This window comes from Primulina huaijiensis, chromosome 18, assembly GCF_012295235.1.
Source record: "Primulina huaijiensis isolate GDHJ02 chromosome 18, ASM1229523v2, whole genome shotgun sequence".
Taxonomy (NCBI): domain Eukaryota; kingdom Viridiplantae; phylum Streptophyta; class Magnoliopsida; order Lamiales; family Gesneriaceae; genus Primulina; species Primulina huaijiensis.
Genome location: NC_133323.1, coordinates 9,012,355 through 9,084,443, shown reverse-complemented (window position 1 = coordinate 9,084,443; position 72,089 = coordinate 9,012,355). Strand labels below are relative to the sequence as shown.

General features: G+C 34.7%; 6 protein-coding genes across 7 annotated transcripts in view; 2 read left to right on the top strand and 4 right to left on the bottom strand.

The window, feature by feature from the left end:
* The window catches only part of LOC140964822 (WPP domain-interacting tail-anchored protein 2), a 3,722-nt gene extending 467 nt beyond the window's left edge, over nucleotides 1-3,255 (bottom strand). The window contains exons 1-4 of the mRNA XM_073424769.1: nucleotides 3,040-3,255; nucleotides 1,711-2,264; nucleotides 503-1,635; nucleotides 178-366 (exon numbers count right to left, since the gene is read on the bottom strand). Coding sequence (XP_073280870.1) covers nucleotides 178-366; nucleotides 503-1,635; nucleotides 1,711-2,248 — 1,860 coding nt within the window. The 5' untranslated portion in view covers nucleotides 2,249-2,264; nucleotides 3,040-3,255. The remainder of the gene's footprint in view (nucleotides 1-177; nucleotides 367-502; nucleotides 1,636-1,710; nucleotides 2,265-3,039) is intronic.
* Nucleotides 3,256-34,947: 31,692 nt separating this feature from the next.
* On the bottom strand, nucleotides 34,948-37,324 carry LOC140963832 (8-hydroxygeraniol dehydrogenase-like). Its single transcript, XM_073423251.1, has 5 exons — nucleotides 37,080-37,324; nucleotides 36,834-36,947; nucleotides 35,789-36,302; nucleotides 35,543-35,696; nucleotides 34,948-35,350 (listed from the first exon to the last, which is right to left on the bottom strand). Exons 1-5 carry the CDS (start codon nucleotides 37,175-37,177, stop codon nucleotides 35,148-35,150), a joined length of 1,083 nt encoding a protein of 360 aa, XP_073279352.1. The 5' UTR covers nucleotides 37,178-37,324; the 3' UTR covers nucleotides 34,948-35,147.
* A 6,131-nt stretch (nucleotides 37,325-43,455) lies between these two features.
* On the top strand, nucleotides 43,456-45,468 carry LOC140963907 (uncharacterized). The gene is made up of 2 exons (XM_073423392.1): nucleotides 43,456-43,585; nucleotides 44,423-45,468. Exons 1-2 carry the CDS (start codon nucleotides 43,456-43,458, stop codon nucleotides 45,466-45,468), a joined length of 1,176 nt encoding a protein of 391 aa, XP_073279493.1.
* An 89-nt stretch (nucleotides 45,469-45,557) lies between these two features.
* Nucleotides 45,558-46,861, top strand: LOC140963904 (uncharacterized). Its single transcript, XM_073423391.1, has 2 exons — nucleotides 45,558-45,983; nucleotides 46,145-46,861. Exons 1-2 carry the CDS (start codon nucleotides 45,558-45,560, stop codon nucleotides 46,859-46,861), a joined length of 1,143 nt encoding a protein of 380 aa, XP_073279492.1.
* Nucleotides 46,862-54,378: 7,517 nt separating this feature from the next.
* Nucleotides 54,379-56,711, bottom strand: LOC140964910 (uncharacterized). Of its 2 annotated transcripts, none has more exons than XM_073424896.1 (3): nucleotides 56,439-56,711; nucleotides 54,740-56,353; nucleotides 54,379-54,637 (listed from the first exon to the last, which is right to left on the bottom strand). In XM_073424896.1, exons 1-3 carry the CDS (start codon nucleotides 56,501-56,503, stop codon nucleotides 54,529-54,531), a joined length of 1,788 nt encoding a protein of 595 aa, XP_073280997.1. In that variant the 5' UTR covers nucleotides 56,504-56,711; the 3' UTR covers nucleotides 54,379-54,528. The 2 variants fall into 2 exon arrangements, with proteins under 2 accessions (XP_073280997.1, XP_073280998.1); XM_073424897.1 differs by having other exon boundaries at nucleotides 54,740-56,347.
* Nucleotides 56,712-68,901: 12,190 nt separating this feature from the next.
* Nucleotides 68,902-72,089, bottom strand: part of LOC140963777 (D-aminoacyl-tRNA deacylase) — a 3,327-nt gene continuing 139 nt past the window's right edge. Inside the window, exons 1-8 of the mRNA XM_073423168.1 lie at nucleotides 71,805-72,089; nucleotides 71,250-71,392; nucleotides 70,823-70,886; nucleotides 70,623-70,675; nucleotides 70,266-70,321; nucleotides 69,940-70,014; nucleotides 69,525-69,713; nucleotides 68,902-69,245 (exon numbers count right to left, since the gene is read on the bottom strand). The exon at nucleotides 71,805-72,089 is cut by the window's right edge and continues 139 nt beyond it. Of these exons, the coding sequence (XP_073279269.1) occupies nucleotides 69,158-69,245; nucleotides 69,525-69,713; nucleotides 69,940-70,014; nucleotides 70,266-70,321; nucleotides 70,623-70,675; nucleotides 70,823-70,886; nucleotides 71,250-71,392; nucleotides 71,805-72,089 (953 nt within the window). The 3' untranslated portion in view covers nucleotides 68,902-69,157. The remainder of the gene's footprint in view (nucleotides 69,246-69,524; nucleotides 69,714-69,939; nucleotides 70,015-70,265; nucleotides 70,322-70,622; nucleotides 70,676-70,822; nucleotides 70,887-71,249; nucleotides 71,393-71,804) is intronic.

Here is a 72,089-nt window from a genome sequence, read left to right as displayed (position 1 = left end):
TCATAATTTCAGAAATCCCCTCTATCAGATACTTCTCCAATTAGCATATGATCTCAAAAAATAAATAAATAAATTCGTGACATGTAGAAGTGGGGTTTGTAAGCTAAACATCTTGTTTTAATCAAAAGTTAATATGACTCCAAACTGTTTAAAGGGATCACATAAGGAGGAACCAACCTGGAATTTGTTGGATGAGAGCTCAGTCACTGTAACTGTTGAAGCTATTGAAGATTCTCCATCAACTAAATCTATCTGGGATGATAGGAACCCTTTGTCATTACAGCTCTTGGTCGTTACAGGTTCGTGCTTCTGATTATTCCATATATTTGCTCTCAACATTTTGTTTTCCTTGGTCAAAGAGGTCAGCTGCACTAATTCAAGTCCTTCAGTTTGTTTGTTTTTTTCAAAAATTTTATTCCAATAAAAGATTTAGATGTCTATGAAAAAATGCAAACACGTTGTAACAGCAACAAGAAATCAGAAATACTGTAAATGAGTAAACCTGTTTCTGTATACGTTCCCTCTCCACAGCTAGTTGCACGACTGTATCCATTATAAAATTGGCTTTGATGTTAATGTCCTTTGCTCTTGCTTTCGTTTCAGCATTTTCTTGGTCCGAACATGACTCCATGGATTCGATCCGGGATCTCAGAAAATCAAGTTCTTCATTAAGTTTTGAATTTGTGACAGACAACTCAATACATCGTTCCTCTGTGCTCTCGGCCTTACTTTCAGCTTTCGAGACCTTTTGTTTCAGATCATCAATTAATATTTCCATATCCCATATTGCATTATACAAATTGTTCTGCTGTTCTAGGCTTGCTTCTGAAGATAACCTCGCATGCTGCAGCTGGAGATCTAATTCCAATACTTGCTTCTCAAATAAACTCGCTTTTTTAGTGTCGCTGTCACTACTACCTTTGAGAAAGTCCAATTCTCCTGAAAGTTCCAGATTTGATTGTGTTAAATGTGTTATTTTCTCCTTTGCCCTTTCAGCCCGAGTTTCTGAATCATATATGCTTTCTTTTAGAGACTCCATTTCTTCCTCCATTTCTTTAAGTTTCTGTTGACTCATTTCATTGGATAAATCCCCCTCCTTAAGCCGGGACTCAGCTTCATCAAGTTTTCCTTCAAGAATTTTAACTCTGTTTCTAAGACGTGTCGCCTCAGCGTTATCAGCAAGGAGAGTGGCTACATTGCTATCGAGTCTTTGGATTGAAATTTCTTTTGAATTTAACTGATTTATGCAATCTTGGAGTTTCGATTTTGTTTCTTCTTCTCTCCTGATAGAATTGCCAAGATTCAATTGAAGAACCTGAAGTTTTCCCAGCATTTCTTTCGCAATTCCCATCAACACCTCGGCTGTATTATCTGCCTCCAAAAATCTCCCCCAAGCAACCTCTGCCGCCTCTTCCATGCAAACTGATACTTGTTCTATTAACCGTGTCTTCAAATTAAGGTCTTCTTCATTTTGTTTAGATTTTATTAACTCTTTCTCAAGTTCCTGCTCTCCCATTAGAGATTTTTCCAGCATTTTGAAGATACGTCTTTGTTCAACTGTCTGTATTTGTGGTTTCCACTCTGCGCTTGATTGTTGAAATTCTTCTTTTGCACCCATAATAACATCGGATTTCCCTGTTTACAGACATGTTTTATTAGATAATTTACAAAATACATCGATAACTCGAGAGGACAAATGGTATTACTTACATCCATTTGGTTTAAATGAGATTGAGGACATCTGCAACTTGGCCAATTGAATCTTCATCTCCAAAACCCGTTCTTGTGACCGTTTTACAATTTCTTCCGAATCATGCAATTTGCTTACCATCCCATTAACTAATTCCACTGATTGCCCTGAAGAAGATATCTTATGTAGGGAGTCGACTATTAGATCTTGAAGACCACACATAAGATTGTCCAGTTCTCGTAACTCGAGATTTAATATAGCAGTCAGTAAATCAAACGTAAAAGTTTTCTCAATCATTTCTGCCGAAATTTCATCATCTTCAGTATCAATCATGCCAATATTATTCTCCCCCACCAAGACGTGCAATAAAAGATGTTCCAAATTGGCCAACTTGTCACAAGAGTAGGCCAAAGTCATATCCACTTCAGAAGACACTTTCAAGGCATTTTGTAGCTCGCCAGTGTCCTTCGAGTTGTATGGTAGACCTTCGTGCCAAAACTTTTGCATGTCTGGATTTGCAATATCAGAAGCACTAGCAGCAGAGTCATTTGCCGCCATGGTCACAATGTTCAAGCTGGACACCGCAAATCAGAAACAAGAATCAGCAAAAGAGAATCAGTCCTAACAAAAAACAAAAATTCAGGCTTCAACTAAAGTTTTCTGAGTTTCAAACATCAATTATAAGACAAGGAGGAATCAACACATCGCAGAATTCAAAGATACATAAATATTTTGTGAAATTTGAGCAACAGCTTATGGTCTCCCGAGAAAGCACAAGGTTCAACACAGGCCAGTTAGGCACTAGGAGTTAAGAGACTTCAAAGCTCCGATTACTCTTTCGAAATCGAAATTCCATTCCACCCATAGTCAGCAAATCTAAGTGGAAAAAATATAATATGCTCTGAAAATCCACTCTTAACTAAAAGAACTAATCTCAAGCAACAAAAAGCCCTAGAAAACTGGAAAAGTTCAGGAAAATATTTGTTTAGCAAAAGGAGCACTATCACCCCTTTTTCCCAAATCATCAGTGCCACACACACAAACACACAAATGAGAGTGTTAAGCTGCACAATTTGCATATGGGCAATATGTAAAAAAGCAAGAATCACATTTTTTTAGGCCAAAAATAAACTAAGCTGCTCATCTTTTTACAAGAAACCAAAAATTCGCAAGAAAATGACCAAACAAACCAATTCTAAGGTTTACACCTACAAATACAGCAGTTAGTAACATTCTTAACCAAAGTCAACAATTATCCAGCTAAAAAATTGATCGAATAAACCAGATTCTTCCCATTCCGCTATCAAGTTCAGAAGAAACTCGAATTCTAAGGGGTAAAAATTGCATACCTCGAGAAAATAATTTGTGGGTTTCTTGAATCCTCGGTTTAATGAGCAAATGGCGGGTCTCATTCAAGAACTCCCATTTCCGAATTCTAGAGAGTTTGCGGGGCCGACTTCGAAGTTCGTATGGGAACAAGATTAAAGACGAAAACCAAGCGGTCAACTTGGCAAGATTGTCCTAATCGAACTTAATTAGGATGTAATCACATGATTAAAAAGGGTAGTTTGATGATCATTTGCCTGCGATTATTATCAATCATTTTGGTCTTTGATATATTGAATTTAATTTAATGGTATTTTTTTGGTAAATAAACATTGATGGCCTTGAAAGCATGTCAAGAAAAGGTCATAAAACTCAAATGTTGCGCATTTTTTTGGGGAACTTGTAATTTTATTGTTTATATATTTATTTATTTATTATTTTTAATTTAGTTATTTATATTATCAAATTTTAATATTAATTTTTATTTTATAATTTCAATCATTTTAAAATACTTACGCATATAATAACATCAACATTTTCGTAAAAAATAATAATATTGTCAATATTGAAAAGTACGATACTAAAAATAAAATTTAACAATATAATATATCACAATTGTAAGTTGCAAAAATAAATGTAATGTTTTGAAATTGGACTGGACTAACTTGTTCGACAAGTTCGATTTGGAATCGGTATTGGGTCCAGTCCGAACCAAGTCTAACAATTATTTTACGGTCAAACAGGTCAAAACCGATGAAAATGGTCAAGAACCGGTCAGACCGTTCGCGAACCGTGAAAAATCGATCTGATTGAATCATCTATTTTTAATTTTTTTAGAATTTGATTATTTTCTTATATTTCTTATATTTTAAATTTTATTTTTAGTTGTATATATATAATTATTTGAATTTTTTATTTTGTTAAAAATATTATTTTAATAGTATCGGAGTTTATTTTAATTTTTTTCTAAAATATTTATACATATAATTATATTTGATTATAAGTATGTTGTTTAGATTTTAAATTTTGATATATATATATATATATTATTTATATACTCATTTAAGTTTTTTATAATTTAAAATATATTAATTATTTTATTAAATTATTATTTTATATGATATAACAGTTTTCAATTCAACAGTCAGGTTTAATCGGTCCATCCGGTTGAACCGTTCCGACCAATCAAACTATTTTTTTAATGTGGGTCGGTTTCATAAGCTACCTGGTTATGAAAACATTGGATACAAAATCAAAATTCTAAGTTTATTTATCTTTTAACTAATTTCTAAAATATAAATAAAAAATCATCATCTTAGTATAGTCACAAAAAAATAATGGAATTAGCAAAAGATAGGTAGATTATTTCTTTTCATATGTTTATTTATATGAATGCCTGATATTCACACAAATATATGGAATAATTTAAAAGTTGTTCGAAAATAAAGATCACATTACTTCTCTTGCACTAACTTTCATAAAGTGTAAATATTTATGCATTTTGTTTAGTGAAAATCATTTTTGATTCATTTTTGATGGTTAAATATGCATAATGTATGTTTATATCATTATATGAATTTTGGTGCAAATTATACATCAAATTTGTTTGCCCTATAATTCATTTTAATTCTTTGATAATGCACGTCTCTTTATTTGTGTGCCTAAATATTGGTCCACAATTTTGAAATGTGGTATGCAACTATGCAAGTGAATGATAATGTTGCACTTTGTTAGCGTAAGTTTCTATACTTAAACAAATATCTCCTAACATAAAAAAAAATTCAATTATACTATATTTTTTTATGACGTTGGAACCCATAACTAATATCATTTGGTGTGCACTGAGTATATCATCAAACTAACTCAATAGCCTACAAATCATGTTATCTAGATAAACCACACTAGGCAAGCTTATGTGACAAGATCGTCCGAGAAAATATTGATAGAGAGAATTGAACTCTTAACTATTGATTAATCATTCACTTACTTCACTAACTCGAACATCTTATTAGAAAATTAGTAGATTGTGGTAAAAAAAAAAAAAACAGTGGTGCATTTAGAATATAATGTTTGGAATATTTAATGCAACTTGGGATAAACAGCAATGGAATGTGTTAGACTTAATTTAATTGTGGTGATGAGAGTCAAAACCAATAGACCGTGTTAAGCTAAAGCAGCAGACAGTATAAATAGTAGAAGCCCTCGTATCGCTTTAATAAAAGCAGTACTTTATGAGTACTTATTAGCTTATAAAAAGCAGAGGCAGAACTTAGCTTAAACAGAAGCGAAACTTAACATCTTTTGATTGATCGTTGCTATCTTAAATGTTAACGTTACTTTACCTAGTACTAGTATTAATTGCACTATTAATGATGTACAAAGACATTTAACGCTCCTTACCATTTGTGATATGAAACAAAGACTGATAATTCTGAAGCCTTTCTGCATGACCCTTTTTTAGGTGATAAAGCTGATTCTACTCAGAAGTCGAAGAAGCCGTTTTGCTTATAGACGTTGGATTCAAGGTTTCTATATAAGGATCAATCTTTATAGAAATATATGCGAATCATTATTATTGAGAATACACTATCTGTCCAACGTCATTTCAGATATCACAACAACTATCTATCAAAAAGCTCAACATAGAGAAAAGCAGCACACGCTTCATATCATATATTTTATCTTCTGAGATCAACTTGTGTTGCTGTTTCTTAGTCTCTTCAAAGCTATTCAATTTACTATATCTTACTGAGAAGAGTCTGTAATCTGGGAAAGAGTCTTTTCCACAACCTCGTTATATTCGTTATACTGTGTTGTAAAACTAAGAGTTTCAGTAGGCTGAAGATAAGTCATACTGAAGTGAGTGTGTACAAGAGTTATACTGTAAAAGCCAAAGTCTTTTAGTGATACCTTCTGGAAACATAAGAAGGGGAGACGTAGAAGATTTCATCTTCAAACTTCCAGAAACAACAATCGTCTACTTCCTACTGTTTTATTGTTTTCACCCCATACCATCAGATTGTTTCCGCACTTATTTTCGTGATCTGCTGGATATACATTTGAACAAGATAAGCTATAATCTCTAACAGGATTCTAGCACCATTTGCAAAAACGTCCAACAAAAGAACGAGTTTATTCACCCCCCTCTAAACTCTATATCGATCCTCAACAAGTGATATCAGAGCAGATTTTTCTTGTTCTGAAAATTTACAACAGTAATGGCACATTTCAGCAAGGTTACTATGTTCTCAAAAGAAGATTTCGATGACTGGAAGATCAGGATGCAAGCCCATCTTGCAGCTCAAGACGATGACATTTGGTTTGTCATCACAGATGGTCCATTAACAATTCTAAAGCCTAATATTGTTGTTGCTATTACTGAAGGCGCACCACAAATGCTTGAGAAGCATATAAGTGAATGGACAGGCGAGGATAAAAAGAAAGCTAATCTAGACAACGTTGCGAAGGATATTCTCTACAAGACACTTGACAAAAACACCTTCAGCAAAATCAATGTGTCCTACTGCCAAAGAAATCTGAGAGAAACTTATCCAGATTTGTGAAGGAAATGAACAGACTAAGGAGAACAAGCTCTGTTACAATGCAAAAGTTTGAAAACCTTAAAATGAAACCTGGAGAAACTCTGAGTGAGTTTGATGAACGCTTCAGCGGCTTAGTGAATGAGCTAGCAGCCTTGGGAAAGGAGCATGACAATAGAGAAGTAGCACTCAAGGTAATGAGAGCTCTACCCAAGGAATGAGATGTCAAGACAATGGCGATGAGAGTCTCTAAAGATCTGAACAAGTTGGAACTGCATGACTTGTTTTGCAGACTTGAAAGCCTATGAGTTCGAACTAGAAGTGAGATGTAACATACCGTACTTTTGAACAACTTTAAAATTTGCGGAAAAATAAAAATTTTCTTAAATGAGTAACAATCCTTCAAATTTCGATAAAAATATACTGTTCATCCAAAATATTTGCGACAAAAAATGATAAATAAAGTTTGCTAAAGTAATCGATAAACATCGTAAACAATCCCATTAAAAATCCAGAGTATTTGAAACATGGATAAAAAATCTTAAAACATGGGCGGTCCTCGGGTTTAGCCCCTGCACAGTCCAAGTCGGCTCGTTGGTCCCCACCCCTCGTCTCCTCAAACTCGTCTTCACCTGCATCGATCAAGTCTAGTGAGTGTAAAGACTCAACTTGTATAAACTGAATATAACAAGTACAACATAATAAAACCACATGTAACTTAAAAGTAGAGCATACATACTTAAACTTGAACGTAACAACATGAACATATACGTGCTATCATCATAAAACTTATCATAAACATACTTGCATCATACATACTTGAACATACATAACTTTATCATTTTGTGCAAAGATATGTTTCAAAGCAAGTGACCCATACATAAATGTGCCTGATCAGACTAAATCACAGTACTGGGCTGGCAGGAAAAATCCACTATCACATACATGAGATCCCCAGTCATGCTTTACTGGGTGGATTGGTCCCTGTTCATGCTTTACCGTTTTTCAATCCTGATCTAAACCCGGTCATGCTTTACCGAGGTGGAGAGGTCATCGACCACGTTCACTGATTTCCAAACCCATTCATAATTGGCCACAAGACATTTAGCATACCTCAAAAACATAAAATATTTTCCTTTGCACGTCGAACATACTTACATGGCATTGGGGGATTCATTGGATCTCGCTTGGGTTACTGCTGCTCATACTAATACATTATCAAGTGCTTTGCTTTCATACTTAGACATACTACTCGTACTCAACCCCGAAGTAAATAAGTGGCTTATGACGTTCTAGAGCACTCGGGACTTGACATCTTTTAATCATACTAACCATGACATCGAACCACGAAAAAAACTTTAAAACGATGTGTGAATATTTCCCAAACAATAAAAGATATGGACTCACTATTGGAATCTAAAGCTAAATGAAAATCACACCTCCCTCCAGCTGGCCCCACGCTCGGGCAGTAATATCTTACCGCTCGAGCACCAGGTCTTCTGGCCTCGGACAGAAAGGGTGGCGCTCGGACGGTAAAAAGTTACCGCTCGGGCGCCGGGTCTACTAGACACTAAGCTTGCACAGCGTGAGTGGCGCTCGGGCGGTAAGTTATTATAGCTTGGGCGCCAAGTATACTGGACTCCGCGACTTTGGTGACTTAAACCACCCAAACTGATCATACGAAACATGAAAACACCTCGAAACCCATCTTGAGACACTAGTGCATTGACTCAAACTCTGTAAGACGCCCCAAACGTTCCCAAAGAAACGATGAACCACACACAACGAAATGAAACCCATAAACTCAATTTTTTGACAACAAATGCTTCCTACAAATTCTATTGCAACCAAAAACTATCGACACAAAACGAAGCATCAAAACTCATCCCAACATCATAAACCATATACCTAAATAGCAGCGATCACCCAGCGGTTCCCAACGAAGCCTGCAACAAATAAACTTCAAGAATTCGTCAACAACACATTTTCAAAAAATAGCAGTTTGAGCAGTCCCACGAAAACAATCGTAACTCACTCATTTATTATCCAAAAATTTCGAATTTGCTGTCAAATCGAAGGTATCAAAAAGTTCTAAGTTTTATATGTTGAAATTGTTTTCCAGAAAATCGATCAAAAAGTCACGGTATTTAAAATGACAGCAAATTTTGAGTTTTTAGATCCAAAAATCATTTCAAAAGCGATCCAACCATTTTTGTTCAAACTTTTACATAACATACACATGTTTTTCATACAATAAATATCAAAATTATTACTATGACAAGATCGATACAAGAATGAAAGAATATACATGTTTTTTGATATTTAAAATTACCGAACCGACGATACCGAAGCGGAACGAGTGCGAGGGTTGATTCGGGACGAACGTGAGAAGATTTTCTTGAAGAAAAGTGGCGAGAATTGCTGAAATCTTTGAAGATGAAAAGGGGTGGCTGCTGATAACCCTAAGAACCCTAAGCTTTCTTTTAAAAAAATGAAAGTAAACAATGAAATGTGTGTGTGTGTGTTAACCGAGAATGTGTGTGTGAGTGTGAGAATGTGTGTTCGTGTGTCAAGGGTAATTTAGGGGATAAATTGTGCTTAATTAATAATTAACAACTAATTAAAATATTAACCCTCTTTTAACTTTAAAAAAATCTCTTAATTTAAAATAAAATGTGCAAATGACAAATCTGTAAAACTTTAAAGTCATAAAATCACCTAATAATTAAATTAAGCTTTTAAAATGCTAAAAACTTAATAAATCATTAAAAATGCCCCAATCCTAACTTAACATAAAATACCAAATTTTAAAATTGTCAAAATCATCGGCCGTCTTTTTTCCTCGATCCCGCATCGAATAATCGCCTGAAATATGAAACTCAAGAAAATATTTTCAAGTGCATCACCTAAACATAACTAATTTAAAATATTGCATATTAATAAATTATGCATCGCTAAAAATCGTTTTAAACTTGAATAAATAATTTAAGAATTAAATAAATACACGTGTTTTACGTGTACTGATTTTGGGCTCTACAATTCCTCCCCTACTTAAATAAATTTCGTCATCGAAATTAAGTCTTACCAAACAGTTCCGAGTAGCGATTCCTCATATCTGCCTCGTTCTCCCAAGTGTCTTCCTGCACTGATTGATCCAGCCACCGTACTTTGACCAGCTTGGCCACTTTGTTCCGAAGTCTCCGTTCATGTCGGTCTAGGATTTGGACATGTCTTTCCTCATACGACAGAACTGGAGCAAAACGGCTCATAGCTCAAAACATGCGAAGGATTATCTAGGTACTTCCTTATCATCGAGACGTGGAACACATTGTGTACACCGACCAGATTCGGCGGTAGAGCTACACGATAAGCTAGTCTCCCAACTCTGTCAAGAATCTCAAACGATCCAATAAACCTCGGACTAAGCTTGTCTCTCTTCCCAAACCTCATAATACCCTTCATAGATGCTATCTCTACGAAAACTTGATCTCCTACGGCAAACTCAAGATTCCTTCTCCTCTTGTCAGCATAACTCTATCGACGACTCTGTGCGGTCTTCATCCTCTCTCGGATTTTGACCACTACAACGGCAGTCTGCTGAACAATCTCTGGACCGAGTTCTGATCGCTCACCGACTTCATCTCAATGAATCGACGATCTGCACTTCCTTCCATACAGTGTCTCGTAGGGAGCCATACCTATAGACGATTAGAAACTGTTGGTGTAGGTAAACTTCACTAGAGGTAGCTTTGATTTCCAATTCCCATATAAATCGATCACACAAGCTCTCAACAAATCCTCCAAAATCTGGATCACTCGCTCAGACTGACCATCTGTCTGAGGGTGGAATGCTTTACTGAATAGCAACTTCGTCCCCATGGCTGCATGTTAGCTCTTCCAAAAGGACGATGTGAACCTCGGGTCCTTATCGGACACAATAGAAATTGGGATCCTGTGCAATCAAACTATCTCCTTGATATAGAGCTCCGCATACTGCGTCATGGAGAAAGTCGTCTTCACCGGCAAGAAGTGTGCCGACTTAGTAAGTCGATCCACTATAACCCAAATAGCATTGGTCCTCTGACTGACCTCGGCAAACCAACAACGAAATCTATGGTGATATTCTCCCATTTTCACTCGGGGATATGGAGCGACTTAAGCATTCCTGCTGGCCTCTGGTGCTCTGCCTTTATTTGCTGACAAGTGAGACATTCAGACACAAATCGACGGATGTCTCGCTTCATACCTGGCCACCATACAAAATCTGCAAATCCTTGTACATGTTGGTACCTCTTGGATGAATGGAATACATAAATGTATGTGCCTCTGTCAGAATATCCTCTCTGATCGAATCAACACTAGACACCGACATTCTCCTTCTGTATTTCACAATACCATCCGACACAATGTAGAGTACAATGCCCTTGGCTTCATCCTTCAGTCTCCATTTCTGTAATTGCTCATCCGAAGGTTGACCTCTACGGATTCGGTCTAGCAACGAAGACTGGACTATCAGATTAGACAGCTTAGGAGCCCTGCCCTTTGGATAAACCTCTAACCCGGATCTCTGAATCTCTGACTGAAGAGATCTCTGCACTGACAACTGTGCTACGACTGCAAATTTCCGGCTCAAAGCATCTGGCACAACATTAACTTTTCCCGGATGGTAGTTAATCTCACAATCGTAGTTTTTCACCAATTCCAACCATCGTCTTTGTCTCATATTCAACTCTTTCTGCGTGAAGAAATAGTTGAGACTCTTGTGATCAGTGAATATATGGCATTTCTCATCGTACAAATAATGTCTCCAAATCTTCAATGCAAAGACAACGACAGCTAACTCGAGATCATGAGTCGTTTAATTCTTCTCATGCACCTTCAACTGTATGGAGGCATAAGCTATGACCCGACCATGCTGCATCAAAACTGCTCCTAAACCAAGCTTAGAAGTATCGGTGTAAAGCACTAAGTTGCCTTGCCCTGGTGGCATGGCTAACACTGGCGCTGAAATAAGAGCTTGCTTCAAAGTGTCAAAGCTCTTCTGACATTCATCACTCCATACAAATTTAGCATTCTTCTTGGTCAATGAAGTGAGTGGCACCGCTATCGAAGAAAATCTCTGAATAAATTTCCAGTAGTAGCCTGCTAGGCATAGGAAACTGCATATTTCTGATGCACTCTTCGGCTCAACCCAATCCTTAACTGCTGCTACCTTAGCTGGATCCACCTCAATGACACTTCTAGATATTATATGACCCAAAAATGCTACCTTCTCAAACCAAAATTCACATTTACTGAATTTTGCAAACAACTTGCGACTCTGCAAGACCTGTAAAACTGTACCCAAATGCTGACTGTGCTCGTCATGGCTCTTCGAGTAGATAAGGATGTCGTCAATGAACACTATGACGAACTGATCTAGGTAGGGTTGGAATACTCAATTCATGAGGTACATAAATATCGCTGGAGCATTCGTCAGTCCAAACAGCTTTACTAAGAACTCGAAGTGCCCATATCGGGTTCTGAAGGCTGTCTTATGAACAACTGCATCTTTTACCTTCAGCTGATGATACCCTGATCGTAGATCTATCTTGGAGAACATTGTAGCTCCCTGCAACAGATCGAACAAGTCCTCGATCCTTGGACGTGGGTATTTATTCTTGATTGTTACCTTGTTCAGTTCTCGATAATCGATACCAAACCTCATGCTTCCATCTTTCTTCTTCACAAAGAGCACTGGTGCGCCCCATGGTAAGAAACTAGGGCGGATGAACTCTTTATCTAGGAGTTCTTGATTCTGCTGCTTGAGCTCTAATATCTCAGTTGGAGCTAAATGGTACGGTGCCTTAGAGATTGGCACAGTGCCATGCATAAGATCAATAGCAAACTCCATCTCTATCTCTGGTGGAAGGTCTGTGACGTCATTAAGAAAAATGTCAGAAAAATCTCTGACTACTGTTACGTCAGATATAGACGGAGTGGGTACGTCAGGTGCAGAAATAATGCTGGCTAAGAAAGCCTGACACCCCTTGTGGATAAGTCTCTGTGCCTGCATGCAAGAGATCATGCGAGGGAAACTCTTTAATCTATTTGGCTCAAAGAGGAACTGCTCCATGCCCAAAGGTCTTACTAACATCGACCTTTTCTGAAAATCAATAAGAACTCTGTTCTTCGTCATCCAGTCCATTTCCAAAATGATATCAAATTCTGGCATTGGCAACACAATCAAATCGACATACACTAGGTGGCCCTACAGTTCCAGATCAATATCTCTGACCATGCTAGTAGCTGATAACTCCTCCCCTGATGGGACTATCACTGAATAGCTTACGTCGAGTTCAATAGACTTGACGTCCAGATGATTAGCGAACGTCTCCGAAATAAAAGAGTGAGTGGCCCCTGAATCTATCAAGGCCTTCGTGGCTACCCTCTTATGAAAATATTTCCTGAGAGACGTTAGCACAACACACAAACTTATATCCCAAAAATTCTAATCTTAACCTCAAACTTAGTAGAAAATCTCTACAAAAAGTCACCAAAAATACTAACTAGCACACTAATAATCTCAAAACAAATTCGGAAGAAGCATAACAAAAATAACACGGTGCTGAATTAAATAAGTTACAAGTCAACAGGGTCGTGTCTGGGTTTGCCTCCTTTGCCTGCATGGCAAACACTCTCCCCTGGGTCGGCTGCCTCTATTGTGGGCAGTCCTTCAGCATATGATCGCTGGCTCCGCATTTGAAGCATTTTCCCGATCCCAATAAACACTGTCCCGGATGCTGGCGGTGGCATTTCGGGCACACTGGGTACTCATCGGGCTTCTGTAGAGCCTTCTGCTGAGGAATAGGACCCTTGCCTTTTAGCGGTCTATGAAATGGCCTCTTCCCCTGCTGCCCCTAAAAGGGCATCTTAAACTAGGGTCGCTGCTGCTGCTGAGGTGCCTGATAGGGCCTCTTGCCCTGTCTATCACTCTCGATGTCTCTCTGGTCTTGCTCTGCCACCAAGGCTCTAGACACGGCAACTGCGTAGGTAGTAGGACCAGCAACTCGAACATCATGGCGCAAGATCGGCCGTAAACCATCAATAAAATGCCTCACCTTCTCCTGTGCATCATTTGCAATCAAGGGCACAAAGTGGCACCCCCTCTCAAACTTCCTCACGAACTCAGCTACGCTGCTATCTCCTTGACGCAACGTCATAAACTCACAAATCAGTCTGGATCGTACTTCCTCAGTGAAGTACTTGGAGTAGAAAAATTCCTTGAAACCATCTTAAGAAAAGGTCTGCAAATTCACTGATACAGACGCGCTCTCCCACCACAGTCTGACGTCTCCTGCCAGAAAGAAAGTGGCACATCTGACCCTGTCTGCGTCCTACAGATCCATAAACACAAAAATGACTTCGATGGACTTAATTCATCTTTCAGCTATCATCGGGTCAGTAGTCCCCGAGAATTCCTTTGGATCCATCCTCCTAAACCTCTCGTATACTGTCTCTGGTCTGTGCCTCGCCCTTGTATCAGTTGTAGCTTGGTTTCCCGCAAACTGTGCGAAGAACTGATTCATCCTTGCAAGCATCTGAGCCTGCATATCTGGGGGTGGACGAGGAGGAGTGAACCTCTCCCCATCCCGAGCTTCCCTATTCTCTTCGCCTGCTTCACGCACAATCCTGCGTCTGGTAGGCATACTGTTCCAAAATTTACCCAACACGTAAATCGAACATGCATGGACATAACATCAATATCATAGGATGCACGCAGTTTGAATTTAAATATGCACATGCTGAAATCATGACTTAATGCTTACTACATGAAATAATTTAAAACTTTAAAACTTACAGACTTAAGGTGTGACTTCGTGAGCTTATCGCAACTGGCAGTAGGCATAACTCTTTACAAGAACACAGCTCTGATACCAACTGTAACGTACCGTACTTTTGAACAACTTTAAAATTTGCGGAAAAATAAAATTTTTCTTAAATGAGTAATCATCCTTCAAATTTGGATAAAAATAAATTGTTCATCCAAAATATTTGCGACAAAAGATGATAAATAAAGTTTGCTAAAGTAATCGATAAACATCGTAAACAATCCCCTTAAAAATCCAGAGTATTTGAAACATCCATAAAAAATCTTAAAACATGGGCGGTCCTCGGGTTTAGTCTCCTGCGCAGTCCAAGTCGGCTCTTTGGTCCCCACCCCTCATCTCCTCAAACTCGTCCTCACCTGCATCGATCAAATCTAGTGAGTCTAAAGATTCAATATGTATAAAATGAAGATAACAAGTACTATATAATAAAACCACATGTAACTTAAAAGTAGAGCATACATACTTAAACTTTAACGTAACGACTTGAACATAGACGTGCCATCATCATAAAAAATTTCATAAACATACTTGCATCATACATACTTGAACAAACATAACTTCATCATTTTGCGTAGAGATATGTTTCAAAGTAAGTAACCCATATTTAAATGTGCCTCATCAGACTAAACCACAGTACTGGGCTGGCAGGGAAAATCCACTACACATACATGAGATCTCCGGTCATGCTTTACCGGGTGGATTGGTCCCTGGTCATGCTTTACCGTTTTCCAATCCTGATCTAACCCTGGTCATGCTTTACTCGGGTGGAGAGGTCTTCGGCCACGTTCACCGACTTCCAAACCCGTTCATAATTGGTCACAAGACATTTAGCATACCTCAAAAACATAGAATATTTTCCTTTGCACGTCGAACATAATTACATGTGCGTGTGTTAAGGGTAATTTAGGAGATAAAATTGTGCTTAAGTAATAATTAACAACTGATTAAAATATTAACCCTCCTCTAACTTTAATAAAATCTCTTAATTTAAAATAAAATGTGCAAGTGACAAATCTTTAAAACTTTAAAGTCATAAAATCACTTAATAATTAAATTAGGCTTTTAAAATGCTAAAAACTTAATAAATCATTAAAAATGCCCCAATCCTAACTTAAAATAAAATACCAAATTTTAAAATTGTCGAAATCGTCGCCGGTCTCTTTTCCTCGATCCTGCAGCGAATAATCGCCTGAAACATGAAACTCAGGAAAATATTTTAACGTGCATCACCTAAACATAACTAATTTAAAATAATGCATATTAATAAATCATGCATCGCTAAATATCATTTTAAACTTGAATAAATAATTTAACAATGAAATAAATGAATGTGTTTTACGTGTACTGATTTTGGGTTCTACATGAGAAGTAGAGAAGAGCTCCTGTCAAATCCACCTACAAAAGCTGTTGCAGCTACTGCTACTGATGCAGTTGTTCCAAGTGCACTACATGCTGCTTCTACTGAAAGTACTTCAGACAAGACTGCTGAACAAATCAGCAATGATGCGAAGTCCTTATTTGTAAAAAAATTCTCAAAATTCATGAAGAAGAACCACCGAGCATACCAGAGTCCTAACCGAAACTTCAAGAAGGAATCACCACCTGGTGATATGACATGCTTCAATTGTGGAAAAATCGGACATTTTATTGCAGATTCCCCGAACCTAAAAAGGACAACCAGAAGAAGAAGGAGTACATGCGTAATGATAAGAAGTCCAGAAGAGACCGCAAAGCAATGATTGCTGAGGAAAGTAAATCAAAGTGGGCGGATTCTAGCTCTGAGTCTTCCGACTCAGATAACCATTCAGTGATAGTGATGAAGAAGAATTCAAATGTCTCATGACAAACACTGAATCAGCCTCGACATCTGGAAAGGTATTTGATTTCGATTCTGATGAATTTACACGAAATGATTTGGTTTAAGCACTGAATGGCATGGTAGAAGAGTACTCTGGACTTTCTCAATCATTCGAGGAGGTCAAGATTGAAAATCAAAACTTAAAAGATCAAATCAGTAAGTTCACTTACTTTCAAGAGAACATCTGTAGTGATCTGAAAGTTGAGATGAGTAAATTAAGAACTGAGAATGAAAGAGTAAATGCAGATTACCAGACGATGAGATCTGAAAATCAGAAGCTATTAGTTCTGGTGAATGCATGGAACAAGTCTTCTGTTTCATTAGAGAAGATGCAAGAATTACAAAAACAATCTGGAGACAGGAGTGGTCTCGGATTCAGTAATGATGAAAGCACTTCTGAAACTAGTACAAATCCAAACCTGGATATGAGCAAAGGGAAATTCATTCACTTTGTTAAATCTAGTGTGGTACATGAACCAGAAGTACCAACTGTTCAAATCAGAAAGTTTGTAGACCAGACGAATAGAAGTAAGCATCATGGTCTGGGTTATGTTGAACCGAAGAGAAGAGTTCATCAGAGTGCTGGATCCAGTAGATGATTCAACTCAGGAGGACAACCCTTTGTGAAGGTTAGAAACTACCAGTACTATAATTGCAAACCAGTTCAGAAGAGATACATACCAGATGATAAGAACAGAAGGGAAGAACAACATCCTAAAATACATTCTGTTAGAAATAACAGACCTTCTGTTGCACACACCTCTTGGGATACCCGAAGTACAAGGTCTCCTAGAATTGTACAAATGTGGGTTCCTAAAGGACTGATAAGGCTTGGACCCAAATAGATTGTGTACTAGTTACTAAAACTTGTGCTTGCAAGAACAGGAGAGGGAAACCAAGATAAACAGCTCTACATGGTATCTGGACAGTATATGTTCTAGACATATGACCGGACAAAAGAGTCTAATCTTAGAAATAATGAGTTGTATTGGACCAAAGATAACTTTTGGGGACAACTCAAAAGGTAAAACCGTTGGTAAGGGTAAGATTATCCATGGTAATATCACTATAAATGATGTGCTCTTAGTTGAAAATCTCTGCTACAATTTGATTAGTATTAGTCAACTATGTGATAATGGATACTCAGTAGCTTTTCAGAATCACACCTGCACAGTTAAAGATGCCAATGAGTCTACAGTCTTAACCGGAAAAAGAGAAGGCAACACTTACAAAGTATCATGGAACAAAAATCATGTTAATGTTCCTATATGTTTAGTTGCCTCCCTTAATGATAAACATTGGCTATGGCACTAGAGATTGAATCACCTTAACTTCAAGTGTATCAATTATCTCAAGAAGCATAACATAGTTGATGGTTTGCCTGATATTAACTTCGTTAAAAATCATGTATGTTCTGCATGTCAACTTGGTAAACAAGTAAGATCTAGCTTCAAGAATAAAGGAAGTAAATCAACATCAAGATGTTTGGAACTATTGCATGTGGACTAGTTTGGTCCAATCCCTATCATGAGCTTAGGGGGAATGAAATATACTTTTGTTGTTGTTGATGATTTTTCTACATTTACTTGGGTAATATTTCTTGCTGGAAAAGATCAAATCAGTAGCCTCCTGATCAAGCTTCTGGAAAAGATTTAAAATGAAAAATCAATTTCTTTCATTAAAATCAGAAGTGATCGGGGCAATGAATTTACTAACAAAATTCTTGAGTTATATTTGGATGAACATGGTATTCATCATGAATATTCAACTGCCAGAACGCCTCAACAAAATGGAGTAGCTGAGAGGAGAAACAGAACTTTTAAAGAAACTACTAGAACAATGCTAGCAGATGAAGACATCTCTCAGCGCTTCTAGGCAGAAGCAATCAACGCAGCATGCTACACACAAAATAGAACCATGATCAACAAAAGGCATAATCAGACTCCATATGAGATATGTAAAGAGAGTAAGCCTAATGCTCAATACTTTCATGTGTTTGGTTGCAAATGATTCGTGCATAATAATGATAAAAAAATTATCTGTCTGCATTTGATTCAAAATCAGATGCTGGAATTTTTCTGGGATATTCAGCAGTAAGCAAAGCATTTAGAGTTTTCAATAATAGAACTCTTAATGTTGAAAAATCTGTTCATGTTGTCTGTGATGAAGATAGCAGTGCTCCTGAAGTTTCTAACATGTCAAATTTAAGTAACAGATTAGACAGGATTCACCTGAAACTGGATAGTTAAGATGATGCAGAACCAAGTGTCAAAGATGCTCAAAATCCAGAACCAGACATTCCTCTGGTAGAACCAGCTTTTCAAACACAGGATGTACTAGAACCAGCAGCTGACATTCCAGAATCTACTACTGCTTTACCCGAGTTTGATCCAAATCCAATAAATCAAGAAGAAATCCCTCTAAACCCTTTATTTGGAGAAAATCACATCCTCCATCTTTGGTTATTGGAAATCCTGTAGCTCCACTAAGAACCTGAAGGCATATGATAAATGAATATATGCATGCTGCTTTTATTTCTAAGGATGAACCTAAGAAGATTGAAGAAGCTCTTCTGGATCCCAGTTGGATTGAAGCTATGCAAGAAAAGCTGAATCAATTTAAGATAAATGAAGTGTGGTTTCTTGTACCTAGACCATCTCATCAAGCAGTCATTGGAACTCGGTGGGTATTTAGAAACAAGCTAAATGAAGATGGTACTGTTGTTAGAAATAAAGCGAGACTGGTGGCTCAAGGTTTCAGACAAGAAGAATGAATAGATTATGATGAGACCTATGCACTAATAGCAATGCTTGAAGCAATCGGAATATTTTTAGCCTTTGCTGCTTTCAAGAACTTCAAAGTGTATCAGATGAATGTGAAAAGTGCCTTCCTAGATGGTCTACTGCAAGATGAAGTTTACGTTGAACAACCTCAAGGTTTTATTGATCATTTCTTACCACATCATGCCTTTAAATTACACAAAACCTTTTATGGTTTGAAACAGGCACCTAGAGCTTGATATGACACTCTCTCACAGTTTCTTGTCAATCATGATTTTACAATCGGCACAATAGACAAGACTTTATACACTTTAGTTAAAAATAAGCACATTCTATTAGTCCAGATTTATGTTGATGACATTATCTTTGGGTCAAATAACCCCAAATTGTGCGAAAAGTTTGCTAAGATTATGCAAGAGCAATCAAAATGAGCATGATGGGAGAATTGACATTCTTCCTAGGACTACAGATCAAGCAACTCAATACAGGAATCTTCATAAATCAGGCTAAGTACACTAAGGAACTACTGAAAAATTTTTGCATGGAAACATGCTCTGCTGCTTCCACTCCAATGAGCTCATCTACTAAACTTGATAAAGATGACAATGGAATTTTAGTAGAGGTAACTCAGTATCGTGGTCTTTTTGGTTCTTTGTTATATCTTACTGCCATTAGACCTGATATTATGTTTGTTGTCTGTATTTGTGCAAGATTTCAATCTAACCCTAAGCAATCACATTATATTGTTGCTAAACGAATTCTGAAATATTTTAAGGGTACTCAAAATGTCGGCTTATGGTATCCCAATGATTCTTCTTTCAATCTTATTGGATATTCAGATGCTGACTATGCAGGTTGCAAACTGGATAGAAAGAGCACTAGTCGTTTTTTTCAATTTCTTGGTGATAGGTTGATCTCCTGGTTTAGTAAAAAGCAGACTTCCATATCCACGTCTACTGTAGAAGCATAATACCTTGCTGCTGGAAACTGCTGCTCTCAATTGCTTTGGATGCAACAACTTAAGGACTATGGAGTTCAAGCCTCTGAATCACCTATATTTTGTGACAATACCAGTGCTACAGCTATTACTCTCAATCCAGCACTTCATTCCAGAACGAAGCACATCGACATTAGACATCATTTTATTAGAGATCATGTGCAGAAGAAGGACATTCGTCTGGAATATGTCCATACTAATCAACAAGCAGTAGACATCTTTACTAAACCTCTGCCTGAGAATAAGTTTTCTTATTTTCGTAATGTTCTCGGTTTAATTGATTTATCGTAACTACTGATTAATATCTTCTGTTGTTTATGCATTAAGTAAAAACAGTAGATAACAAGAAGTTTGACAAAATGAAACATTTCATTCATAAAATCAGATGTGTTACAATAGCTAAGCTATTACAATTGTTGATATCAGAAGTACTGAGATTTACAGAAGAAATCCTAAAAACTACTGGAATCATCCCCTCTCTTTGCATGATCATGGTTTGTTGAACGGGATGATTCCGCAACTGTTATCTAATTAAGTAGAATAATCTAACTGATCATTCAGATTACAGGTTAAGAAATTTCTTCCGAGTCTTCATCTCTTGAAAAACGATGTTATCAAACATCCTATTACGAGACGCCAGAAGTTGTCTTGGGAACTCCCCTGCTGCTTCTGACTTCGGAGAAGACTCTGATAGAACGCTTGCACTTTCCATTTGTTGAAAGACTAAAATAATTTAACTTGTGTGTTTGCAGGTTCTCTTATTTATCATCAAGGAAGCTGAAGAGTCGCTTGAATATTTACCGTACACATGTCCCTATCGGAAAAATATCAGTGTCATTAATTATCTCATCTTACCCTTAATCTTCGCATTTATTATTTATTTGCATTAATTTAGGGAGAATATGGTTTAATTGTGACTGATATTCTCATTTCAAGTTATAAAACAGAAGGAGAATTGTCTTTTCGATATAACAATGTGTCTATTGGATTTTGTCAAAAGTACTGGATATATTTCAGTACTTTGCCACTTCCAATAGATAGTATCATAAAACGACATGTTCTATTCTGATTTCTTTTAGTAACCGTCTTGGACAGCCTACCTTTTATTGATTTTCAAAAATTTTAAAATCATTGTGTCACTGACACTCACCGTTCATCTTTCAAAACTCAACCATAAATATATTGACATGTGTCCTTATGTTTTCACTGACGGCTGTACATTTTGAATATTAATCGCCTCTTCTATCTCATTTCACTTTTACGATTTCAGAACTACTGCATACTAGCTACTGCTTTCTCTCGCATTCTTCTACTACAAGATCTACTTTGAATTCATGTTATTTGCAGAAATGGCTGGAGCTTACACTCTTAACGCTTACCAAGTTAACTTTGCATCAGTTATGACTATCAAGGATGAGAACCTTGTTAAAATGTTCAAAGCCATTGAAAACTCTGGTCTCAGAAGATTTCTAGAAGCACCAGCTATCATCTAGAAGACTACCCTCTTGGACTTCTACGCCAAAGCGACAGTTAAGGATGGGAAGATCATTTACTCACATGGAGATGCATCTATAGCCATTGACTCTACCCTTCTGGGGTCAACTTTCTTTCTTCCATTCTCAGGCACCTTTGAATGCTCGGCTGTTTCTAAAGAGGAAATGTCTGCTGTCCACACCACTTTTTCAGCTTCTGGAGAGGAACTTTCTCCCTCTTGCTTCAAGAAGCTTCTCAAGATGGAGTACCAGGTACTCACGGACAATGTGGCAAAGGCGCTTCTAGTCAAGGCTGGTACGTTCGATAAGCTGACCAAAGAAAAGGTTCAAATGATGATAGCCATCACTTCTGAAATCAAAGTGGACTGGAGTAGTTTCCTATTCAAAATCATGAATGATATGATTTTGAGGAAGGACACTGGGTTTGCTGTTCAGATCAGCATAATGTTGGAGGATGCTAGTTTTCCTTTTACCTCTGAACAGGACGGATCTTCTATGACTATGGCCGATACTGATAATGTACTTGCTTTAAGGCCAAAGCCATCCGTGGTTGAATTTATTGCTCAGAAAAAGGAGATAGGGGACGCTCAGACTGAGGCTCAAGCTCCTCAAAAGAAAGAAAAGAGAAAAAGTGTTTACCATGACTGATTCAGATATGACCATATCTGAAGAGTCTGCTGCTCTAACCAAGGCCTCACTCCCAGCCACCCCACGCAAGAAGAAACCAAAACCACCATTTGTATCAAGAAAACAGCAGCCATTGCGGACCTTGATACGGTCTCGCTGAGACAAGTATTTTCAGAAGCTACCTCATCAAGACCAGAATCTGTCCCGTCATCAATTCCAACAGCCACCTCTACTGCAACCACTTCAACTTCTGTTCCGACTTTTAGACCCACGTCTGGAGTTGCTTTTAGAGAGCCAATTGCAGGGTCTTCTGCCTTTAGACCTGTGCTGCCAGCATCATCAGACAAAGGCAAAGGAAAACTCATCGAAGAACCAAAAAGTCATGGAGCCAAGTCATTTGTTCATACTGCCATTGATCTTCACATGGAAGAAATTGATAAATCTACCAGTGAAGACATTTTCTTTTTCGATGATTGGCTTAAGGTTAGAGCTTTCCACCCAATCACATATCTAAGAACACCAGGTGCCTACGCAAAAATGGTGAAGAATGAAAAGCATGTCTTTGCTTCTGCTAAGATCAACTCAAGCGTCGAAAGCTGGATTCGTTTTTGAAGACTTTAAAGTCAAATTTTGATCCCGTGAATCCTACAGCTACCCAAGACCAGAATGTGATTCAAATTTCAACTGACTGACTGAGTATAATGGATGAGCAACTTCTTGCTCAAGAACAGGCTTTTGCGGAGCCTTTTCAATACCAAGTAGGCTTTGTCCCAGACATTCTTCAGATTAAGCCAGTCAAGGAAAAGACCACAGCTCCTTCAGAAGCTAAGGCCTCCAGTACTCCCGCATCCCCAACATTGCCTACTCAGTCATCATCTCTTATCTCTGTTCGTGAATTGGCTTCAGTTGACGAAGTAATTCAATCTATTGTTCTTGCAGCTTCTACTGCACCAGAAGCAGCTCAGGCTATTAATGTGTTACAACCAGAAGCTCAAACAGCAGATCAAACAATGGAAGAATCATATGCTGCTCCATCCCAATCACTGCCAAATCTGGAGAAATTTTCTGATGAACACCAAGCAGAAATGGAATCTCTTTTGAATATTCCATCTGAATCCATTACAGCTGTTGAGCCACTGGAAGCCACTGAAGCTGCCCAACCAGAAAAGAGTGCATCTCCTGAACCAACTACTGCTGCTGAAGGAACTTCTGCAGAACAGTCTACTGCTCCATCTGTTGCTCCACCAGACACTGTCATGTCTACTGCTTTGATTGTCCCTCATGCTAATTCTCCTACTCACATAGCTCATCTTGCAGAGATCAGACAACATATGCTTGAAAGGACTCCATCCCCAGAAGACCATTTTTATATTGAATTTGAGATAGATGTTCTGAAAAAGAATCTGAATAATCTTTTGGGGATAGTTAAACAGTTGTCTTATGAGCATGCTGGTGACGTTAGTGCCACCAAATTCTTCCGTGACTGCATCTCAAAAGAGGTGACCCGCACGGCAGAATCGTTGGCCAAGCTCCTTGTTGAAACCAGTATTTTCAGACAATCTGTTTTCACTAATCAGAGTAATATCTTGCTCAGTCGAGATGAGGTATCTAAACTTGTCTTTGATCATGATACATCTATTCGCTCAGTCTCCAACAGAGTTGAGGCTATGGACTTGAAACTGGAACTTATTGATACTAAGATTGAGTCCCAATCTCAATCTCTTATTGATCTTACTGAAACATTTTCGAATCAAGCGCCGATCTTGGAGTTGCTGAATGAAGGGATTCATATCCTTTCTGGCCGGATGGATGATCTACTTAGTCGTTTTCAAGTTCATGATGCCGAAAAGGGGAAGAAGAAGGCAGAACAGAAGAAGGTAGAACTAGAGGACATCATGCAGAATCTTCCTTCATAAATCAAGATCCTCAAGATGAGGAAACAATGTTTAGGGACATTGGAACTGATGATTAATTTCCTTCGAACTCTCCTGTTTATTTACTTTGCAATTATCTTGTTATAATTGTTATCTGCTTTTTTATATAACTGTTGCTATTCATCTTTACTAACATCTAGGTTTTGATATCACCGCAAAGAGGAAAATTGTTAGACTTAATTTAATTGTAGTGATGAGAGTCAAAATGTGGGGACCCGGACGTTAGTTCATTTCTTAATCATTCTTTGGGAATAATTCAATCAATTAAGATAAACAAGGTCTAATTTTTTTTTTTTTAAAATGCGGATCGTAATGGAATCAATCTAGTATACACATCAGTATAAAAGTACAAGTGTTGTACAGCATACAACAAACGATACTAGGGTTCAACTACTATATATCAAGTGCTGAAAACTAACTACTTCCGATCCGGATCACCACGCTAACTTGTCCTTTCTCTCATCCTCTTCTTGACCCTGATCATGTCCCACCTGTTGTCATGCACACATACAAACACGACAACAGCCGGATAACTCCAGTGAGAATAAAATCCCAGTATAAACAATGAATCAATACAATACATAAAATCATATGGAAAAGCATAAACCATGTATCAAAGAACATGAATCATAATTTATGTCACATTAGTGAATACAGATAAAACTCTTTGACTCGTCATTTCAGACTCGATTCATCTCTATTCTCGGGATCCCGGTTCCTGGACATTAACACATATATCGAATCTCAGCGATAGGAATCGATCCACTCCTAAGCAACATCGATATAAATCAAATATCCAGTGTCTTGGCATATCCGCCATGGACTTAGCATATCCGCCAATGCCTATTCTGACAATGCGCAATGGGCCAGTGACTACTCTGTCATAATCTGGCATCTCTGTCAGTGACTCTCACTCAATAGCTATCTGCTATTCTCTACTTTTCTATAAATCAATAGACTAAGCATATTCATTCAAACAATATAAAGGTATGAAACCAATAACATACAAGTATGTGATTTAGGGAAACTCAAGTCTAGTCTGACCCAAGTCGATCTCCCGGTTAACATTGATTTGTACCTTTCTTTCTGTCAATCTGACTCTGTCAAAGTCTCGAACTCAAAGCCTGTCAATACTCAATCTGGCAATGACAATATCGAGGAGTATAATATCAATACACCACTCAAATCAATACTGGATATAATCAGAACTAAATCAAATTCTGGTTTCAACGGCATAACTGCACAATCTCAATATATCCAGCAATACAATTGTCAACTGATATCAATCTCAACTCATAATCAATCACAATACAAATATGATATCAATCAAATCCATTCTAAAAATCATAACCATTTCATACGGTATCTGTTCTTCAGTCTGGTTTCGATTATACGATGTCTACTATATCAAGAACATCATATATGAATCATATTCGATTCCTTCAATATCATAATTTCAAACCATAACAAAACATAAGAAAACTTACGTCTTTTTGTAGCTCTTGACGAGAGGAGCACAGAAATAAACTCGGATTGAATTTCTAACGGTTGGATTTTACAACTCACAATAATAGTCTTCAAAGGAATATGAAGCTTTCTCCTGAAACTTTCCTCGTTCTTTCTTTTCCTTTTTGAAGCACTTGGAGACATTATATATATATCTCTTGCATGGCTAGGACAAGTGGCTTAGTCTTCTTGTTTCTCAGGCGGCGCTTGGGCGGTCATAAGTTACCGCTCGGGCACGGAACCTTCTGTCCAAGCCCTTAACTTATTCGACACTGGCGCTCGGGCGCCAGACGTTCTGTCCAAACCGTGACCTTGTGGTGCACTGGCACTCGAGCGATCCTTTTCTACCGCTCGGGCGCCCCATGTTCTGTACAAAAGAGTAGTCTTTCGGTGTACCAAAACCCGGCTACTCCACTTGAGCTCCTACAACTTCAATTCTGTCAATTCAGTAATGGCTGATTACAGTGATTAAATCTCGGGCATTACACAAAACCAGTAGACTGTGTTAAGCTAAAGCAGCAGACAATATAAATAGCAGAAGCCCTCGTATCATTTTAATATAAGCAGTACTTTATGAGTACTTATCAGCTAATAAAAAGCAAAAGCAGAAGCAGAACTTAGCTTAAACAGAAGCGACACTTAACGTCTTTTGTTTGATCGTTACTACCTTAAATGTTACCGTTACTTTACCTAGTACTAGTATTAATTGCACCATTAATTCTGTACAAAGACATTTAACGCTCCTTACCATTTGTGGTATAAAACAAAGACTGATAATTCTGAAGCCTTTCTGCATGACCCTTTTTTAGGTGATAAAGCTGATTCTACTCAGAAGTCAAAGAAGCCGTTTTGCTTATAGACGTTGGATTCAAGGTTTCTATATAAAGATCAATCTTTATAGAAATATATACAAATCATTATTATTGATAATACACCATATGTCCAACGACATTTCAGCTATCACAACTACTATCTATCAAAAAGCTCAACATATAGAAAAGTAGCACACGCTTCATATCATATATCTGATCTTCTGAGATCAACTTGTGTTGATGTTTCTTAGTCTCTTCAAAGCTATTCAATTTACTATATCTTACTGAGAAGAGTCTGTAATCTGGGAAAGAGTCTTTTACAGAACCTCGTTATATTCGTTATACTGTGTTGTAAAACTAAGAGTTTCAGTAGGCTGAAGATAAGTCCTACTGAAGTGGATGTGTACAAGATTTGTACTGTAAAAGCCAAAATCTTTTAGTGATACCTTCTGGAGACAGAAGAAGGGGAGACGTAGAAGATTTCATCTTCGAACTTCCAGAAACAACCATCGTCTACTGTCTACTGTTTTATTGTTTTCACCCCATACCATCAGATTGTTTCCGCACTTATTTTCGTGATCTGTTGGATATACATTTGAACAAGATAAGCTATAATCTCTAACATGATTCTAGCACCCTTTGCAAAAACGTCCAACAAAGGAACGAGTTTATTCACTCCCCCCTCTAAACTCTATAGCGATCCCCAACAGAATGATTATTGCCATAATTGTATTTCCCTTCTCTCATCCATTTTATTAGATGCATAACGTTATTTAACCATTACGTAAAGTTGGATTGCACATATTTCTCCGACAAAAATAATAAAATCCGTTCAAAAATCATCTCTAGAAAACATAATGATTCGCCAACAACAGGAATGTAAATGAACCAAATTGTTCGCGAGGTATTCGAAGTTCGGCTTGATAAAAAGTTCGTTTATTAGTTATATAAAACAATGCTCGAGCAAGACAATTTAGTCAAACCAAGCTCAAGTCTAAGGATATTCGAATCGTTAACTCGCAAACATATTCGTCAATAGGCTCTCTAGCTCGAGCTCGGCTTATTGAGGTTGCTAGTAAACTCGAGCTTGAGATCGGCTCGTTTAGGTTGTCGTAAGCTCGAGCTTGACACATTTTTCGAGTTGACAAATAAAAATATTAGTACTAATGTCAATGGAAGGAATTGAACTCAAGACCTTTATGAAATAAAGATGAATTCACACAACTTAGCCACATTTATATTTTTAATCTTACTTGCATATCATTATACTAAAATTTTATTTAAAGCACAATAAATAAAATAAATTAATAAAAATACACCAACATATTATTTTTTCCCTGAAAATTTTCATCACTAAGTCATATTGACGTGAAGTAGCTTTACAAATTATTGTACTAAAATATTATTTTAAATCGAATATGATAGAATTTATATTGATTAAAAATTTAAAATCTAATGGCTTCTCTTATGCCCTCTCTAATTTCTCACACGATTTAGTTGAAAAGTTGAAGGGGTGAAATTATTACAATGTTATTTATATGGTGGTATCAGTGTATGACGAATATTTGATAATGAATTTTATATTTTTATCATGTTGTTGTGTTGTTAGATATTTGATAATGGATTTTATGGTGATGTTATTATATTTTTTATTTGAATGTTAGATGTAGTATTTTGGGATTTTCAGTAATGTATCTAGAGGAATACAATGGATGAATTGGAAAAGAATTTGCACTCGAAAAGAAAGTGGAGTACTTGGTTTCCGCAATCTCGAAGCCTATAATCTAGCCATGCTTGCTAAGCAACGTTGGAAGCTTATTTCAACCCCAAATAATTTATCATCAAGATTACTCAAAGCTAAATATTTTCCGAAAAAGACTTCATGGAAACAAGCTTAGGATCAAATCCTAGCTTCATATGACGAAGTATTTGGTACACACAAGCAATCTTGGCTCGAGGATTACGATGGAAAGTCGGAGAAGGTCCGCATATATAAATCTGGACGCACCCATGGCTAAGAGATTCTAGAAATTTCTATATCTAGACACCGCATATACATCAGGAGGAAGTGACGTATGTGAAGGAGCTGCTGATCCCAGACACTAAGAAGTGGAAAATGGGAAAACTCCATGAAATCTTTGTCCCAGAGATATTCTGGAAATTATGAATATTCCGTTAAATCCTCTGGCTTCAAATGATGAACGTATATGTCACTTCAGTGGAAACAGATGCTATACAGTGAAGTCAGGGTATCAACTTATCATGGAAAACATTACTAACCATGATCAGGTACATCGCCAAAAGGGGGAATGGTCCAAGCTATGGAATATATCAACACCTCCGAAGATACGGTCATTTTTATGGCGAGCAGTGCGTGACTTTCTACCTTGTCGCTTAAAAATCCAATCAAGAAATATACAGCTACATCTGTGAATCAGGATTGGAGAACAACTGGCATGTATTCATTGACTGCCCATATGCAAATGAATGTTGGAAAGTTGCAAAGCTAGATCGCTTAGTGACAACTTGTGCAAGAGAAGCTATATCATTCTTAAATTGGATATTTGAAAGTCTGTATAAATTCCCCAAGGCTGCACAACCAATTATCTCGGCTATATTATGGAGCATATTGCGCTATCGAAATGAAAAACTATGGAGCGGTGTTTCTAGACCTCCGCAGATCACTGTTTCACCACGGCTATGATATGTTATGGAATTGGACTCAAGCTCAAAAGAACTCTACACAAGGACAAGCTTCAAGTTCTCGTCGTGATGCGGATGATCGATGGACGAAACCGCCTGATCCATCTATGAAGTTCAATGTCGATGCGGCATTGTTTAAAGAATATCAAGCTGTTGGCTTCGGAGCTGTGGTGAGAGACTCTGCAGGGGGGTTTATGTTGAGCAAAATCAGTGTGAATTATATATTGTTTGAAGTTAAGGAGGCCGAAGCACTTGCCCTCCTTAACGCTATTTCAAGGACAACCTCTCTTGAACTCCAGGATGTTATATTTGAAATCGACTCAAAAACGGTGGTAAATGCGATCACCTCAAAGAATGTTGACCACACAGAGTTTGGCTTAATTATTTCTAGCTGTTTTCAAATTCTCGACGTACGCCCTTCCTTCAAGATTCAACATGTTAGAAGACAAGCAAATATGGTGGCTCATTCTCTTGCTCGAGATGGTCATATCATATGTTAATCCTTTTATTGTGTTTCATCCTCTAGATATCATTTGTAATTTCATTTCCCACGATTGTGAAGATAACATTTGATAAATGACATTCTCATTTCAAAAAAATAAAAAAAAAATAATGTATTGAATTTATGTTTTTTTTGTTGTTATATTTGTCGTCTTAGTTAATTATTAATGAATTTATACTTTTATGTTTGATTTAAATTTAGTTCATAGATATATTTAAGTTTAATAAGATCAAATCAAGCTCTAACTCGAGCTCGATTTGTATGCTTTACGAGCTTGAAAACGAGCCGAACACAAGTTAAACTTGTTAAAAATGATAAATAAGCTATTAATGAACCAAGCTCGAGTTTGGATTAACTAACACGATAAACGAGCATTTAACGAGGAGCTCGAGGTTTTTGCGAGCTTAATAATTTCAAGACAAGTCGAGCTCGACCCTGATTATAAAAGCTCGAATCGAGCTCGAGATCAAGTCTCTATCAATCATAAACGATCCAAACTCTGACCTGATATTATTTGACTTGATTTGGATCGTTTACATCCTATCCGACAAGCTCAAAGGGAGAGAGAATTTTTTTAACCAAACAGCGAATATATAATGACTAATAATTCCATCTGATGTCTATCAAGTACACCGAACATATAGCCTTTAAATGTGTAATTGACGGAATCATGGAACTAATAATATATTTTACACTTCAATTTATTTTTTTAAAATTACTAAAGAAATTCACCAATAAATGTTCAAATGGCACCCAAATTTTATTGTTGGTCAGCCCTTTATCAAGAAAGTGTTCGCAACCTATAAAAAAAATTTTTTTTTTTGTATTTTTCTTTGCAATTTTTTTTTAAAAAAGTTCACAAATACTTCCTAAAACCAAATAGCCAAAAAAACAATAAAAACATCAATAAAATTACAATTACAAAATTGGGCATATAAATATTAGCAAATAGCAAGGCGCACAACAGATCTTCTAGATTTAGGTTTACCCCACGCGCCCCGCTGGTTGGTGTAGCTGACTTGGTCTTGGGACGGTTCAATTTAGATTTATGACCAGAGTTCAAGTCCCGTGAGATGCAAAGTCTCACAGACTGCTCAATACTATGATTTACCTCATTTCTTCTAGCTTGGGTGAATGAAGAGAGCGTAAGAGATTCGACTTTTTTGGATAGGTTTACCCCATGCCAATTATTATGTTAATCAAGTAAACGTTCTTTTATGACTCTTACATTATACTCCAAATGTTTTACGTTTATGGCATGTCAGTGAAACAACTTTATATTATATGTATAAGAAGATAACAAAAAATTTGATTAGAAATATGATAACTTATTGTTGGAAACTGAATTTCAGAAGTTTGACAAACTGAGCATTTAATAGATTGAACTTAACTGATCAAGAAGACTGATAGTAATTGATCTAAAATATGCAAACTATCGGTTGCCTATAACTGAAGATTAATGCGAAGATTATCGAAGGAAACTGAACCAGCTGACTGGACTACACGAGACAACTGATTGATCAGTTGGAAACTGATCAGTTGCTACAAACAGTTGTAAGCTTATCAAGTTATAGCCTATCAGCTGATCTTTTAGCTGTACACGTCATCAGTTAAGGAAAAATACATTCAACCGACATATAGTACAAAAGCAAGACTGCAACTAGTAGTGGGATCGCCGCATTTCAGAAAAGTTGTAGTGTACGACTGTCAGAAGAATGTTGACGTGGCAAACAACGGATAGAAAGGTTCAAATCGCATTCAATATGACCGTTGGAAGCAAAGCCTATAAATAGCAAAGGAAGAGCAGCTGAGAAGTCTCTCCAACAACTTTGAACTCAACTACTTTCAACTCGACTCTTGAAAAACTCTTAACTGAGCTGTTACTCTGCTGAAATATTTAAAAGCTCACGCTTATTGTATTCATTCATGGCATTTAAGGCTATACATCGAGCTTGCAAGCAAAAACTGATATTATTGTAATCAGTCGTGCTAAGTTATTTCAAAACCAGTCGAGCACTGTAAATTGTTTTGTTACTAAGAGTTTCAGTTTGACATTGTTATGTCCAAGACTGAAGTGAGTCTGTACAACTGTTTGTATCGATCAAAGTCTTTTAGTGAATATCCTATCTTCATGATAGAAGGGGTGACATAGGAGTGTTTGAAATCTCCGAACATCCATAAAATCTTCTGTGTTTTTATTTCAGTTTTTATTCTATCTATCAGTCAGTTTATTTCCGCACTATTATTGTTAACTGATTGATATCGACTGACAAGATTCTCGAGTTTCAGTTTATCACTAAACTGACTCAATATTCGAAAAGATTGTGAAAATTGTTAGTGTTTATTCAACCTCCTATCCTTCTAAACACTCTTTCACTTTCTAACTGATCCTATCAATGATGTACAACTATATGGGTGTGCTTGGTTTGAATGATAAGAGGTTAATTAATAAATAATCATCCACAATCATTTGTTTGGTACGATTTTTAGCTTTTTTTATTATCATCAAGGCCCGCATGTGGCCCACAATGTACACACAAAAATGGAGATAATTAAACCCTTCTTCACCAAGTGATTAATTTTACAGTTTTCATGAGAACATGTATTTTTACTATTTTATCCTTTATAAATTAATATAATATTTAACTAAGACTTTTCAGCATTTGTTTTGTTATGCAATACAAAAACAAATAGAGAAACTGAAAAACTGTAGTTAAATTGAAAATTCAAAATAAATATTAAAATATAAAAGTTTATACAATAAAAAATAATTGTACAATTTTAAAATCGTCTTAAACCCAATTAACGGATTTACTACTACTCAATATTTAATTTTTAATCATTTTTCAAATTATATTATTCAAAATAATAATAATAATAATAATAAATAATTAGATGTAAAATAATAATAATAATAAATGAGAAGATACAAATTAATATCAATAATAAAAAAATTTATAATGATAATTATTTAAATTAATAAGAAATTATTAATAATAAAATTACTAACTAATTATAATTATAATTAATGATGAAACTATATTAAATTATTGATTAAAGAATATATCATTAATTATAATGAGAATAATAATTGTATAAAAAAAATTTTAGAAAATAAAAAAAAATTAATATTAATATCAGAATTTGTATAGTAAAAAGTTAATAATAAATAATAAAAAATAAATTTTTAATAAATAATAACAATGACGAGTCGTAAGAAGAATAATTAGTAAAATAAGAATGAATTAGTAACAAAATAATAAGAAATAATCAATGTATAATAAACAAAGTAATTGTAAGTAATAAGAAATAATTATATAATAAATATTAATAAGAAAAAAAAAAGATAATAATAATGATATGAAATGAATTGGTAATAAAATAATAAAAAAAATAATAAGAGTTAATCGAATATTTTTTAAATTTATTTATTTATTTATTACTATTATTTTATTTTCTATTATTTATTTATTTTCTTTTTATTATATCTAGGTTAGGTAATTATATACACATAGTGAGGATATTCTGGTCATTTCAAGATAATACACAAAATTAATCCACAATTTTAAAATCATACCAAACATCATATATTTTATCTCAGTATGTTATTTATCATTATCTTTCATTTTTAATCACTCTAATTACTAATCATTTAGTTATCTTATTCTTTAAACCAAACACACCCTTAATTGTAGACTTAATCCACTCGATAAGTGATAATCACTTAAAAGTTCAAGTAAAGATTGTTCAATGACTCATCATATGATTATCAATCTATATGTTTGGACATCTTCATCCTCATACCAATGAAACGTGGTGTTAACATCACATAAAATAGTATCGAGCTCGAGCGACATTTATACTTATTTTATGCAACTGAATTGACTAAGAACGAGTTTAGAATATACAATACACATCTAATTAATTTAATGATCAACTTGACTTGTGGACCTCACGTTACTATAGTATATTCAAAGATTATATTTATGCAGCTTGCATGAGTAAACATATAAAGTAAATGTCATAATTGGATAAAATCGTAAAATATTATTAAAATAAATATATTTTATATATATAAGAATATATAAAACTCAAATTAAATTGACTTGCTGGACATCTGCTCTAACAATACGTGGACATATATATTGTCGGACGAGTTCTATTACGACAGAGAGCTTCCAATCTTCCTTGAGGGCAACTCCTTTCGAGGTGGTTTATGGTTGGCGCCCCCACGCCTGCTCTCTTACTTCCTTCCTGGGACTCCCGTATTGCCTCAGTGGATATGGAATTGCAAGATCGAGATACTGCCCTTAAGATATCATGGGGAAGTGCAGTTCCGCGAGGGAGATTTGGTCCTTCTGAAGTGGCAACCTCATCATCAATTGAGCTTAGCTGCCAGTGCAAATAGGAAGTTGTCCCGTCGTTTTTACGGGCTATTCAAGATATTCAACCGTGATGGACAGGTAGCATACAAATTGGAGCTCCTTGAGTCAGCCAAAATGCATCTGGTATTCCATGTTTCGTGCCTCAAGAAATACAAAGGGTGTGAGTTCAGCTCTCCCACCCTTCCGTCGATGCTGCCAGGGGACAACCGCTCACTTCCACAAGCAGTGCTCGACACCAAGGTCAGTAAGGGCAGAACCGAGGTGCTGATACGTTGGCAATGTCTTTCGCCCACGGATGCTTCGTGGGAGGATGCCTCTGTGATGGCTGTGCTTTAACCTGCTTTCATGTTGAGGAAAACGCGATCTCAAGGGGAGGGTAATGCGACGGACGCAGCAAGGGTCCAACGCGTTTATATGTTACTCACGCATGGTCGCTTCAAAAAGCAGCCTTAGAAGTTGTTCGTTCCTTGCAGATCGGTCTCTTTGATTGTTTTCTTTGGTTTAAACTTAACTTTGGTTTTATCTTTTGGTTGTTTGGTTTGGATGGAGTCTTATATTTTTCAAGTTTCGTTAGGATTGGAGTCTTTTGGTTGTTTTGTTAGGGGTGCCGTCTCGTGTATTTGAACAATATTTTTAATGAATGAATAAATCAATCTGCATTTTCTCAAAATAATTCTAAAGATCTGAGGTTCTCTTATCAAACGAGCCTCAAATTTACATAACAGTCGATACTGAAGATTAGGCATGGAAGGACTTCAGAGTCAAACTCAAGGTTATTATTTATTAAATCAATATATATATTGTTCACCAAACAATTTTAGAAGTAAGCTAGCTATTCGATCCATATCAAGCTTCCGCACTAAAATCATAAAATCGGTGAAATGAACAAATATCAAACATCACATAAAAGGTAGAAGAAAACAAGAAGCAAAACCAAGATAGAAATTGAAATATAGCTGTGTTTTAGCATGCATAGAACGATCATAAACTTGATACAACAAGATCATTTGGTGTAAAAGACTCATTATTTCGAAAGCAAAAAGTTAAAAAAACACAACACATAAATCGATTATTCCCATTCTCCGAATGCTATAACCTATCAAGATGTAAAATCTTCAAATGTCTTATTCAACTTTCAACGAATTTTCAATGTCAATAACGAACCGATACTTCACATCAGATTTCAGGAGACGCTCCATAGCCGTGTTTATGTAATCTATATTGATCATCTCCACCTCTGGTAGTATATTGTTCTTTGCTGCAAAATCAATCATCTCTTGAGTTTCTTTCAGTCCTCCAATTGCACTTCCGGATATTGTCTTCCTCCCTATTTTACATTTTTTTACAAAAGTCAGACAAAATAAACTAGTGAGTAAGAAATACAACACTCAACAGAAATGAAGACAGTTTTTTCATTGCTGTTATTTTCAGTTCTTTCACAAGGGTATCCATGAAAATTTACGTTTACTCTTTAATGACTTCTACTCTTATTTTTTTCCTGACAGACATTTATTCTCACCTTGAAGGAGGGGAAAGGCGAGAAACTCAAGTGGCTTTTCTGGAGCACCAACCAAGATAAGCTTTCCATTGGGCTTTAACAAAGTTATCAACGGTCCTAGGGGATGAGTTGCGGACACGGTATCAAGGATTCCATCCAACGTTCCCATTGCAGCCTATGCGCGCAAAATCAAATAAATTTGATGTTAGTAATTTACATTGTACTAGAGTAGAAGAAAGTGATCCACCCAAATAAGAAGAAAGAAACCTGCATCTGCTCAGGATCACGGCTAACTAAAAATTCATCTGCGCCAAGACTTCCAATAGCTTCCTTCTTTTTATTAATTGACGTACTGATGACCGTCACATGAGTCCCGAAAGCCTTAGCAAACTTCACGGCTAAATGGCCGAGGCCACCAAGACCAACTATACCAACTTTCAACCCCGGCTTGTCAAGTCCAAAGTACCTTAATGGGCTGTAAGTCGTGATCCCAGCACATAAGAGAGGAGCACCAATATCAAGAGGTAGATTCTCAGGCCAACGAATGACGAAATGCTCGTCGGCGACCATGATATTAGAATAACCTCCATATGTAACGGTCCCATCATAGTAAGGCATACTGTATGTGAGTATTTGTTTGGGACAGTAATTTTCGAGATCAGTAGCACATTGATCACATTGGCGGCATGATCCGACCAAGCAACCTACGCCTACTTTGTCTCCAACCTTGAATTTCTCCACCTTTTTACCTACCTCAGTAACTATCCCCACAATCTCATGCCTATATCAAGAAAATTAAATATATATATCAAATCAAGCCACCTTTGCACAGTTACCAAATCGTCACCAGCAAATACATCAAATTCTTACGTTAAAATGTAAATTAAGGACTAGACATACTTATACGGAAACAACAAAGGATCAAAAAGTCAACACTTGAGCAAGAACTCTACACTTGAGCAAAAACTATACAGAACAGTAAAAAAATATTCTCATTTTGCACTTGAAAAAACAAATTCAACTTTCATATTTTGCAACCGATATCATCACCAACCCACAAACTAAAAAATTCTCACTTTAATTCCTCCTAAATAGTCTCACAAGAAAAACCCATAAACCGTTGTACATCAAGGAAACATATCCACAAAATATTTACACATTAATACACACACACAAATAGGATAAATCTTACCCAAGAACAATAGGATATCTCGTTCTTGCCCATATGAAGAACCCATAATCCTTTATACATCAAGAACACATACCCACAAAATATTTACACAGGAACACATACACATATTATAAATCTTACCCAGGAATGATAGGATATAGAGAAAATCCCCACTCGTTCTTGACCATATGAAGATCAGAATGGCACACGCCACAATACAGAACTTTGAACTGCACATCATGCTCTCCAGTAGTCCTACAAATGTGTCGTAAATTAAATTAAACCACCGAAAAAAACACATGTTTAACATAAAATAAAAAGCCTCAAACTTTCATTATTCCCAGTTTTACAAAATCTTGAAAAACAAATGTAAACTCAAATATGTACCTTCTAGAGAACTTGAAAGGAGCTAAGACCCCAGAAGTGTCATTTGAAGCCCATCCAACAGCCTTCACTGGGTGCTCTATTTCCGGTGATTTCGCCATTAGTCAATGCAATATCCTTTCCCTCTCGTAGGAAAACGAATTTCAAGAAAAGAGAGTGTCAAAGAATACAAGAACTATAGATGAAGATGTCAAACGACGGTATTTATGCTAAATTAATGAGCTTTTCGGAGGGAAGCTTTAATGACGTAGGCGGTGAGCTCAGAAGAAGCAGGAAAATCAAATCAAACTCGGCAACCTTATTAAACTGTATGTAAATCAAGCTCGGCCACCTTATTAAATTTCGTGTAAATCAACGATTTAATTAATAGGGGCACAAAGTTCGAAACAAAATGAGATGGCTATTTGATTACAGTCAACTTAATTAATATTTATTTTTGAGTTAAGATGAAAATTAATCTCATAAAACTCAACAGTAAGATTGTCTCATAAAATTTTTGTTTTGACTATGATCTCAAGCGTGTTTGGAACCATTTTTTTTCATTTTAATGAAATAATTAAATTTGATGAAAAGTAAAAGTGAGTAATGTTTGAAAATAAATAGTGTATAATAAATAATTGATTTTACTATTAAATTATTACTAACATCATTTTTTATATAAGTATAATCAACGTTACGCTAACTTTTAGATTTCAATTAAATCCAGCAGAAATTATAATCTTGTTTAAGAAACACGTAAAAAAATATTATTATTTTAAATCAAACACCAAAACTTAAATTTATTAGTGATTGCAAACACTTTTTAAATTTAATTATTTATTTACTCTATGCATTTATGTTTTGAATTGACTTGAGTTTATAAAACACAAAAACTTATATCATACTGTTTCACGAATTAAGTTTATGAGACGAATATCTGATCCAACCCGACTCATAAAAAAATTTATATAAAAATATTGATTTTTACTTTATATATGAATCAGGTAAAACGGTATCATAAATTTATATAAATATATGAGACTGAAAATCTGTAAGAAACTTACTTTTTATAAAATCTTGAATAAAAAAAACTATTTAGACAAAACAAATCTCTTGAATTAATTTTAATATAAGTCCACTACATCACCTACTACTTGGAGTCTATGAACCTACAATCTATATAAATAATAAAATATATACTTTTAATTATTGTTTAAGATGTTTTATACTAAATGGCATCTCAATTTCGTCATGATACTCACGCATATATGTTAGAAGGAAACTTACATGAAAATGTGCCAACCGCACATTCAATTTGACTTGTTTAAATTTAATTTTTAAACATTAATATTAATCAATTAGTTTCTTTACTAAAATAGTGTTGGATTCTTTGCTCCAACCCGACGGGTCAAAGCTACAGAATTCCAGGAGTCAAATTTTTGTATTATAATTTATTTGTTGTAATAGTTAATTATAAAGTGTTGATTTTGAGTTTCCATAATATTTTTTTATTTCGATAAAATTGTAATTTTTTTAAAAAAATAATGAATATCAATATATAAATTATTTAGATATTGTTGATATTTTAATTATCGTGTTTGAAATTATTTGTAGAATAAATTAATTGTTGTGAATAAAATAATAGACAATATTTGGAGAATATTATTTTTAGTTAAGAATTGATGTGTTGAGACGTATTTTGTATTTGGTGTAGGAATTACACCATCTTGAAGTTGGTGTTACGCGAAGATAATATAATTGGTTGGCGATGAACGTATTGAAACAAATTTATATGTCCTTTTCTCACTGGGTGATAGCATCATGGATTTTTTTGGGTATACTTGTTAGGATAGATAGGATATCATTATCACAAGAATTATTGAGAGACTGTATTAAGAGTCAATGTTTGTAAAATAGATATCTAGTTCGATCCAATTAATTAAAAACATTATTTCTAAATTTAAGTATGAATCACATTGGCTGTCTCACAAATAGATCTGTGAGTTCGTGTCATAAGATATCTACTCTATGAGTGTGTTTAGTTGATGTGATTAAATAAGGATAGATGAATAATCACATACTTATCTAATATTTGGTTAAAATTTTAAAATATATTAATAATCATTTTGACCTGGTTTAAGACCTAATTTTATGAATAATTATTTGATTATCAATCTAACAAATTAAGTGGGGATAAGTTATCAACACACCACAAATTACATTTTTATCTTCTTATCTCTTATGAAAATAAATATTTATTAAATTCTAATTTATTGTGTTTAATGATTACCGTAATATTTTCAAATATATTTCTAATAAATATATTTAAATTAATTTTAATAAACATAAATTATAATTATAAATATTTAATTATCTATCAAATTATTTTAAAAATATTTATAATTATTTAGAAAAACAATAATATTATAATATCACTAAACTTTATTTAACATTAAAACTAATATTCAAAATATTACTACTATTTTAGTTATTAATTATGAATATTTAATTATCTATCCAATTATTTTAAGAATATTTATAATTATTTTAAGAAAAACAATAATATTGTAATTATTACTAAAACTTTATTTAACATTAACATTCAAAATATTGTTGTTATTTTAATTATTAAAGTAAATGCATATTTACAAATTTATTTCTAATAAATATATTTAAATTAATTTTAATAAATATAAATTATAATTATAAATATTTTAATTATCTATACAATTATTTTAAGAATATATATTTAATTAACATTTGAGGCATTTTGGTCATTACAATAAAATTTACAAAATTAATTCATCATTTTAAAATCATATCAAACACCATATTATTTATTCCACCATACTATTAATCCATATCTCTCATTTTTCAATCACTCTAATTATTAATCATTTACTTATCCTATCACACGTACCAAACGGAGAGTATTAGGATATGTGCTATGTAAGTTAAAGGTTAGCCAATTTAGAATCACATCTCTCTTCGGAGGAATTACGTTATGTTAGGTAGCGGAAATCCAGTCCAAAGGCTGTGGTGATCCCAGCCGACCCAGTACTATTTTATTATACTTGAGATTTGTGCAAATTTATATGCTTTTATGTATTTTGAAACACAATGTACTGTGTGTACTCACAATAATTTCTCATAGTATTCTAAAAAAAAGAGTGCTCTGGTATTCTCTTGTTTACTTGTCAATTTGAAATTCATGATAGATGTTATTATTATCAGGTAAACCTTTTGTAAAAATGGCTTATATATCTGTTTAATATTTCCTCCAAATAACTACTCTGTACATTTTTTATATTCGAAGGAAAATCATTTCCAGTGTTTGAATGAATTCCATCTTTAATCCTTGGCTTCCGGTATATATTTTATGTGTTTATCTGGTCATTACTTATTATGATGACTTTTCTTGTCATTACTTATCATGATGACTTTGGCATAAATTTCAGGCAGCTGCCAAAGTCATCATTTGTCTTCAGGAGTATCAGATGTTTGCGGAGTGTGTCAAAAGGTAAGCAAACTCGGGTGTCAGTTGCCACGTTACGTATCGCAACACTTCAGCATAACACGTTGCCTTGAACTACTACATATGAATATTATGGGTCTAATAGAATTGGAAAAGCTATGAAAGTAAAAAGTATTCATTTGTTTGTATCAATGATTTTTCACGATTCACATGAGTAAGTCTGTTTAAGAAAAAAATCAGACTCTTTAATTGCGTTTAAAAGTTTACTTTCGAAGATTACTAACCTCCATAACTTGAAGGTAAGCAAAATCAAAACTGACAATGGTTAGGAGATTGAGAACTCTCTATTTTCATCGTTTTGTGATAAAAAAGAGTATATGTAGAGCTCAAAATCAGTACACGTAAACACATGCATTTATTAATTGTTAAATTATTTATATTAAATTTTAAAATGATCTTAACGATGCATGATTATGATTTTCATTATTTTAAATTATTACATGTTTTATTGATGTACGTTAAAACGTTTTCTTGAGTTTTATGTTTCAGACAAATATTCGATACGGGATCGGGAAAAGATACCAGTCACGATTTATGCGATTTATGAATAATGTGGTATTTTATTTCAAATCAAGAAAATTGGTATGTTAAATTATTTATGAAATTTTAAGCATTTTAAAGCCTAATTTAATTTATTAGGTGATTTTAATATTTTAAGCTTTTCAAAAATACTAATTTGAATTTAAGAATTTTAAACTTGAAAATTTGGTACTTAATTATTTTATTAAATCTTTGAGTATGATTAAATAATTAGATTAGTATTATTTTATCACTAATTATTTAACTAAGTATTTTTTTAACCTCTAATTAACCTCCTAATCAACACACAAACACACACACCCATCAGCGCGCACTCACACACACACAATTTGTGTTTTCTTTTTTTGAGAGGAAAATTAGGGTTCTAAGCTTTTCTATCGGGAGCCACCACCCCAGCCTCTACCTTGCAAATTTCGGTAGATTCATGTTCTTTTTTCTAGCAAGAAACGTGCCACATGTCGTCTCGGATCGGTTCTCGCACCTCCTCGCTTCGATATTCGTCGTATCATGAGTATAAATCATCAAGACATGTATATTCTTTCATTTTTCTGTATCGATCTTGTCATAGTAAATATTTTTATGCATATTGTGTGTAAAAATATGTTTATGTTATGCAAAGTTTGAGCAACGATTTTGGAACGATTTTTAGATCTCAAAAACCGAATCTGCTGTCATTTCGAATCCTGCGAATTTTCGATCGGTTTTCTGGAAAAAAACTTTCAAAATATAAAACGTAGTACTTTTTTATATCTTCTATTTGACAGTGAATTCGTAATTTTCAGACAAGAGACGAGTGAGTTATGATCATTCTCGTGTGACTGCTCAAACTGTGATTCTATAAATAAAAAAAAATGTGTTCTTCAGATCGTTTTGCTGGGCGGCGCTCAGGCGCGATATTCTACCGCTCGAGCGCCAGGCCTTCTGGACAGGGCGCCTCGAGCGGTAAGATGTTATCGCCCGAGCGCTAGGTATTCTAGACTTTTCGTCTTGGGCAAGCATGTATAATGTGTTGGTATGTTCATCAGTCGCCCAAGCGGGATCCAACGAAGCCCTCGACGTTTTTAAGTATGTTCGACGTGCAAAGAGAAAATGTTTTATGTTTTTGATGTATGCGAATTGTCTTGTGACAATTAAGTTACGGGTTTGGAAGCCAGAGAACGTGTCTGGGGACCTCTCCATCCCGGTAAAGAATGACCGGGTTTTGATCAAGATTGGAAAGCTGTAAAGCATGACTAGGGACCAATCCATCCGGTACAGCATGACCGAGGATCTTATGTATGTGGGAGTGGACGTTCGGTCGAAAGACTGTGATGATCCCTGCCAGCCTAGTACTGTGGTTTAGTCTGATCAGGCGCATTATGTTATGGGTCACTTGATTTGAAATATATCTCTACGCAAAATAATGATGTTTATACATGTTTAAGTATGTATGATGCATCACGTTTATGAAAAAATTTATGAAATGATGGCACGTCTATGTTATGTAAGTATGTTCAGAGTTTAAGTATGTATGCGCTATTTTAAAATGCATGTGATTTTATTATGTATTACTTGTTATTCTCAGTTTATACATGTTAAGTCTTTCGACTCACTAGATTTGTTCGATGCAGGTGAGGACGAGTACGAGGAGACGAGAGGTGGGGACCAGTGAGTTGGTTCGGACTGTGCGGAGGCCTAACCTGAGCACCGCTTAAGTTTTCAAGGATTTTATACATGTTAAATTCATTTACTCTGATTTTAATGAAATTTTTTCATGTTGTTTAAACAATTATCTTTTGCAAGCTCGTTTTGATTGTGATATTGATGACACCGAAATAGTTTGTACTCGTTTAAATTTCAAATATTTAGTCAAACATTTTATTTATATTGCATGTTGAAAGATTATTACTTATTTAAGAAAAAAATTTACTTTCCGTAAATTTTTAAGTAGTTTTAAAGTACGGTACGTTACAGCAACTCACGAGTTCTCTGCCCCAAAGACTCTCCAACAAAATGGTATTGCTAAACGTAAAAATTGTACCCTGCAAGAGATGGTTAGGGTGATGTTGAGTTCAAAAAATATCTCAAAATGATTTTGGGTTGAGGTTCTAAACACTGTATATCATGGGAAAGAGACCAAATCTTAAATATTTTCATGTATTTGGATGCATATGTTATATTTTAAATAATAGAGATCAACAATCCAAGTTTGATCCCAAGAGCAATAAGTGCTTGTTTCTTGGATATCCTACAAATAGTCGTGTACATTGAATGTTTAATTTAAGAACTGGGACGGTTATGAAATCCATTAATGTTGTATTTTATGATTTTTCATATCTCAAAGGAATGGCGATCAAGGATGATGTAGATGATTTGCTGGAAGTGTCTATACCACTTGATAATACAGGTGTAATGCCAGATGTTGTAACACCTCTAAGATTGACAGAATCCGAGGAGGAACTAAAAATTAATGATGGTATGAACAATTATGTAACATATTCCAAGCAAAATATAGAAGAATCATCCATTGTCACAAATTATTGGAGAGATACATGGAGACATGCAAACTCAAATGAAGCAAAAAGAAAACTACCGAAAGATTATTTTACTAATATGCACAGAGGCGTATGGATAGCATGGGCTGGGCCCAGCCAAGATTATCATTTTTTTATTTATATATTACTATTACAAAAAAAAAGGAAAAAAAAAAAAGAAAGTAAACAAACGACCCTCTTCCTGCGGCACACCCCTTTCTGCCCTTTTCTCTCTTTTCCCAATTTTCTCCTTCTCCACTTTCAAATTCTGATTCATTGAAGCACCAAATTGCTACAACTTTTTCTTTGACAAATTGTAAGAAATCGCATCAAACTGTGGAAAGGATCGACAATCCATAGTCATCACTTGGGTAATCAACATTCATCTTTTTTTATTATTTATTTATTATTGGACTATTGGAGGAATTTATGCTAGACTGAATTTGTGTTCATGGCAGCTGCTCACATCCTTTTGAGTTTATTGAACCTAGGTTTTTTTATTATTTGGGGTTGATTGGTTTGTGTTTTCCTCAAGATTGTTGTAGTTTTTAGTGTTTTTGAATCCGGGTTTGGTCTATTCTGGGTTCAAGATTAAAAACTTGCAATAAATTAATTGTATTCTTTTATGGAATACTATCAACATGATTTATTTTTTTAGTAACTTTGATGTTTGGTTACACAAAAGATAGACAAATTTTTTTTTAAATCATCTTTTAATTTAAATGAAGAGTATTCTTTTAGGTGAAATAAAATGATGTTTATAGGTTTTTTATTTATAGGTGAATCAAAATGTCAAAAAGAAGCATTACTGATTATTTTATCTAAAAAAAACAATGAGCAGTTATCAAAAACTTCAAATGATCCTCTTCCGTCAAGTTCAAGATCTACATTGAAAACGAAAAAACTCAAACATGACAATGAAGTTGCTCTCGATCCATTAGAAGGAAATAATCCATATTATGAGCGTGATCCTGGGAAACGAATTAGAATATGGGAATATTCATGTGATAAACAAGATGATGCTCGAAGAGAATATGTTGGTATGGGACCATATCAACCTATATATGAATATCCACTTGTTGATTTTAAGCATAAAAAACGTAGTTTTCAGTCTTCTTGGTTCGCAAAGTTTCCATGGCTCGAGTTTTCTAAAATAAAAGAAAGTGCATTTTGTTTCCCGTGTTATCTTTTTGATGTCCCTTCATCATATCAAAAGAAATTTACGGTTGAAGGATTTAAGAATTGGAAAAGAGTGAATTGCAAAACATGTCCACTAAAAAGGAATGAAGGAGTTTGCAATTCATTACATAGTACTGCTATGCAAAAATGGGAGGGCTTGAAAAATGTATCTCAACATATCGATAGAAGGATGAATAAACAATCTGAGAATATTATAAAGAAAAACAGATTGCTTATAAGGACATCGATTAGAGCTGTAAGATGGCTAGCATTACACGGGTGTGCATTTAGAGGACATGATGAGTCTGTAGATTCTCATAATCGTGGAAATTTTCTTGAACTCGTCAAATTTCAAGGAGAATTGTGCAAAGAAATTGGTGATATTATCTTAGATAAAGCATCTAAAAATGCCAAGTATACATCACCATCAATTCAACATGAGATTCTAAAAATTATTGCCGATCTTGTGCGAAGTAAAATCCGTGATGAAGTAGGGGATGCTAAATTCTGTATTCTTGTTGATGAAGCAATTGATGAATCTCATAGATCACAAATGGCTATTGTTTTGCGATACGTAGATTGTGATGGGTTTGTTAGGGAGAGATTTTTTTTAAAGTTATTGGTGTTGATGATACTAATTCTTTGACTTTGAAAACACATATATGTAGTATCTTGACACATCACAAGCTTTTGGTTGAAAATATATGAGGTCAAGGATACGATGGTGCTAGTAACATGCGGGGAGAATGGAATGGATTACAAGCATTATTTCTCAAAGATAGTCCGTTTGCATATTATATTCATTGTTTTGCTCACCGGCTGCAACTTACATTAGTTGCAGCAGCTAAAGAGGTATCAAATGTATGGCTATTTTTTTCCAAATTGAGTTCAATTGTCAATTTTGTGGGTTTTTCTTCAAAGAGACACTCTCAATTGAAATCAATTCGAGAAGATGAAATTACTGATTTGATAGAATCTGGAGAACTTGGGACTGGTACTGGAGTTAATCAAGCTAGTACTTTGGAACGATCTGCATCTACTCGATGGAGTTCACATTACGCTTCTGTTAGTCGAGTTATTGAATTGTTTGGTTCAGTTTGTATGCTTCTAGAAAATTTCATGGGGGGAAGTCTGTTTTTAGTATACGTGTGGAGGCTAAAGGTTTGCTTAAAGAGATGATGACATTCGATTTTGTATTTATCTTGTTGTTGATGCATAGAGTTTTGGAAACATCTGATATGTTATGTCAGGATTTGCAAAGAAAAAATCAAGACATTCTAAATGCAATGAGTTTAGTCACGACTACAAAATTTCTTTTCCAGAAAATGCGAGATGATGAATGGGAAGATTTTCTATGGAGTGTAAATAATTTTTGCGATAGTCATGACATTGTCTTATCTAATTTGACAGCTCGTTATGTTGAAGGTACTAAACGTTCTTGTAAACAGAAAAATCATTTTACAGTGGAAGAATACTATCATTTTCATGTATTCAATGTTGTGATTGACGAACAGCTGATGGGGTTGAATACACGATTTACTGAGCAATCAATAGAGCTTCTCACTCTCTGTGAAGCCTTGAATCCCAGTGATGGCTTCAAATCATTTTCTGAAAGTGCTATTTATTCTTTAATTGATAAATTTTATCCCAATGATTTTTCCAAAGATGACATGAAACATTTGAAGACTCAATTGGATCATTACAAGCTTGATGTATTTGAGGATCCAAGGTTTAAAGATGTTGATTCTCTTCCTAAATTATGCCGAAAACTAGTTGAAACAAAGAAGTCGAGGATTTATTTCATTATTGATAGATTGATTCGTTTGGTCTTGACTCTTCCAGTTTCCACTGCTACAACTGAGCGGGCATTTTCAGGGATGAAACTTCTCAAGACACCACTTCGCAACAAAATGGAGCAGGAATATTTAAACAATGCAATGGTTTTGTATATTGAGAGAGATATTGCTCATGACATTGATATAGATTACATAATTGATAGATTTGATCTTTTGAAAAATCGAAGGTTGCGACTAAAGTAGTGTTTATTTAAGTTACTCACTTTTGGCGTAAGTTGTATATTTTTTTGGTATGTGAACTCTATCATATGATTAATGTTTGAACTTTTGGAAAATATTTATTTAGATTTGATTATTATATTGTGAAAATCGTGGTTTGCACTTAATCTTTATGTCATGTAGAAAATGTTGTATTGATTTCTAGATTAATTTTTTTTAAATTTTCTAGCCCCTCATATTTTGAAATTCTGGCTACGCCCCTGAGTATGCATGAATTCCGTATATTGTCAGGTCAGACACTCCTGCTTTGAATCACACATTGAGCCAAAGAACATTAATGAAGTTTTAAAAGATGAATTTTGGGCTTAGTTCCAAAGCCTGAACAAGTTAATGTGAATGGAACAAAATAGATTTTTAAGAACAAAACTGATAAATCGAGGAATTTTGTTAGAAATAAAGCTCGATTGGTTGCTCAATGATATCCACAGGTTGAGGGGGTATATTTTGATGAAACTTTTGCTCATGTAGCTCACATTGAATCTGTTCGACAGTTGTCTGCTATTGCATGTCACATTAGACCAAAAGGATTGATGATTCACATTACTTGAATCATGTTTACAAGCTAAAGAAGACATCGTATCGACCGAAACAGGCTCCATGTGCATGGTATTGTAGATTAACCGATTATCTACTTGAAATTGGCTTCAAACGAGGTGAGGTCGATAAAACTATTTCCATAATATACTCATATGCCAAGTTTAGGTGGATGAGATAAGTTTTTGTGCTTCTTAAGAAAGGCATGTAGATAATTTGGTTGAATGTATGTCTTTGAAATTAACGAGCATGATAGGTGAGTTAAATTTCTTCATTTTCCTTAAAATAAAGCAAATGCATGATGGAATATTTTTGTGTCAAATAAAATATGCAAATAATTTAGTAAAGAAATTATGTCATGATAACACTAAACACATGAGAACTCTCATGGGATCGAGTGAGAAACTATACAAAGAAGATGTTAATGAAGGTGTTGACAACACCTTGTACCGCAACATCATTGGCAGTCTACTCTATTTAACTTCAAGTTGTCATGATACCATGTTCAGTGTATGTGTGCTAAGTACCAATCAAATCCCAAAATTACGCACTTAAAAGTTGTGAAACGTATCTCATGATACATAGCAGAAACTTTGGATCTAAGATTATGATAGGATCGATTGGGAGGTGAAGAAGCGTTTAGAAGGGGGGTTGAATAAACACTTGACAATTGTACACTTTTTTCAACTGATGAGTCAGTTTAGCGACAAACTGAGCTCGGGAATCTTATTTGTCAATGTCGATCAATTAACTGGTGAAAGTTCAGAAATAAACTGACAGATAGAATAAAACTGAAATAAAGAGACACAAGATTTATAGATGTTCGGAGATTTCAATCACTCCTGCATCACCCTTTCTATCTAGAAGATAGGATATTCACTAAAATACTTTGATCAATACAAACAATTGTATAGACCCACTTTAGTTTTTAACTTAACAATTCCAAACTAAAACTCTTAGTTTTGATACAGTTTACAGTAATAGACTGATCTGAAACTACTTGGCACAACTGATCTCTTATAAGATCGAATAATACAACAGTAAGTGTTTGTGCTTGTAAGCTTAAATTATAGCCTTGATTGCTATGAATGTATATGCTAAGCGTGAGCTTTGAAATTTTTTGAATATGAACAGAAAGCTTGTGAGTAGATTTTAGCATAATAATAGCTTGGTTGATTGAACAGTTATGTGTCTGTATTAGTATATCTCCGCTGCTCTTCTTGGCTATTTATAGTCTTTGCTTCCAACGGTAACAATGAATACGATTTGAAACTTTATATCTGTTGTTTACCACGTCAACGTTCTTCTGACAGTAGTACATTGTTCCATTACTTAAATGCGGCGTTCCCACTACAGGTTGCAGTCTTGCTTTTGTACAATCTGTCGGTTGATAGCTACATTCCTCAACTAATGGCGTGTACAACTGTTTTATCAGTTTTGGCAAAGACGATAGGATAAGCTGATTGCTCTCAACTGATTGTAGTGTGACTATTCAAATTGTAAGTTTTTTTAGATTTATTAAATTATTAAAAGTAATTTTTTTTATTTTACTGAAAATATTAGAGACGAAATCATGAACCAACTGTCGCTAATTTTAGCGACAGTTTATTAAACTATCGCTAATTAGCGACAGTTTTGCATAATCCGTCGCTAATTTTATTTGCTACGGTTTTTCAAAAACCGTCGTAAATTGTAACTACAACAACAGATAAAAACCGTTGTCTTTGAGCGTAACCTTTAACCACAGGGGTTGACCTTTTTTTTGTAGTGTATCTCGATGGTTTAGTGGAGTTAAACCGACGTAGAGTTTTAAATCAGGAGATTATTTTTCAAATAAATTATGCTGGATTATTTCCTTAATTGTGCCAATATTTTCCTAAAAAAATAAAATTTTGCATGTTAACTCATTGTTACCGTTGGTAAATAATCTGCCAAATATTGAAAGAATGCTTTGTGGGTTAATTATTTACCGTTCAACAGATAAATTTGTTGACATATATCTTGCATCGATTTGTTTAAACCTAAGCTTTTTGTTCTTCACAATTCAAAATTCCTCTCGTTGCGTACCCTCTCGATTTTCTATAAAATTCTCAATTGCAGGTTTTGATCCTCAAGATATCTGTAGAGAGATGGGCAACAGTGGTGGTGTTGCACCCGTTGTGACAACACCGGAGGAAGCTGCCCAGTCACCATCTATGCCAATTGTTCCTGTAATAGAGTTTCCTACTCCTCTCGAAACAATTGCTCCATGTGAATCTGGAAATGAGATTGACATGGAGAATTTCCAGACTTCTCGATGGTGATTCAAGTGTTTCCACCACCACCTCAAGTTTGTCGATCGAAACGCATCAAGATACAATCCTTCCTTCAAAAATATTTTGCCACAAGGGTGAATCATCAGCTAGACCGTCGTTGGTTGATCCAGAGTACACCTTTGTTGATGATTCAAAGGACGCTGATTATGAATTTATGGCTAGAGAAAAGATTGCTCCTAACGAGGAGAATGTTTCCCTCACTCAGTTTTTGGTCAATATGAAAAAGGAAAAGGGCTCTGCATCTATGCATGATGCTGAAGAATCTGAAGATGAACCTGTTGCTAAAATGCACCAGGAATTTTCTGACAACAGGTCTGACCAGTCTGATAGCTCCTCTTCCAACCCTGATGATGAGGAATTTGATGATGGTGATGATACTGCTCATGAGAACGAGGATGTTGAGGGAAATTTTGTCGACACGGAAGACAACATGAAGATTATGATCTTTCCTTCTCATTATCTCACAAGTTCTACTTAGGGAAGTCCGTAGCATTTTGGTCTCTCAACGCCGATAGAGGGCTTATTGATACGAAGAATATTGATCCGGATGTCTACGGGAGATATAATTTTGTTGATTTCTTCAAAACCAAAGGACTTTTGTCTATTGTTTCTTCAGTTGCTCCATACTGCCGCAAGCCCGTCTTAGAGTTCTTCGTCAATCTCACATCTAGCCTGGGTGATGAGAGATCTGCCAAGTTTGGCAGAGTTTTTGTCCAAGATCGTGCCTTTCAGTTCAACCCCAACATCATCAATGCTCTATAAACCACCCCCGCCGAGGATGAGGAAGGGGTTCAACCCGACATTAATGAGGATACTGTTGTGCTCACTGTACGGTTGATGACCCAATTCCCTGGTCATAAAAGTCGTATCTCTGCCGCCAACCTATCTTCATTCTACTATGTGCTTCACAAAACAGCCATGCACAATTGGACACCATCAACCAATTCCACTGTGGTCACCAGGCCACAAGCATTTGTGCTGTTTTCCATTGGCACTAGCGGTACTTATAATTTTAGGAAGATCATTTTTAAGATTGTGCTACATTTTACTGATGGAGAACTAAATTTAACCAAGCTGCCTTTCTCTTCACTTATATATGGGATCCTGGAATCACAAGGATTCATTCGATACATCGATGAGCATCTGTCCATGGTAACTGAAGATTTGAAGATTTCCCCCACCCTCTTCAATGGCAATCGGAAGCTGGATCTTCTTCGGTCAGAATCCAGTGTTGTCCCAAATTTTGGAAACGCGTACCCAATCTCTGACTATATCCATCTTTCCCCTACCATTCTACAAGCCCAGATTGACTTTGCACTTAAGAAAATTGTTCAAGTCAAAGAATTGATCCTTCACTATGAAGCCCAAGTGGTTCATTACAGGATTTTATTGGACATGGGTGTCCATTCTGGACAAAAATGGGAGATAGCAGTACAACACAAACTTCAGAGGATGGACCCTCTGGCACCCATGGAGGTACTGAAGTAGAGGAGGATGAAGATACTGAAGAGAGAAGAAACTGATCATTAATCATTTATTACTTATTATCTTTGTATGTATGCTTAGTTTTATAGATTATTGTCTGCTTAAGGTGTTAGTTGTTTCTTAATGCTCTGGTTAAATCCTAATTGATGAGTGTTTTTGCACTCGTCTTATCAACATTATTAACAACATCCAAGCTAATATAATCAAATTCAGGGGGAACTTATTGGAGTTACATAAACTTGAATATACTTGTTTGTGTTTATTTTGTCCATAAAAGCAAAAAAAGAGGAGATTGAAAAGAAATGTGTTTTGCTTCGCAAGACACTAATTTATCTCATAAATTTTTTTCCTTTTTGATGAGATTTTGCATAAAATTTTTTCTTTATAAAATATGAGTTTTTTAAACTTATATTTTATCCATAATATTAAAAAAATTTGTTTCCTAATGAAATACTATTTTCTTTATCTTGTAGGAAACTATTTAAGTAATTCTATCAAGATCAACACAAGTTCATATATATTGAAAATAAATTATGCATAAGAGATGTGAGGTTCGAAGGTGCCAGAGAAACGATACAAACAATACACGAAAGAATTTTTTGAAGAACTCGCAAAAAAAAAAAGAAGTATTATTGTTTCACTGTGTCATCGTCACTGCATTGTCATGACGTGTTGGGGACACTTGAAAACAACACACAAACACGTGTTGATCGAAGAATTTTTTCTTGCTCCGAATTTCGGTCACACAAATTTGCATTCTTGCGTTTTCTTTATTTTTGTTATTGAGATTTTAGGTTATCATTTACTTACTTGACTTGTTAAGGAAGATAATTTTTCAATTTATCACTTGTATTATTTTGATAAATTTGATTTCTTTTCTAGTGATTACTTTGTCCAAATACATCGTGCAAGTGTGTTCACTTATACATAATTATCACTGTGCATTTTAATTATGTATGTGTTATATTATTTCGTTGCATGTTGTCATACGGTGTTACAACATTCGAGATATCGCTTATCTGATACACATAATTATTACTATTCATGTTAAACATAATACTATCAGAAAGTAGCAACTGCAGGTTCCATAGTGATATATATATATATATATATACACACACACACACACACGAGCATTGACAAAACTCACGAGTTTGCTCGATTCATTGCTCTCCAAATACTGGGTACATTAGAAAGCAAAAACACAATGAAGACGACAAAATCAAAAATTACCTACTGAACATACAAAATATTCTTTCATTACATATCTAGAAACACTAGTTTTTCCTCCTATCTTTCAGTTTTTAACAAACAAAATTTGGGGTTTTGCTTAAAAAGCTAATGTTTTATGGAGCAATCGGAGCAAGTTGCGAGCTAGCTAGTTGTGTATAGGGAGTCTGTTTCTAACCCAGTTATAGTCCATTGTGCTCAAGTTTTCTGATCTAGGCACTTTCACTCTTTCTTCTCTTTTAACAAATATCGTACCTGGACATGTCAAGCAATATATATATACATATAAATATCTATATATTTAGATATCAGTATTCTAGTTTGAATTCAAAATTTTTTTAAAAAATAAATGATTTTACTTATTATCCCAAGAAATAATAACAGGCCTCAAATTTCACAAGACCAGAATGTGGTCAAGTTGATTTTATGAGTGAAAATGAAGGCATGAAGTGCACCAAGTATTAGGCAAGTTGCCTTCTTGAATAAAATTTTTCAGAAAATTTAATATATGATTTTTTTTTTGTGGAAAATTCAAATTTTGATCTCTCAAGCATACTAAGATAATTTTCATTTAAGTTCTTGGGTTCATTTTGAAAATAGTAAGTTACGAAATGAGATAATGGTAGTCAAGAATGAAACATGCCTGATGAAGCTTCCTTCAGCTTGTTGTGTGGCATAAAAGCTTGATTAGCAAACCCTTTCACCTGTTCAGAATCAAGTAAACCAGCACCAAATAGTTACTCACTACTCGGGTTCGTAGGTTCGAGTCACATAAGTTACGTACGTGTAAAAAAAAAAAGATAAAATCCAAGGAAAAATTGTCATACTCCCATAATCTGCTCTTCATTTAATTTGAGCTTCCTTGGAAACAAAGGCATAGCAGCAAACTTGAAATGATAAGCTGCATAAGTAGCCAAGACTGAGTGAATAACATAGATACACAGCACCATAAGATGTAGTCACTATACCTTGTCCTAGAGCTAGTCGCTTGTACACTTCATCTGAAGCGCCAGGTACAACCATAACTGATAGGAGAGCCACACAAAACGCAGCAAAGAAAGTTGGCAGTTCCATAGGAATGAATTGTTTTCTTTGCGGTTTTCGCAGTTTAGCAGAAGGAAGAAATTCTACTATTTACTTGACAAAAAAACATACACAAAATCAATTTACTTGAGCAAGAAAACATACACAAAACACAAAATGGAGAATTTCAAAACAAGTACACTTTGAAAATAATAGTTTTATACTTCCCTTTTTGGGAACCTTCACACAACTTGTATGGATCGTTGGTTACCTAACCGTGGTTGGACCACAGCTCTGGTTTTGGTTTTTTGACAAATACAACTCTTTCATATGTCAAGTGTGCATCTCGAAATGCTTAGTTGGTTTTAGTACTGACAAAAGTTGAATTAATTTTACCTTAAACTCTTCACTAAAGGGTACTCTCAGGTGCTGCAAGAAATACTAAGGTTTTGATCATAATATTATCATAGTCCAATGATGTCATATCGACTTCACTTAAGAGTTTAATATCAGTTTCGGGTCCATTCAAGGGAATTTTTAGCCTGTTTTTGGAGAGGACATAATTCTTGCTTGAAGAAAAAAATGAGCCTGACAATTGGAGATAATTTAATCAAGAAATGAAATATCATAGATAAAATACAATAAATTTTTTGCAATTTGCAATGTCTTCAAGAAGGTTACCATTACTTTACATTTTTTTTAAAGGACTTCACAAAATCTATCAACACATCTATCTCGTTCCACTCGGTGTTCCATTTAAACGATTTCAAACTTATATGTAATGTTTAATAGATCTGCACAATACATTCTCGAACTGATGCAAAGCATTATACATTCAGTGAGTTTCTAAGAAAGGAACTTGAAATAGTACTAAATTGCAGAAACAATGTATGATGATATAAGAGTATAAGTATGTTGTAATTGATAGCAAAACTGTAGGTATGGTTGGCACTTGCGATGGCACTATTTCGGTAAAAAAAACGCTGCAATATATTGCAGTACTCAATTCCTAAATCACAATATAAATTAAACCGAAAGACTTGGTTAGAATCTGCAGCAAAGAAGGCCTGATCTCCAATATTTGTGTTTCTGATAATGTCTCAAATCTGTGTTTTCCATCCTCACTGGACTCCGATTCCCTTCAGAGTGTAATCTACAAATGAAATGGAAAAGTTTCAAGTTAGTTAAGTTAGAAATCAATGAACAGTCCAACGAGAGGGTAAGAAAACATAGTGAAAAGAGACTAAAGATTTACACAGGGAAAGCAAAAGATCTGGTGCTGGTTGCACTTTCATCAGATCGAAGAGATAAACTCCCAGAATACGTTATCGGCCCTGAGAACATAATAAAACTGGCTGCGGAATGGCTCGAATCTGCTTCATCATACTGTATTTGGCTAACAACTGATACATTATCAGAGTTCCCACGCTCGTGCTTTGGAAAGTGTAGCTCGATTTCTTGCCCATTGTTATTTGGTGGACATGGAATCTTGCTGCTGAATATCTGAACATGGTCATCGGTAGAAAGATCGACAGATCTTGTAGCTTGTTTGTCAGTGGATGTTTCCTGACATTTTTCATAACTTGTATCCTCGTTGATAATGAAATGCACCGGGCTAGTGGAAGAAGAGTTACTGTAATATGCATCTAGCGATCGGTCAGGGATGTTTCCGGAACTGTATTTACTAGTTTCCGAAATATTTTCATGCTCATGCAAATCCTGCGACTCGATCATGTCGCCAGGTATCACCGGTAAGGGAGAATTGAAATTAAACGTGATGCTTCTGCGTTCCACCCTACTCCTGTATAACATGCTTCTAGCTTGGATTTCTTCCTTCTGTTCTGCTGATGAAACAGCAAGACTTTCAGACACCGATTCTCCGAACAAAACCTGTTTATCGTTATGAGGTTGAACAATGCTGTTCTCCTCAATGTCCAGGGAGTTGAGGAAAGATCTGAGGAAACTCCGAGTACCAAATTCTTGAATTGGAAGGGAGCTGACGACGAAAGTTTCCTCCTCTAAAGCACCGTTCACATTCTTATCTGTCTGTATCGAGTCGTCTGCATCATGATCCTTAGCAGTATCCTTCTCTAAAGAACTCTCTGCAAGTGATTTAGGCTTGCCTTCTTCAAGCAATATGTCTTTTGTTTCTTCTTTGCTCCCAGATTCATCTGCAGTGAACCTTTTCATGTTTTCCAGAAAGGAATCGGTTGTTCCATCCGAAATAACGGGTTCCTCACCCACACGCCCCTCTGGATCCTCACAGTGCCCACAGTTACCATTTTCAATCAAAATATTGTCCTCCACAGGCATGATGTCATCAGCACAAGCGTCCTTCACAATGTGATAATTAGTCTCTTTATAGCAAACTTCTAACTCAGGCAAATCAAAGTCCAGCTTTATTTTATCAGCATCTGAATCCGGATACGGATCCATGAAAGTTGAAGCTGAGATTAATATATGCCCAGAATCTTCTTGGACGTCAACCTCATTTAGGTGTTCCGATTTTTCAACCATCAGCGAGCATTCAAACTCCCTACTTCTCCAGGACTTGTCTTCATCTTTTGTTTCGGAGGATAGCGAATCTGAATCTCCATTTTCAGCGCTTAGATAATACAACAGCCCATGCTGATCCTCCTTTCTTGGAAAATCTTTAGTTGCACCTTCATGATCTTTTGAAAAGCCATTAATAGATTTAGCACTCCAGTGCTCATTCCCGCAATTTTCCTCAAACTCTCGTTTCTGGTACATCTCTCTGTTTCCAAAAACAGATTCAGCCTTCCTCCCAAAACTTTCAGAATCATAAAACCTCGAATTCCGGCTTCCCTTCATACTCGAGCTTTGTTCATCCGGATCGAACACCCTGTCACTACACTCAAACATATAAGAATCTTGCTAGGAGAAAAAAATCTAAACAACTTCTCATTGCAATCAAAAGCAGATGAAAATATTACCGGGTTTCATATTTCACATCATTCGGCATAGTTTGGAGAATTCTCAAAAGCTGTGAAGCAAACATCTTGAGAAAGTTCTCAAATATACTTCTTCTACACCTGGTTGATCAATGGCCGCAGAAAGACTCCACCTTCACCAAACTCACAGAGTTGCAAGAACCCGTTTCACTGCAATATAGCAGAATGGCCATCGATCAAAGAAGCCCAAAATGGGCCAACAAGAAATGGTAAAATTCAAGAATACCAGCATAATCTGATTTAAAAAAAAAAAGCAGATAAATCAGAAAAAATGCGTAGAAGCATGACAATCGATCGAGCCAAAATCTAAATCTAAATGATACAAATAAATATTGATCTAATATATGCACAATTCTTGTTAGAAAGTTAAGATATCATTTTTGTCGGTAAAAGAGGAGAATATTATGGTTGAGAAAGCTCAGCCAACTACCGAAGATACAACGTCATCTGACTCATCTCGCCGCATTGACTTGCGGATACATGCACGTTTCCCCCTGAAAGATTTGTGGAGATGGTGAGAGAACAGCTAATGGGAGGAAGTAGGATTCAAAGAACTATTTGCGAGCCATCCCACCACTTTAAACTAGTCAACTCCTCCTATATTCTTTCCTAGAATCACCCGATGTAATTTCAGATAACTATTAATATCAATATTATTAATTAGAAAAATAAAAAAAATATTTTAAAAAATCACCTATTATTTTTTTATCAAAATTTAAAAAAATAAATAAATATTTTTCAAAAATTCAAAATTTTTATCATTGATTAGATGAATAAAAAATTTAAAATTGTTTTGAAAATATGTTAAAAAATATTGAAACTAAAGTTCTAATATAATAATAATAATATCAATTTATAGACATTATGACACTCTTTTAAAAATTCGAAAAAATTAATATAATATAAAATTTTATATTAAAGACAATCAATCTTCTTGTTATTCTCTGTTAAGATCCGAGATTGATTTAGATGGAGCGAATGAATAATCTCAACAAATTCTGAAAACATTTTGGTTGGTTTAGCAACATTCTTGTCAGTTGATTATCAGTAAGCCAGCAGTTTATTACTGCTCAGAAACAGACTAACTAAAAAGGTTTGAACACAAAATGGTTGAAGGTAAAAATCAATTGGGCTATCATATGAAAATTAAAAATAGGCCAACTAAAATGTAATGGCATAAGTTTGTTTCTGGATGTTCGGAAAATTCAACACTCCTACATCACTCTTTCTTCTTTGCAGAAATATTACACTAAAAGACTTCGATAATTATAATACTTTGAAATCACACACTTCAGTATGACTTATCACTCCCTAACTGAAACTCCTAGTGTATATTCACTATTCAACCAAATGAGCAGTAAGACTTCTTAATCTCAATTACAAGTATTTCATAAAGAAATCTAATCAGAAATTGATCCTTAAATGATCATATTACAAACTATCATTGTGTGCTTTCTTCGATCAATTGGGCTTTCAAAAAATATTTTGGACTCATGAAGCTTTGATTACGATGAAAGGATTTCTCGGAGCATTTCTAAAGCTTGCCTTACTGGTATTTTTATATGTTTTACTTGCAACATGCATCTTTTTGAATCTTTTATCTGTTTCCAAATAGAAATATCATTGTTGTCATATCATCGTCTTTTATGACAGATTGTACACTTCGGATAGTGCTCATGGATTCTGACATTCAAAGACTGTTAGTACAAAAAACTTTATCTTATAATTCAGCTGGCCTATGCTCTTTAAGAAATGTTAGCTGATGATCATAGAATGTTTGTTGTTGAGACTGACTGATCCATTGACGATGATTATTCTAATCAGTTGTCGTTTGATCAATTTGGCTATCTATGACATTTTTGCCTTCGAATAATAAACTACCAGTTTGGCTAGGCACGATAGGGATCTGATTAGCATGGAAAATATTTGCTCATGAATATTCATTTATCTTCTTAAATTCAGTTTAGTTATGCTCTGTAATTATTAATTGAATCAGCAACTTTGCTAAATGACCAAAACTTAAATATTTTAACAATTTCTTTCTTTTGGTGTTTGACACAATTAAGCACTTAAATCGAAATATTGAATTCATAGATGGAAGAGAATTTACAACTTCTTCAACAAACTATTATAAATTGTTCTCTAAGAACTATCTTATGTGATAATCATTATGGGATCTGGAATACTTGCTACTAGAGTCAGTTGGCTTCTTGGAATGATTAATTGGCTTATGTTGTTCTCTCTTGTGAGCCAAACTAGAGAATTCAGTAGTTTTCCTTTCTTCACTCTTTTTTTCAACACATTACCATTGTTTTGACATCTCATTCTCTTGGGAGTGTCATCATTACTTTCAATGCTATTCACGATTGCCATACTCTTTGGCAAGAGCAGCCAAGTCGATTATGATACTGCTGACACTTTCATTGAAGTCTGACATGGACTCCCCTGCCTTCATCTTGATACTGTCAAATTTTTGTACTACACCGAAAAGTTTATTTTCTTTTGTTTGATCATTGTCTTCACATAGTTTTATCAATTTTTCCAGATGTCCTTGGAAGTAAAATACATCTTGATACTATTGAAGGTATTTTTGTCCAATGTCTTGTACAAGATGTTCTTGACAACATTGTCTAGATTTGCCTTTTTCTTATCATCATTGGTCCATTTCATTCTCGGTATTTCAATCATCTAAGGAGCATCATCAGAAATGGCAATGACAGTGTTTGCTTTCAAGATTTTCATTGGGTCAAATGTGATGACAAATCACATATCATCATCTTCTGCAGCTAAACGAGCTTGCATCCTGATCTTCTAGTCGTCAAAATCCTCTTTGGAAAACATTGAGATTTTGCTAAATGAAACCATTTTGAATATAATGTTCAGAGACAATAATTAACTCTGCTCTGATACTACTTATTAGGATCGGAGATTGATGTAGAGATGATGAATAAATAATCTCAACAAATTCTAAAAATATTTTAATTGGGATAGCAACACTGAAATAGAATTCTTGTCAGTTGGGTATCAATAAGCCAACAATTTATTATTGCGCAGAAATAGATTAACTGAAAAGGTTTGAACACAAAATGGCTTAAGATAAAAATCAGTTAGACTATCAAATGGAAAGTAAAAATAGGCGAACTGAAATGTAAATGTCATAAGTTTGTTACTAGATGATCAGAGAATTCAACACTCCTACGTCACCCATTATCTCTTGCGAAAAGATTGCACTAAAATATTTTGGTAATTATTATATTTAAAATCACTAACTTCAGTGGGACTTACCACTCCATAACTGAAACTCTTAGTATACTCACCCTTTAACAAAATTAGCAGTAAGATTTGTTACTCTCAATTACAATTATTTCACAAAAAAATCTAGCACAATTGATCCTTCAATAATCAGATTACAAACTATAAGTGTATGCTTGCTTCGATCAGTTGAACTCTCAAAAAAAATTTGAACTCAAAAAGTTTTGATTGCGATGAAAGGAGTTCTCAGAGCATTTCTAAAGCTTGTCTTAATGATCTGTTCATAGGTTTTGCTTGCAATGGTCGTCTTTTTTAATCTTGTATCTGTTTCCAAATACATACGTCGTTGTTGTCATGTCATCGTCCTTTCTGACAGATCGTACACTTCAAGTAATGCACATGGACTTTGACATTCAAAAACTGTTAATACAGAAAACTTTATCCAATAATTCAGTTAAGCTCTGCTCTTTAAGAAATGTTAGCAGATGATCAGAGAATGTTCGTTTTTAGACTGACCGATCCATTGAAGAGGTCTGTTCTAATCAGTTGTCCTTCGATCAGTTTGGCTATCAGTAACATTTTTGCCTTCGAATAATAAACTACCAGTTTGACTAGGCAATCGATAAGGGTCTGATTAGCTTTGAAAATATTTGCTCGTGAATACTCATTTTTTACTTCCTTTTTTAGTATAATATTTTTGCGAGAACTTACTATATATATAGCAGACAACTCTTATTTTATATGAATGTTTTTTCTTCTAGTTCGGGTTCACGTAAATGTTGAAATTTTTTTTCAGTTACATGAAAAAAGTTTCAAAACATAATCTTTCTTTGATAATTTTTTTTTTAACAATCTTTTTCTATTTTTAACATTTATTCGGTCATTGTGTTTCTCTATATGTTTACCGCCATTTGTTAAAAATAATAATAATAATAATAAAATAAGAAATGTCACAAATTAAAAAGAATATTTGACTAAGATGATTTTTCAAATTACAAACGAAAATTTTCCAATACATATACAATAACGTCTAACAAGTTCGTCACATATGGCTGTCAGTGTGATTTATCTGACTAACGTAATTTGTCGATTATTGTGTTAGTTTGGAATTTACCCAATACACACTAAAAACAATGGGCGTAGATTCTCATATCATTAAAAAAAACTCGAGAGTAAACTAAAGCAGGCAGAATTTTTAAAATATATAAGTCGTGTTTTTGAAAATAAATTGATTAATAATATTTGTTAATTAGTCATCACTGTTGAAAAATTATTTAAAAATGTGAAAAATATTTGTGTTGAAAATGTGAATGTTGAATGTTGAAAATTAGGTAAAATTAGGTGTTGAATATTGAAAATTAGTGTGTGATGATGTAGGTAATGATGTATTTTATTTTTGGATTATTTGTAAAAATTTTCTATAAATAGATCTCTCATTTGTGAAGAAAATCACAATTGAGTTGAGAGAAAAATATTATAAAGTGTGTAGTGTGATAATTTTGAGAGTTTGAGATTTTTACTTTTTTACCGTAAATTTTTACTTTTTCACAACACGTTATCAGCACGAAGCTCTAAAAGTCCTCCATATTTTTCCAAGCTCCGAACAGAAGAAAAAGGTAACAAAAGTAATAATATTTATTTTACTGTTATTTATTTATTGTTTATATATGTAATATATAATATAATGTTATTGTTAGAAATAATAAAAATAATTTTTTCAAAAACTTGTTATAAATCCTGGGAGGATGTTAAGACGACATCCCACACTCCCGGTAAGGGATACGACAAGTATAAAAGCCTATAAGGTTTTTTAAACAAAATAACTTATGACACCTAATTATAATAATGTGATATGATATACATAATTATTTAAATATGACTAATATTATATACACCATATTATTACCATAAAATTATACAAATACATACATTTATTTTCTTATACACCAACGGTAATAAACGGTAACAAAACGGCTAGTTTTTGCTCTATAAATACAATCTCACAAATACATTCAATCACTCCAACTTTCTCTTCTTCTCTAAAAATTATTCCTCATCAAATTTTCGAAGAAAAAAGAAGATGGCTTTCACGAGGTTATTTTTAATTATTTTGGTTATCATACTCACCAGTCTTGTATTTATCGGAGAATATCCTCCTCGTGTGTTTTCTTTATTTTTACGAATACTTCTACTTGTTGTTTATCCATTACTTTGTATTGCAATATTCATTAACTAATAAAATGCATCGTAATTTTTAGTACCACCATGGCAAACTTGGCAAAGCTCGAATTCATCGCTCTTGATATTACTGGGAAAAACTATATGCCATGGACTCTTGATGTAGAAATGCATCTTGAGTCATTGGGTCTAAGCGAGACCATTAAAGAAAATGGTATATCTTCATCACAAGAAAAAGCAAAAGCTATAATATTTTTACGACGACACCTTGATGAAGGTTTAAAATGTGAATATCTCATCGAAAAAGATCCCATGGCTCTGTGGAAAGGATTAAAAGAGAGATTTGAACATATAAGGGAAGTTATACTTCCGACCGCCCGTGATGAATGGAATATGTTAAGATTCCAAGACTTTAAAAAAGTCAGTGATTACAATTCAGCGATGTATAGAATAATCTCGCAGTTAAAATTTTGTGGACATGAGGTTACAGAATCGGAAATGCTTGAAAAAACATTTTCCACGTTTCACGCATCAAATATAACACTACAGCAACAATATAGAGTGCGTGGATTTGCGAGATATTCTGAACTCATCGCCTGTCTTCTTGTGGCGGAAAAGAACAACGAGCTATTAATGAGAAATCATCAGTCCCGACCCACTGGATCAACAGCATTTCCAGAAGTAAATGCTGTAAGCAAAAATGAATTTAAACCTGGAAACCAAAATCAAAGTTACAGACAAGATTTTGGTCGAGGACAAAATCGAGGTCGTGGTCGTGGTCGTGGACGTGGACGTGGACGTGGAAGTGGTCGTGGTCGTGGACGCGGCCGTGGTTTTGAAAATAATCGAGATAGTTATTTCTATAACTCATCTCAAAAGAACGTCCCAAACCACCCACCGAAAAGGCATCAAGAGAATATGAGTGTTAATGAGAATCACTCAAAAAGATTTGAAAGTTCTTGTTTCAGATGTGGTACTCCAGGACATTGGTCCCGTATTTGTCGAGCCCCTGAGCACCTTTGTAAACTTTATAAAGAATCAATAAAGGGGAAAGAAAAGGAGACCAACTTTACTGAACACAGTGAACCTTTGAGTGGTTCAACTCATTTTGATGCTGGAGATTTTCTGATTGATTTCTCAGATAATGATCAATTTGATGGTGGAATAAATATGTAAAATATTTTATTTTTTATGTATTCGTATGATAATGTTTTATAGTGTGTTATATTGTATTGTATTTTATTGTCAATAATTTTATTTCATTGCATATTTTTTTGAAGTTCAAATATGGAAAATGCTACGAACCAAGCTGAAGTTTGCATACCTGATAGTGGTACAACGCACACTATCCTCCGAGATAAAAGATATTTCTTGGAACTAAAACCAACAAAAACAACGGTGAATACAATATCAGGTCCTGTAGACTTGATTAAAGGATGTGGTAAAGCACAATTTTTGTTACCTAATGGTACAAAATTTTTGATCAATGATGCTTTATATTCACCACAATCGAAAAGAAATTTGTTGAGTTTTAATGATATATATTCCCATGGGTATGATACTCAAACAATGAATGAAGGGAATGAGAAATATATGTGTCTTACCACATATAAATCAGGAAAGAAATATGTGATTGAAAAACTACCAATGCTCCCTACTGGATTGCATTATACACATATACGTCCCATTGAATCAAACATGGTAATTGATAATTCTTCAATATTAACCAATTGGCATGATCGATTAGGACATCCTGGTTCAACAATGATGCGAAGAATTATAGAAAATACACATGGTCATCCATTGAAAGACCAGAAGATCTTTCAGAATAATAAGTTTCAATGTAAAGCATGTTCTCTTGGAAAACTTATTATAAGACCATCACCAGCCAAAATCCAAACTGAATCACCAATGTTTCTTGAACGTATTCAGGGTGATATTTGTGGACCAATCCATCCACCATGTGGACCATTCAGATACTTTATGGTATTGATTGATGCCTCCAGCAGATGGTCACATGTATGTTTATTGTCAACTCGAAATGTTGCATTTGCAAGATTACTTGCTCAAATAATAAAATTAAAGAATCAATTTCTCGATCATACAATCAAGAAAATTAGACTTGATAATGCTGGTGAATTTACTTCCCAGACTTTCAATGATTATTGTATGTCTATGGGAATCATTGTTGAGCATCCTGTTGCTCATGTACATACTCAAAATGGATTGGCTGAATCATTGATTAAACGTCTGCAAATGATTGCTAGACCAATGATTATGAAAACAAAGCTCCCTATTTCTATATGGGGACATGCAATTTTACATGCTGCTTCATTAATTCGCATCAGACCAAGTGCATATCATAAATACTCCCCATTGCAGCTTGCATTTGGTAAAGAACCAGACATTTCTCATCTGAGAATTTTTGGATGTATGGTGTATGTGCCTATTGCACCACCTCAACGAAAGAAAATGGGACCTCAAAGAAAGATTGGAATTTATATTGGTTATGATAGTCCATCGATCATTCGATATCTTGAACCACAGACAGGCGACGTGTTCACAGCACGTTTTGCTGATTGTCATTTTAATGAGGAAATCTTCCCAATGTTAGGGGGAGAACAGAAACATACCGAAAAAGAAATTACATGGTATGTATCATCATTGTTACATCTGGATCCAAGAACAAAACAATGTGAAAAAGATGTACAGCAAATTGTGCACTTGCAAAGAATAGCAAATCAAATACCAGATGCATTTGCAGACACAAAAGGGGTAACTAAATCATATATACATGCTGCAAATGCCCCTGCTCGAATTGAAATTCCGAAGAAACAAATTGAAGATAGTCATGATGTCATTAAACGCCTGAAGCGTGGAAGGCCAGTTGGTTCCAAGGATAAAAATCCTCGAAAAAGAAAATTCATAGAGAAACACAATGATCACAAAATAGAGAATGATGTTCCTGAAGAAACACATAATGATCACAAAATAGAGAATGATGTTCCTGAAGAAACACATGATGATGAAAATGTTTTGTCAGAACCACAAACTGACGAGAATCATGAAATCTCTATCAATTATATTAATACTGGAAAAATATGGAACCGAAAAGATATAGAAGAAATTGATGATATATTTTCTTATAATGTGGCAATCGACATCATAAATGATAATGAAGATCATGAACCAAAATCTTTTGGTGAATGTAAAAATCGGCAGGATTGGATAAAATGGAAAGATGCCATCCAGGTTGAATTGGATTCGCTAAATAAACGTAATGTTTTTGGACCTATAGTCCTTACACCTGAAGGTGTAAAACCTGTTGGATACAAATGGGTTTTTATTCGAAAGCGAAATGAGAAAAATGAAATAGTAAGATATAAAGCTCGACTTGTTGCACAAGGTTTTTCTCAAAGGCCTGGAATTGATTATGAAGAAACGTATTCTCCTGTGATGGATGCAATTACGTTTCGGTATTTGATTAGCTTGGCAGTATCTGAAAATTTAGAAATGCGTCTTATGGATGTTGTTACAGCCTACTTATATGGATCACTTGATAGTAATATATATATGAAAATCCCTGAAGGATTTAAGATGCCTGAAGCACAAAGTTCAAAACCCAGAGAATGTTATTCTGTGAAATTACTAAGATCATTATATGGGTTGAAGCAATCCGGCAGAATGTGGTATAATAGGCTAAGTGATCACTTGATGAAAAAGGGATATGTAAATAATTCAATATGCCCTTGTGTTTTCATTAAGAAAACAACATCCGGATGCGTAATTATTGCTGTATATGTTGATGATTTAAACATCATTGGAACAAATAAGGAAATTCAAGAAGTTGTGTCATACTTGAAAGAAGAATTTGAAATGAAGGATCTTGGAAAAACCAAGTATTGTCTGGGTTTACAAATTGAACAAAAAGAATGTGGAATATTTGTTCACCAGACAAATTATACAGAAAAGATCCTTAAACGTTTTAATATGGACAAATCAAATCCTTTAAGTACTCCAATGGTTGTTAGATCATTAAACATAGAAAAGGATCCATTCCGTCCATGTGAAGATGATGAAGATATTCTTGGTCCAGAAGTACCATATCTAAGTGCTATCGGTGCCCTTATGTATCTTACAAATTGTACAAGGCCTGATATATCTTTTGCCGTAAATTTATTGGCAAGATTTAGCACATATCCAACAAAGAGACATTGGAACGGAATTAAACATATATTCCGTTATCTACGAGGAACGACAGACTTGGGACTTTTGTATTCAAAAGATGCTAATCCAAGTATAATTGGTTATGCCGATGCTGGATACTTATCTGATCCACACAAAGCACGTTCTCAAACTGGATATGTATTTACTCGTGGAGGCACTGCAATTTCTTGGCGTTCACAGAAACAAACACTTGTAACAACTTCATCAAATCATGCCGAGATTATTGCACTACATGAAGCAAGCCGTGAATGTGTGTGGTTAAAATCAATGACTCAACATATCCAAATCTCATGCGGATTATCATTCGACGAGAAGCCTGTGATACTATATGAAGATAATGCTGCATGTGTTGCTCAAATGAAAGAAGGATACATAAAAAGCGACAGAACTAAACATATTCCTCCTAAGTTCTTCGCATTCACCAAGGAGCTTGAGAAGAATAAATGTATTGATGTTCGTCACATTCAATCAAGTGAAAACTCATCAGATCTCTTCACAAAGGCACTTCCTACGACAATATTCAGAAAGCACATATATAATATTGGGATGCGCAATCTACGAAATTTGTGAAGAATTGTTCGTGTCAACATGAGGGGGAGTTTACGTGACTGCACTCTTTTTCCCTTACTATGGTTTTTATCCCAATGGGTTTTTCCTAGTAAGGTTTTTAACGAGGCAGTATAAAAACACGTAATGTATACAATCATTATGATCATCATCACAAGGGGGAGTGTTGAAAAATTATTTAAAAATGTGTTAAATATTTGTGTTGAAAATGTGAATGTTGAATGTTGAAAATTAGGTAAAATTAGGTGTTGAATATTGAAAATTAGTGTGTGATGATGTAGGTAATGATGTATTTTATTTTTGGATTATTTGTAAAAATTTTCTATAAATAGATCTCTCATTTGTGAAGAAAATCACAATTGAGTTGAGAGAAAAATATTATAAAGTGTGTAGTGTGATAATTTTGAGAGTTTGAGATTTTTACTTTTTTCCACCGTAAATTTTTACTTTTTCACAACAATCACCACTTTATGTGAAAAAAGAGAAGTCGAATTTTCTTTTGCTTTAGTCAGACCTTTGATTTTTCCAAGTCGTAGTGTAGCACTAATTTTTATATTTCATGCAATATGGTTAACATGTCGGGTCACTCCTTTAGTCTACATTATTATTTTATAGAAGATTCCTGATATTCATGTCAACAAGTAAAACTAAACTCGTGTTACTCAATGGGTGAAAGACAATCATAAAAAAAATCCAGAAATTCAATTGAAATCATCAAGAAATTTGGACAATTAAACAAAAAAAAGAACATACCTTAGACTTTAATCAATGATGCCCATGTGAATTGGTGTAGTTAGTGTTCAATATCAACCTCATTTTTCAGAAAATCATTCGAATTTTCTTGACAAAATTGTATAAGTTTTGATCTTATAATTGATGTTAGAGTCAATGTCATGTGTTTTATTCTCGTGGATTACAATTAATGCAATTATTGAAAAGAAAATTGTTAAGATTCTAAATCGACAATTGTCGGTTAGGCTGTTGTACTATTTAAAAGATTAGAATTGCACAGTTATTACTTACTATAACTTTTGGTAAAATGACAAACACTTGATATATAGATATCAATATAAAATAATGTTTGTTACATATTATTTGAGGATTATAACTCATATAATGGTTTTATTTATCCATTTAAGTCTGTGGTTCATTAAAGTCTGAGATACATTAAATTCCAAATAACCCGAAGTCTCGATTATAATAAACTTAATATTATTTAATATATTCACAAATAAAGTACGTTTGTCAACCATTCAACATATAAACTTCAATATGATATGATTATATGTTGTGAACTTGTGAAGTTTATGCTACCCTCTACGCATTAATTTAAATTAGAGTTTTTAATTCATATGTATTTCATACTTTAATCCCCACGAATCCTATCTCACCTTGTATAATACTGAATGTCCCTAAGAATGAACTCTAATGATTAGAAATAATCTGATCAAATTATCTAATAAAACCTAATAATTAAACACAAACTCATGTGAGACTGTCTTACGAGACATAATTTGTGAGACGAATTCTTAACCGACCCGACCTATGGAATAATATTTTTTTATGCTGAAAGTATTGATTTTCACTACAAATATAGACTGAGTCAACCTACCCATGAGAGATCTACTAATAATTAAATTTCATGTTATCATCTTGTAATTTGATTTTCTCATAAAAACCCATGTCTATGTTATTTATATTTAATATTTCCTTTTTAAAATTAATGTTTGGATTTTTATTTTAACTCTAGAATATCACATTTTATAATCAATTTAAATAATGATAATTTGTTTAAATGTTAATCACTTATGTGACACCAAATTTTAACAATTTCGGGCAGTCCATTTGTCCTGCGAGTCTCAGTTGATGCACGCATGATATCTCTGGAAAGTTCGTATATTTGCGAATAGTCCCTTTAATTCTGATGCTTAATTTATAAAATTCTCAAAATATCCCAATTACAATAATTAAACAAAAAATAATAATAAACATTAAAATAGCCAAAAACTTAAATCTTTAAAGAACCAAACATACTTGTAGCTCTGTTACAGCAATTATTCTGATTAATAATAATGTAGAAAGTAATAACATACTAAAATAATCAAAATAACCCTTCTCAAAAAATCTATATATTAACAATCTTATAAAAAATCACACAAAAAGTTTTATTTTTAATATAAGTTCTCCCTCATTTATATTTAAATGATGCAAACTCCAAAAAAATCATAAAAAAAACTTTAGTAACAGAAACAACTGTACAAACACGTAACACGTACAGAGCCACGAGTATATGTGAAATTTAAATATTTTTTCATACATAAAATTAAGTTTCCCCTATCCTTTAGCTAATAGTGGTGCACCTACAAATACACTTTGAAACAATCATGTGCTTCTTTCAGCCTGTTTTATGGCAAATATTATCAAATAGCAACGCCTTTAATAAAATATTATTCCAACATCAGTTTGTGCTCCGAGAATCAATGGAAGTCAGCTGGTTTCCCAATTTTTATACTCTGTTTACCAAGAAAATCTACAATGGCATTCTTTTGCCAACTCTTGAAACTCCTGCACCCAATAATCGCTCATAAATCCTCTCAAATATGAATAAGTAAGGTATAGTTTTACTTTCGATTAATATCATCAATTCACGCTCTAATCTTGTTGTAACAGTAGTTTGTGTTCATTCTCAGACTCCTATAATCATAGTAACATATAAAGTCGTGGACTTGGCGAGGAGTCGATTGGGGGCAATCCCCTCTCATCTCCTCCACTACATTAAGGCACCACGACTAAATTACTGGCCGGCCCCGAATATATATATAAATAAATGACAGTAGGACTTACTTGTGATCAAGGTGAGCTAGAATTTCTCCTCCGGGGAAAGCTGCTTTAGTAGCATCAAAAGCAACTTTAATGGCTTCTTTCCATGTCCCTCCAATACTTTCTGCAGTTGTTTTTGCATTTGACTGTCCCGGATCTTCCATTGGCAATGAATATCCAGAAAGAAGATGGCCGACCCAAACGCCCTCCTTCCTATGATTGTTTCAAATTAAATGAGAAAGTTAGATTCGCGGTTGTAAAACAAATAGCAAGTTGCTTAAGCACCATGTTTTTGTGCGCTAATAAAGCTCGTCCTAGAATCCTGACAATCTTCAAAAAGGCATCAAAATATCAACTTGTATGAACTAAGTCAATCGAAGAAACAAGCTGGAATATATCGAACAGAACACAAATATAACAGTGACCAAAATCGACTTACAGTATTACATCCATGTGCCGCGGTACATAATGCCCTCCTCCGATCCCAAGCAGTACTTTATTCTTTTCATTTTTACTGTACAAAAATTCTTCTAAGAAAAAATTACACACAAGAAAGTATGCTCAAAAGTCAAACCTTAAATATGTTTCTGGATGGATCAGTAAACAATTCAGTGGATGCAGATATAATGCAATAGATCCACGATAAAAGATTATTTTGAGATGTAAAATCCAATTACATAAATGCGAAAACTGAAACGAAATGTTTTTGCATTAATAAAATTCAGGGATAATATTGAGTAACATGGCATTATACAAAAAGACTACCTGCTCCAAGTTCCAACAGGAGCATGTTCTTCAAGACCTAGTCCTTCCCAAATTAACTACAAAACCAAGAAATGCCTTCGTAACTAAAAAAAATGACGAAATTAGTGGTCAAAACAACTTAATCGAATACAGAGAACATTTTTCCTTTCATTCTTATAGTTGCTTATAATGCATATGCAGTCCAATGGAAATCATACTTGCCATAAAACACACGCACATAATCATACAGAGAGAGTTTATCAGATTTTCATCTCGATTTATTCATTTTGCAGCATCATATATAATAAAGTGAAGCTAGATATTAGGGAGGATCTAACTCAAGAATCTTGATGAAAAATGATTTAATTTGTACTCAACTAGAGCCACAACACGAGCAGCATCCTGTCTTCCCCAGTACTCCTCTGTGCTACCTACATCAGAAATCAAGGACAAAAAATTACAAATATTTTCACAAATAAAGTTTGACAATGAATCGGAAGAGTGAAGCAATCATCTAGTAAAGAAAAGGCAAGAAAACAAAGTAACAATGAAACTGTTAAATGGTTAGATTATATTACCGATCTCGATAAACATGGTTGGCCTAGTTGAAATAGGCCCGTGATGAGTTGCCTCAAATGTTATCTACGTTTCAAGAAAAAAAATTAGTATAAGCTATTAAAACACTATAGCATGTTATGGAATGTTTCACTCAAATAATAAGCATTCACAACATTATGAACTAACATAAAACCGCATTGTCTATCTTTTGTTAAAAGCCGAAAACGAACATAACTGCTTGGCATCTCAAAAAAGAAAAACTGTGAAGAATAGAATTACAGAACCCGCCGCAGATTGGAAAGGAAGAGATTTATATAATCCAAAGAAAGAGTTCATTTGATTCTTATTGCTCAAGTTGTTTCACAATTTGGAAGTTTAAAAAAGTTCAAGACATTTCATAAAAATGCTTAATTTTGAATCTTGACTTCAACAATTGATATACATAACCTCAAATTCAGGTAATAAATTATGGGATTCGGCAATCTTCTTCAAGAGAATAAGCCAAGGTCCCATTCGTGGAGATGGCGGTGCTGCCCATCCAGGTCTTCCTCCTTGCGGTAGAACATCCCCTTCATTCAAATGTGGTACTCCTAACCAATTCAGCATATTATACAACTTAATACAGCCCAATAATTCCCGTATTCTGCTAATATAACACCAAAGGATAAATCTAAAGATTCGAAACAATATGTTCAGCAATGGCCAAAAGATGGAGCCTGATATCGAAATTCCAACAACCTCAATGAACATTCTAGCTTATCTTTATTACAGTGCTAAAAGTAAAACAAAAAATCATAGAACTATGATACAAGCCCATGATTAAGCACCCCCAATCCAAACAGTCCCATGCATTAAATGTCACTAAACTAAAACCATAGTCATAATTATCCTAAAACATAAACATAATCATACATTAAACACATCAAATCACATTCTAATGTCGGAAGTAAATCCCACAAGCATGGAGTATACACAGGGCGTTAGGAAACAAAAGTGGGAAACCTATAGGGTGGATGGTGAGGGCGGGGCGGTTGGAAGCGGCGACGTGTTTGGAGAGAAACATGATTTCATCCACCGTCTCTCCGGTGGCGGCCTCCCACCTTAGATCCAGATCATCCTCCACTATTATGCTCTTGTCGTGTTCCAGTATTCGCACGCCATCGCCACACTTGAAGCTCCTGATGCCACCCTCCAAGGTGGGTCCCGGCTGCCACCCCGGCATGGTCAACAGGGCCTTCGCTGGGTTGATTGACGCCGGATCGGAGGTGGTCGCCACCACTAAACTCA

Coding starts and splice junctions, on each gene's coding strand:
- LOC140963904 (XM_073423391.1), top strand. CDS start 45,558: ATGCGGGGAGAATGGAATGGATTACAAGCATTATTTCTCAAAGATAGT. Junction 45,984..46,144: donor TATACGTGTGGAGGCTAAAG/GTTTGCTTAAAG, acceptor TTTCTTTTCCAG/AAAATGCGAGATGATGAATG.
- LOC140963832 (XM_073423251.1), bottom strand. CDS start 37,177: ATGGCGAAATCACCGGAAATAGAGCACCCAGTGAAGGCTGTTGGATGG. Junction 36,948..37,079: donor CCTTTCAAGTTCTCTAGAAG/GTACATATTTGA, acceptor ACACATTTGTAG/GACTACTGGAGAGCATGATG. Junction 35,351..35,542: donor CGCCTTTCCCCTCCTTCAAG/GTGAGAATAAAT, acceptor AATGTAAAATAG/GGAGGAAGACAATATCCGGA.
- LOC140964910 (XM_073424896.1), bottom strand. CDS start 56,503: ATGTTTGCTTCACAGCTTTTGAGAATTCTCCAAACTATGCCGAATGAT. Junction 56,354..56,438: donor GATGTGAAATATGAAACCCG/GTAATATTTTCA, acceptor GTTTGAGTGTAG/TGACAGGGTGTTCGATCCGG. Junction 54,638..54,739: donor AGATCTTTTGCTTTCCCTGT/GTAAATCTTTAG, acceptor TTTCATTTGTAG/ATTACACTCTGAAGGGAATC.
- LOC140963907 (XM_073423392.1), top strand. CDS start 43,456: ATGGCGATCAAGGATGATGTAGATGATTTGCTGGAAGTGTCTATACCA. Junction 43,586..44,422: donor GGAACTAAAAATTAATGATG/GTATGAACAATT, acceptor TTTTATTTATAG/GTGAATCAAAATGTCAAAAA.